A 72089-nucleotide genomic window follows, 5' to 3' on the forward strand; every position below is an offset into this window, starting at 1 on the left:
TGGCATGGCAAACTAGAATTGTTTTGGGCACACAAAAAGCCCCGATTAGAAGGAAGATGGTGCCTGTCACTTCACTGTGGTATTCTGAATCAGTTTCTTGGGGAACGTGACTTTTTCTGTTTTCTGCTTGTTGGTGAAACAATCTGGATTTCTGCTGCGGCTGCACTAGGATGGTATTTGGAAGCCACTGCGAGGGACTAGACTTAGCTGTGTTAGGTGTTATTATATAGAGTGTTTGTGATTGGGGGTGGCGGTGGGGACAGGGACGACATCTTCATAAGTTGTTCAGTTCCACTATTTGCTATTGGTGCTGAGTGAGCGGTCACTGAAGTCTCTTGACTGGGTATGGGATACATTTGATATGGAAGAATAATGAATGATACATAGCAGATAGGACTTGTAATGAATATTTTGTTGTGCACAGACATCCACGTTAACATATGAATGTGGCCATTTGTATGAAGAGCAGTCCTTCTCCAAACCTTCACGGGGAACAGAATCCTGTTTGCACAAAGGTTCGTGAATAATGAATATAAACAGGGACATGAAGAGGGCACTTAGATACCATGGTGATGGGTATAGGATAATGGTACATACATAGCCAGATGGCTTTACACAGCCAATTGGAATTGAAATGAATGAATGATTCCTGATATACCCTTCCCAAGTGCTTAACCCAGGCTATAGAAGAGATAACCTGTAAGGTCATCTTAGAAAAAACCTCTGTAGCTATTTAAATATTATGTGCCAAAATCCTTAGCAGAGATATATCACTCTGGTTTAGAGCCTTTGGGAGCTGTATGGTCTGGTGAAACTTTGCACTGTAAAGGGTTACTATTATCGGTATTGCCTCTAAAATGCAAGCTGACCGTGGCTAGAGTGCCTGGGAGGACTGATGCCCTACATGCCCAAGCTTAACGGACACACAATTTTTTTGAGTCAGTCATAGTGACGGATGTTGCTGTACCAACCCTCATCCTCTAAGGAGAGCTGCAGTTTTGAGGAGTAGCAAAGAAGATGAATCGATTTTATTAATTGCCTACCTCTCATTCAGCAATAGGCAGATTTCCCTCCATTGCTAATGGGCAAAATAGCAGAAAATTAACTGGACAAGGCCCCTGCAAATTATGTTTTTGTCATCATGGTGCAGAGAAAAGAAATACCTGATGCCACTTTTCCTGTTCCAGGTAACCTGTTGCTTGTGCACTAAACTGTGTTGGAGGGATGAGACAAATTCATTTCACCTCCAGTGGGGAGCTTGCTTTGTGGAATTACCTCCATTTGTAGATAATCTTCATCTGGTTGAGAATTTTGAGCTAAATTTCTCAGCTAGAAATGAGTGTACTCACATTGAGAGTGTACTAGGTACTTTGGGCTAAGACTCCGGGGAGATGTTCTTGGTGTGCCCTGAGCGTCACCCCAAGAAATGAGTGAAAACCCCTATATGTGATCCCAGCATAATGTGCTGTACGTTCCCTGAGCAGGCAAGAAAAGTATCTGGGAACTGTTAATATCTGCCTCTCAGAGAGCTACACACATTAGCCCTGGTGTTTTAACTCTGCAATGTTTCCCAAGAAGTCCTACAAAGACAATACTTTGGCCTGTGTTTCAGCAAAGCCGGTGCGCAGGAAACGCGAATAGTAATAGAAACGTGAATAGTAATAGTCACATGCAGTGCTGACTCCTCTGCCACTGCACAACCATTTGCTGTAGTCATTTGTGGGTATCTTTGCACCCCTACTTATGGAATTAGGAGGCAGGCACCTATAGGTGAGGTTTTGGACATGTATTCAAATGGATACTTCTGCTACCTAGTTAAACGTGCAGTAGTTACCAGCTATTCAGAACCTTCTCATATACAGGCCATTGGTGAGCTTTTGTTAAAGCAAAGAGTGAAATGTAAAACGTCAAACAACCATCTCTGACTGACACTTGGGAAACTGAGCTGCTGCTGATTAGTATCCCATTTACAATTAAAATCTGGCCTCCTTTTCTAATTTTTGTTGACGTGCTGTTAGTCTGTGGACTCCTAGTAGACAACCTGGATTTTTAAATAGACCTTGCTTTGACTTCCAATTACCATACAATTAACAATTCTAAAAATGCTGCCTTTTAATTTCACTGCTTGTATTAATTTTTCTGTGCACTCTTAATTTGCTGTCCTGACGTGTCTCTTGTAGACTGGTTTAGTTCATCAGAAGTCTGTATTTCTGTTTTAGACACAGAAATAGCTAGTCTATATATCTATATCGGACCTATTCTTGCTTCTGAACAAAGGAAAGCTCTACATAGCTCCACAAGCTACGCTCCCCCTTAATCCACTGCATTTTCTTGGCAATACCACGCTGCGATTTAATCACGGTGGTTTTGAGGCAGAAACCCCTGGCCGCGGGAGTCTGTGCCAAAGGGCCCGTGGTCCCCAGCTGGGCTACACACGCAGAGCTGTGCCTGCGTGCGTGAAGCTGCTCAGGTGTTTCAGTACGTGGTGTGCAGCTCTTGGCTGTCCCCTTCAGGATCTCTGGGAACAAAAGGTTTAAAAACGCTCATAAACCCGGTTGCCTCTTCCTCCAGGAAGTGTAACAGGAAGGAAAATGGTCCATTGCATCAGAAGCCAGTAAATTTTTCATGACCTGCCCTTATAAGATGTTGGCCCCTCATATTTGTTTCTCTTCTAATAACCACATACAAGACTGAAAATGACTGCAGTCCCAGGAAGGACGTGGGGACATGGTGTGTAGTCAGAAGAAGCAGTGCCTCATGGAGAACCGTGCTACCTCCTACGCCTGCCCAGCAGCACCCTGGCTCTGCAAGGGAGACAGCCCCGTTCAGGGCTCATGTGGGGCCAACAGCAAGCAGTACGCTTTGGGGACAGGCGTCTGGTAGGAAAAAAAAAAAAAGGGGAAGGACCCTGGGAAGTTTTATGATGGTGCTTCCTCATTTTAAGGAAGGAATTATGTAAAGTTGTTGCCTGCCATCGCCCAGCTTTGCACTAAATGACCCAAGGGGTGCCTTCAGCCCTGTGTTTCCATCAGCTACAGGAACACTCAAAACCCACTGTGGAGAGTGTTCCACTTATCATTCATCTGGATTTGTTTATTGCTTTATTTTCCTAGGTTGATGCTATGGTACCTTTTTCCCTAACACTGTTCTTGCTTCATACAAATACTCAGAGCTTTCAAAAAGAGAAGTATTACCTATTAGTGTGCCCAGGAAAGGTATTTAGTAATCCTAGGTGCTTAAACTGGTAATTTAACTGGTATTTAATGGGTGGATACTTAGACTGGTAATGTTTGTTTATTTTACAAGACTTCCCCAGTAAACCTATCCTTCTTGCTGCTGCTAATCCCTGGCAGAAGGGATATGGAAAGATTACAAAAGCTGCCAGTAATTTTCAGGACCAAAATTCAGTCTCCTGGTACCTCCCTGATCTCTTCATTTCTTTGTTCCAGCAAAAAGCCCTTGGTAGCCAGAAGGACACTGGTTCCTGAAAGGAATTTCAAAAAGTGCATAAAGTTGGTATCTTCTTAGAAGTAATACAAAACAGGAGCATCTGCCAGAGACAGGAGCATGTTGCTGGCTTAGTAAAACAGCAGGGGAACCTGCTGTTGACCAGATTTGTCCATATCAGTGCAGGTGTCTCTGCAGTTAATAAGAATTACTATTTACACTTGTTTTCAGAGATTTGGAGACATGGGGATAATATAGATAGCCCGTAAGTCATAAAGAGCAAGTAGATATGACACATGTTCCCATTAATGTATAGTGTTACTCCTTGGAGTTTGGGATATTGAGACATTACTAAGTATGGTATGAAATACAGATGGCTTAGAATCTTGACTGTATTTGTTTAATTAAAGCAGAATATATTCTGAGAAAGATTTTTATCCTGAATTCAAGATGGGAAAAAGGATGAGCAAAGTTATATGTAAGCTGAGTGTGTTCAAAATCACTGAGACATGGCAGCCAGGCGTAAATGGGATTTGCTGTTTATCTTCAAAAAAACCCAAGTGAATGTTTAAGCATAAGCAATCATCTTCCTTTGACAAAGTGTGTTCTGATCAGTCAATGGATGCATTACAGCCATTTTTCAGTTGGTGTAAATGAGTCTCTCTCCACACGTCGTCACGGCAGCGGCAGATCCAGCTTTCCAGACATGCCTGCCCAGCTGCTCTGGCTCTGAAGGGAGAAACCAAAGCAAGGGACTGGGGTGGAGGAAGAAGAAACCCCTCAGCAGTGGGACTTATTGGTCTTGCTACTACTTGGAGCCCAGAGAAGTCAGGCAACAGCTACAGGATCTAGGAGGAGCTATTTTGCCCTTTTTTCCTTCTGCCTCTCACCAGCAGTAGCTTCACACTGTATGTCCTCACCAACCTGGCTTTGCTGGCCTCTGGCATAGGCAAAATAGCCATGCAGCAGGGTGGTGGTGGCTGTTTCAGTGCCTCCAATGCTGCTTTTTGAGTAAAGACTTGTTTCAGCATCAGTACCAAATGTCAGTCCCACAAAAGACTACGGCAGCTGAGCAAAAAGCAATGTCCAAGCAAAGCTGCACGGAAAGACCATTGCAAAGCAGTAGTGTCTGAACCATGTGACTACTGGTAATTAAAATGGAAGCAATTTTACTGCGTGTGACTCCTGGCCAAGTAAGACAACAGGTCAGGAAGATCAAATGTGTCTCCTTCCTCACTCTGGACATGTGCTTTCTCATCCAGCGCTACAACACAAATTTTGAATCTGTCCTACTAGTCTTCATGGCTTGGGTTAGTTCTCCAAGATCAGGGTGGCAACAGGGAGGGGGAACCGGGAAAAGCAGGACCAGGGAAGGTGAGTCTTGCCAAAGATGGACCAAACCAGCAATGGGTCTGGGTGGGATTAGGAACATTTTTACACTTAATGCTTGTTCTGACTTGGGAAATGGCTTTTAAAAATAAGTATGTAGAGCATGTGAGCACGTGTCTGTGTGGAAGAAGGGGAAGGGTCAAGAGAGAAGCCTGAAGTACTTGGTTCCTTTTGGATATTTACTGCTTCAAAATGCTGGAAAGGGATGATATCTTTCATACTTGATTTTTGCTGAAGTACAAAGCAAATCCTCTCTGCATTAAACAGTGAAGAGCATTCTTGAGAGTAAGGACCCTTAAAGACTCTTGTGTTTTGTTTTGTTTTTTTCCTTCTGGGCAATGAATGACTAGTCCCTTGACACCACTAACTGTTTATGTAGAAAAGCTAATTTCACTTCTGCCAATAAAGTTCTCTTGCCAGTCTGAGTTTCTCATTAAAATTAATATTCTTATTGTATGTCCCTGTCTTTTCCCTTGCTGAGAGAGAAGCTAATAATCTTTCATTCAGGGCCAAATTCCCACCTCTTCCCCATCCCAAAACAGAGGAGGGGGGAGAAGGTAATTGCATATGGAAAGGCACATTGGCAGGAACACAGTCCTTTGGAGATGTACTTCATTTCATGGTAAGGAGAAGTATTTCAGTGGTTGTATCTTTCAGTCGGGCTTGAGACCTTGGTTCACTTCTCCACTGGAAAAAGCTTCAAGCTTACACCTCATGGGGGAATACCATAACTAACAGGCCAGGGACTGCAGGGGATTGTTCCCAATTTCTCTCCAGTGAAGCAGCTCTATTTTGTAAGAGAGAATTAAGTAGCCAGGGAGAGCAAGTACGGAGGCATGGCAGGGGGATTAGGGCACTCAGTTGGGATGTTTCAGTTCCTGCTCTACTTAATATGAAAACTTCACGGAGTCATTAGATGAGAGGAGGCGTTATTTCCCCCACTCGCTCTGCCTGGTGTGACGCTGGAGCTGTTAAGGGAGTACCTACTGGAGCATTCATCGGAGGTAGGGAGTATAAGATGTTCCGAGGAGCCTGTCGGCACTTGCAAAATAGGTGGGACTGGCTCAGTGGCCCAACTGTGAGATGCCCACCCGCGCATGGGGATATATCATGCAGAAAGAAGAAAGCTGGGAAGCACATAGCTTTGGGCTTAGCACGCCTGAAGGAGAAATTAGGTGGGAAACCCTCTGTGGCTCTGGCCTAAGAGGACTGTGTGGCCAAGCAACCGTTCATACCCAAGGCTTAAGCGAGTGCGTAGGTAATCCTGAAATCCTCCCCCAGCCACGGTGGGGGATCGTTCTGCCCTCACACACCCAAATAGCATCACCACCATGCTGTCCTCATGCCTGAGGGGAAACCCCCTTTTCCTAAGCAGACTAGTTCACACCAGGCTTTTCTCTCTGCACTGACAAAACTAAAAGACTTGCTCAGGGACAACAGGATGGATAGAAGCCCAGCTAGAACAAATCATCCTGTCAGGTGGGACTATAATAAATGGGAGCTTCAACTCCCTTTCCTCATTTACAACTTCCTGATGCCTTTTAGGCTTGATTTTGAGAAGAAGGGGAAAGAAAGGGTGGTTTAGTGGGTTTAGTGGGTATCTTGGAAGTAAGACCCAGCCTTTCAAAAAATGTCTAGGAAAGCAATTCCTGACAACACTGAAAACATCAGTAGTACTAAATGTTCCTTTAATTCTAATTTTGAGACAGTTGCCAATCTTGCAAATTAAAGATTTATTGCCTGAGAGTACTCAGATCACAACCTAACACAGGTTTAGCTGCTTTGTTCCATCCTGTCTGGAGTCTTTCCAGAGGCTAAGCCCCTGTATTAGAAACATCACCAATGCAAAGATTGAATGATCGATCAAAGCAATGAAGTCAGATTATGAATTCTCCTATGCAGTCTTCCATAAAGGGGATCTAGAGAAGCAGCTATTTTTTTCTGTTTATTTTTGGCAGACAGCTTTAAGTCAAAGATTCTGTGAAACTGTTTTATAACAACCTGTGTCCTTTATTTAAGGAGGTAAATTCTGCTAGAATAAATATTTTTCAAGTGAACGAAGAAATGACATAACCGAGACAAGACACAGAAATGAAATGTTCTGCACAATTCGTCAAGATAGATCAAAGATAGCAAAGGGAAAAGGTATTTCTAACTTCAGAAACTCCAGAATAAATAGACTGTTACTGATGCAAACTCCCTCAAGAAAACAAATAGGATGCACTTTTGCTCTGTTTTGAAATTAATTCTAAGTCCAAGGAACGGAATACATAATGTGTGTAATAATTTCAATGTGAATCCCAGGGATATTAAACATTAAATCTGGGCTGAGATCTCGCATTATAAAAATTATCGAGAGCATGTCATTAACATACATCATTCAGCTACTTACTGTATTTGAAGAGGCTAGGTTTATACAAATACATCAGAGTAATATTTTGCATTCCAGGGCGTGACCAAATAATCAAATTACAAAGAATGAAGTGGTTAGGTCTTGAGATAGCATGATAAACACTACAACTCAAAGGATCCTCTGTTGTGGATCAGATCTTGCTCTCTGTAGACTGCCTGCAAAATAAAGGAATAAATAGGTGTGACATCAGGGATGTCTTTTTCAAACTATGTAGATATCATCCAAAACTTTAACACAAAGAGCAAATCCAGCAATCCAGCAGGAAGGAAAACGAGCCACATCAGGTGCTGCTCCACTTGTTCAATTTGCCTCTCAGCCACTCAGTTTGAAGTGTGTCTGATTATTGATCATAGTGTTTTTCTCATCACAAACCTCTCTCTCCTTATCAGTAAAGAATACTCACTGTGTTGTCCTAGTTCACTTTTTATGTTTCTGGGAGTTTTTCCCACTCTAATGTATGTTGTTCTCTAGATACTGCAACTAGGAAAAAAGTGTGTTTAAATCTGGATTAATCTTCTGAGAATGAAACTTTTAATTAACTCACGGAAGAAGTTTGTAAGAAACACGGCAGAAGATTCTCTTGAGCCTGTATCTTTCTATTTAAGCTTTCTGCTAGAAAACACGGACCCTTTCACCACTGATCCTTTTTATTATATTGCATCTCATCATGAAGGTGGGCGGCTTTGTGACTCATTTTGATGTGAGCAGGTAGCCAAAAACCTATATTATTTCAGCTAGGAAGGGAAATTGGTGATGGAGATGGTGTATTTGATAAAATTCTGTTTATTTACAGAAATTTACCAAATCCTGCTTTGTTGATGCAAGAGGGATCCAGACAGACAGCTTCCTTGCTTGAAGCTCTTTTGCAACTCCCTGTGAAAAAAGTGTATTTTCTGGTGTTCTCAGGTTGATTGGTGTCTTGTCTACTCTCTCTTACCCCTGCTCTCAAGTTTTTCCCAAAATACCAAGAAAAGCCTTGCTTTTTCATGTCACCTTTTCTCTATTGTAAGTGAAAACACACGGTTATCTACCTCTTACAGTTATGTTAAAGGCTGATAGCTAAACACACTGATCTGAGAGAGAGAACCTGCTATACATCCTTCCCCTCAACTCCGTTCACTGAAATGGAGCCACCTTATTTCAGTCAAAGTCAAGATAAAGTTTTCCCATATTTTAACAAAACAAAATTAAAGAAAGCTTAAGCCTTCTCACACTTATAAACTCCTTCTATTAAGCTAATTTCATATCACCAGGCATTCCTAGTGTTTAAGATCAGATTCTGACTTGTTTTCTTCCAGCTGCCAAATGGAAGGTTATCTCTAATGAACCCCTGAATTTCACGCATCCCGTATTTTCTCTGTAAGATCCCTGTATTCTCCTTCTAGGTCTATTTTGTCCCCCGGCTGAAGCCACTCAACTTTTTCCAGTATAAACTGGTAGACTGTTCCATATAACACTGGTAGACTATGAAAGAAGCGACTGCTAGAACCACTAGGTCCTTTTTGCTGATGCTACAAACCATGAATCAACACCTTCCTATGGCCACATGCATAAACAGGATATGGGGACCTTCTAGGGATGCCCTACATGAGATAACAGTTGGGGTGAGGTGAAGTCCCAGTAGAAGTTGGCAGTGCCAACTTCAACAGTCCTCAGTGATTCAATTTTTGCCATAGATGCAGGTGACTGCTGAGAGTTGCATGACATACCATTGGCTTGAAAGCAACACTGGAGATGCTGAGGAGCAGGTGTTCAGGAACTGAAGAAATGGTCACCACCTAGCAGAGACATTTCTAAACCAGAAGGTATTAAGCAAACTTTCTAGTGAAGGGTATAGATGGTTTTGATACAGATTTCTGTTTTCATCAAACTTATGGAGTGGTTCTGGTGCTATTTGCAAGCCCACAACTGAACAGGAGCAGTCATACAAACCTTCTGCTTCTGGAAGAATATGAGGTATAGGCCACTCCTACACTGTCTCAATGTTCTTGTGTCTTAGGGCTAATTCAAAATTTGAAAGCAAACCTTTTTCTTTATTTACTGATAGTATTTTCTGCTCAGCAGTAAACACTGGGGACTTGGTCCTGGATCAGACTTGCAAGAACTTTGGTAGGCAAAGTTTCACCAAGAGTTTTGGGTCACAAAACAAATTTCAATCACTTCCATCTTTCCTCTGCAGAAAAGAGAGCAGAGTATGCTCTTCCTGTTGCTATTGTCATGGTTTATATGCCTGGAAATAGGACAGCTTATTTGCTGTAAACCAATTAGTTAGATTTGTTTCATTTTTTTCAGCTAGTTCACATCTTCAAAAGGAAGTTCCAAAGATAATTTTTGTAATATACTTTTTCTATTGTTACTAGGTATGATTAATTCACATATTAGTTCATCTATTACCTCAGTTATTCATATTTCTTGTTCAAATTACAGAGGTCCTGGTTTCAAAATCTATTTTTTCCAGTTTTTAGATGTGTTCACATTCCCCAGATATTTTCTCCATTTGAAATCAATTAGGAGGTTCCGTTTTGGATCTCCCAAATCCCTAGCCCTTTTGGCTTGTCTAGTCTAATAAATGTAAGGTTTGAGACAACGTCTATGATTCCTTCACATTTCACTGATTCTATTACACATTCAATCGCCAAAATTCCCATTATTGTTGTTAGCTGTCCAGCTTGAAATAAAAATGGCATGCTGGTCCTTTTACACGTCCCCGAGTTTTGCTTCTTCAGTTTTATGTCATTCCATTTCCTGAGCTGAAAGAGAAGTTCTCTAGGAAGTAATGATGGTCTGCCCAGGGCAGCCTTATGTTCATAATAATCCTTCTTTTCACAGGTCCAGTTTTCAAATGAAGTTCACGTTATTTTCAATTTCATTTTACTGGGCCAAATTTTTCATTTTTATTATTTTTCAATAACGTTGTGAGGCAGATTTGTATCCTCTTTCCCTGATACAGAACTGCACTTAGAGAATTTGTAGGGACTGTCTTTCATCCCTGTCACCAGAAACTGCTTCCTCCTTTGGTCCACAGCTGCAAGGGGAGAATCACAATTTCCATGGTAAACTCCAGAGACCCCTTGGAGTGTCTTTGGCTGCCATTCACTGACCTTAGCGTTAAAGCCCAAGTCCAGTTGAGCACGTTTGAATTGATCCCTTGGCAGTTTATCCTGAAAGCCCCCACTGACATCTGTACATGCCAGAAATACAAGTTTCTGCAGCTTCTCTTGTATTTCAGGTAGAATTTTCTCTTTCCTTTTCCTTTTTCTTCTGGTTTTTAGTTGCACCTGGGTTGGCTCACATCTGCGGATAGTTCTAATCAAGAGGCAAAGGTTTGGATGACGTCTCTTTTTGGGAAATCAGAACCGTGGCACTCTCCGGGCATGGCTATTCAGGCTTGCTGCTAGAACTCCTCCTTCCTCTTCACGAGTTTTCATTCAGCCCATGATGTTATATTGAGCAAAGTAAATATCAAATGGAGTTTTCCCTAAAAGGTATTAGGTATTTGCATTATTTGAACTACGGGAGTCCAGCCTCTCCCACGGGATTCTGTGACTTTGCCAACCAAGTAGATGAACTGCAGTAAATGTTTTTTCCTAAGCTTTCCGACTGGCCCAACTGAACGTCCAGATGGATGGCTACCATGATGGGTTTGTGACCAGACATTTCTTTCTGGAGCTGAAATTCAGCCAGTAACTCCTTGTTCCTCTTCATCCCTGCTAGTGGGTTCCCAGCTGGCATCTCCCTGCCTTGAAGCATCTATGGCAGTATCGTTGCCATTTACCTTTTTCGGCTTACCAATTCAGACTGGAAGTTTTGCAGCTGGCCTTCTCAGTCTGTTAGGACATTTTGTAGTCATTACTCCAACAGAGAGTTCACCCCTGCCTGCAAATCACTTCAGCCATTTCTGGGAAACCTCCAGATGCTGCTGTAATTCCTTTTGTAAAGTTTCCAACTCTTGTTTCAGCGCCTTCTGGTCTTGCTTTAATTCCTTTTGGCTAGTTTTGTTTTCTGAGAGCAGATTTGTTATTGGTTCAAGAAGAATACCAGCTCATAATTTCTCTATGTGAATGGGGCCCAGTGTTGACACCAGGCTTTTATCCTGTAACCTGATCAGGTTATTCCAATTAGAAGGAGAAATTGATGGGGGAGATACTTCTGATACAGTTCTGTTAATTTATAATAATGTATGAAGTTCTGCTTTCCTAGGAGAAGTGTTAATCATGCACAGATTTCTTGTCCAAAGCCCTTTCTTCTAGAAACCTGTCCAAAAAAATCCCCCTATTAGCCTTTCCTTGGGGCCTGTGGGAAGGTCGCAGATCTGCACACTGAAGGCAGAAACACCTTAAGGAGATACTTGCTCCAGTCACAGACAGAGGTGGGTATGCCAAGCCAAAGAGTTACAGGCAGGAAAAAAGGGAAATGTTCTGAAACCAGCAGTCACCAAAAAAAGGTCTAAATAGGATAGAGTAGGCAACTGTGTGACGGGGTTAGAGGTGAAGCACATTCTGGTTTTCATGACTGTTTTAAGATCTACTCCAAATGTTAACCTATTTTGGGCCCCTTCATACAGTAGCATCCAAGGGAGAGGCTTTTTCCCTAAGATTGAGCCACAGCAATGCTGAGAGATCTGTTCAGACTGCTGCATCTTCTTTCTCCTTGTACTCTGTTCCTTCTGCATAGCTCTACCTCAACAAATACTTGCTATCTACGGAGTTAACGCTCCTATGCCTTTAGATGCCCTATATTTAGATGGAGGCATGCACTAACTCTCCCTTTAGATATCTTAAGTGCAGGACAACAATTAAATCTAAGCTCAGTACCTATCACCACATAGATACATCATTTCATCAGCTAGCCAGCAAGATATCTGACAACTGGTGAAAGAATCAAGGAGTTAAGTTTGTTGGACAAAAGAGCTTATGAGTTAACAGATCAAAACAAATTACAATCGAAGCTGAGAAGAAAGAAGGCTTGGGAACACAAGCGACGAGAAGATCAGGATAACACTCCTAGGGGTTTTAAGTCGGGACACAGAGGAAGGAGGTGGGAAAAGCCAGCTCAAATGGCATGAAAGAAGACAGAGAGTAGAGTGGAAGAAGGGGTCACAGGGAGCTCTGTGAGCAGCAGAGTCAGAGCAATATAGGATCAATGAGGGAAACAGAATGAAAAGAGTGCAAAGATGAGATTGTGCATTTTCCCCTAAGGAACAATGGAGACAGCTAAAGTTGATGCACCACTGTCTTCTGATTGCTAACTACAGTTAAGGATTGGTGCCTGTCCTGTACAAGCACAGCTGCAGATGAAGAGCACTGTTAATTACAAGTGTTGCTAAATTTCTCACCCTTGGGAAAAGAAAACCAAAAGGGCAGTACTGGTAGGGCATGCAGAGGACTTCACAGGACTGTGGTGAGAAGTGACTTCTTAGAGCAGAAGTCCTCCTTGCTGGTTCAGCCACTGACATAATTCCAATTTGAATGCATCTGCTGGCCTCAACTATGGCAGTTTGCTACAGGGGGAGACAGCACCTTAATTTAATGGATACTCAATGATGTAGAGATTTTTCATTTTTCTCAAAACACACATCTTGAGTTTCAACTAACAAAAAGACTAAAAGACTGTGAAATGGTCCAGGTTGGAGATAAGGTAGTTTATGTGATTAAATGCAGATGAGAAAAAAAGTGACATCTAGAGCACTATTTGGACTTACTGCAAAAAGAAGGAAAGAAGAAGAAAATAGGAGAGGTCACCGGGATTAACAAAATCCAAGGCCAGAAGAAACAGTTGTATCTGGAAAGATGACTTTCCCTCTTGCCCTTCTGACGTCCAGCCTTAGATATTCATAGGACCGCCAGGAACACTTGCAATCCTGATACTGCCAGTGAGACTTCAGGCATGTTTCCACTACACCCAACCTGAACTTTCTCCTAATGCCTCACTTCTTTCCCCGCTCTGTGGGCTGCACTGTCCTCTCCGCTTTCCACCAGCCTCAGAAACAGTTTTTGCTCCTTGCCCTCATCATACTGTGGCTCTTTATAAGTACCGGCATTCCCTCGCAGTCTCTCACAAACCCCTCTTTTCCTTGCCTGTTCCAATTTCTGAATCCCTCCCCCAGGGCAGAATTTGTAGTACATGCACTGTGGCTCAGCCAGCAATTCCAGTGCCTGTGACTTGTGTTTCTTCTGGATCTACCTGCTTTGTCATGAGTGGACTGTTTTCATGCTTTTTCTGATTCACCAGGTTAAGCCACTAGCTAGACATCTGGATACAACTCCAGCCACATCCTTGTGGAGTTCCTCCTATCACCATGAGATTAACACAGGCTTTTAGTTTTCTTTTGTCTGCTAAACTTTTTACAGATTTGAGGGAGGCTGGATCAAGAGACTGTGAAAACCATCCTCCTTTCCTGTTGCAGGGGCCATATCACTCGCCCCTGTGAATTACTTCACTAGCTTTCTGTCATCTTCCATAACCGATACAAAGGCAGGCACTATCCATACCTGAGAACTTTGCAGTTTTGATCAGATACAAATACTGGCTGAAGGCTGGTGCAGATAGGTCTTGGGGGGGGAGCATCAGTAAAAGATGCTGGGGAAGAGGTGAGTATAAGAAAGGATGTAAATAAGGTGTAGGATGCAAAACAATTTATTGGTAATATAAGGTGATGGGGTAGAAATGGTACAGCTATGTCCAAGAATAAAGAGTTATATGATATTGAACAGAAGGAGCAGAAATATGATCTTTATACAGCACGAGAAAAGAAAGTAGGTAAATGGTTTGAAAGGTTTGGTGATGCAGGCAGCAAAGTGGTGGCAGGATGGGCTGCCTGTTTGGAAATGAATTAGCAGTAAGAAAGAAAACAGGTATGCCCCATAATAGTGCATAAAAGGATAGAAAGGAAAAAAAAGCAAAAGAAAAAAAGAGCAATGCATGTGTGTGCAGAGGGGATTTTGTGAATTTATTTTGTTACAAAGTTTATTAGCAAGATATCAGAAAATTATACAAGCATAAAGTTACTTACACAAGAACATTTACAATATAAATGCAATTTTCAGCTATGGGTTTCATTAGCTAGTGGGTAATAGCTCAAGGAATGTAAGCTGGACTTTAATTCTGTCCAGCATGTAAATGACAATTTGCAGTGTTTGGTGCAACGGAAAGTATGCTGTTGAGATGCCTGTATAAATTTAAGTTTTATTGGCAGCCATAGCATAAACAAGGTGCCCTACCTGTTATCTGTTCATAGAGGATTCTTGTTGTGTTCAGCCTGAGTGTTGCAAAAAATATAAAGTCATTACAGCTTCTGGATATTTTTCTATACTTTGGGGTTTTCATCAAGATTCAGAACCATTTTCAGAGAGTGCATGCCCTAAGACCCTCTCTGTCACTTACAGAATGCTGCAAATTGACTCTATCACTTTACCCGCTGCTGTAAATTGGCTCTGAGCACACATAATGTGTCAGGTTTGCCTACTCACTTTCAGTTTTCACCCGCCTCTACTGGGCATATCTAGGAGTAATGGGATGAAATTGAGCAAAGGAAAATTTAGACTGAATATCAGGAAAATTTTCCTAACAGTGAGATCTATTAGAATGGGGAATAGTCCCCCAGGAAAAGTGATGGAACCCCCGTTGCTAGAATCATTAAAAATAGACTGGAAAAAACCACAGTAAAAATACAGTAGAAAATAATCTGCATTGTCAGGGGATGGACAAGATGATTCCCTGGCTTCTCTCAGGCTCTAATTTCTAGGATTTTAGGAGCTGAGCTCCATCAGTATTAAATTCCCTGAATGCCCAAGATCATCTAATTGAAACAATAGAAAGTTTGCTCATAGGCATGCCAGGGAGAGTGCTCAGTAATGATCAGGCTGCATTACTGCTGAGAGTGTATCACTTGATCTGCGCTGTACAAAGAAACAAGGAAGGAGACAATTTTTGTCACAATTTACCCTTTGCTAAAGCTGTTCTTGTAAGTCAAATATGCTGGCTTGATTCAGCATTGCTGATGTTATAAAAAGAGATCTTTAAAGCGGGTAATAACGGAGTCCAGATCACAGTTTGCAGCGGTGGAGTTTTGTTTCAAAAGCTAACCGCACGTGTTCGGAATCAAAATTTCCTCCTGCAACACACGTACTTTTTACCAGAAGTCTGTGCTCCTTCCACAGCAAACAGATGCTGTGTGCTGCCATTTCATTTGTCTATGGAAGCCTTGCCTGTATATTGAGGGATAACAGATTACCTCCATAGGGAAAAGACACTGATTCTGAGTTTTTCCTCTCTAAAATGAGCTTGCTTACTAAGATTTTTCCCACTCTCATTGATCTTAATGTTTCACATTCAACGTCAAAATCTCAACAAATGAAAAAACCAAAAACAAATTGCCAAAGGCATCCCAGGTACTGCAGCCACACCTGAAGTAAGTGCCACTTTCTGACATCCAGCAACATTAGCCGCTTCCCTGCTTGCTGTGAGTAGGACACCAAAGACCAAGGAGGGAGAAATGTCTGGGCAAACTAACCAGGCAGGAGAACGGGCTATTCTACAGTTGTCTGAAGAAGCTGCAAAGTCAGAAAATCCATCTATTTTTTCCTAGTAGATTGCCGCTGTGATTTTCCTCTCACTTCTTGCAATACTCTCGCATCCCTGGTGACATGCCTGTTGGGGCGGGTGCTTTTCTGGGGCCAAACATGAAGACCAAGAAGGTGAGTGAGGTGGAGCATCGCTCATGCTCTTTCCGGCACAGGATCCTCTTCTGTCCTCATTCATGTCCTGGAAAAACCTGTTGGAAAGCACCTCTGCCTGATCAAGCAGCAGGGCCCCTGCTGGGAAGTTACTTACCGTAATAGCTGAGATTTGTAACTTTTATTTCCAGGGTTGGCCAAGAGAAGCACATTGGGGAAACCGAAAATAAATAAAGCAACTGCCCTAGTTCATGGCAACCAATTCCCAGAGTTTCCGTCCTCAGCCTTTAAAAGCAGCAAAACTTTATGGCTCAGACCTTCAACCCTGCTCTGGGTGCTTTGTTTCTGCAAAAGAAGGTGGAGGGAAAAAGGCTGCAGCCATCTAGAGGGTCTTCAAGGGCTGCTTGTGTCCAGGAGACCTCTGCTTGGCTGCACCCCTTGACCTGGCAGCACTCTTGGGGAGAGTTGTACTTGGGGTGCCTTTTGGGAGAAGCCAGCCAGCGGCTCCCTGTCCTCGGCACGGCTGTGAGGTGTTGTGGACTCAGCACTGCAGAGATGCGCAGCCCAGCAGATGTTGTGCAGCCCCCCTGGCCAGCCCGGGCCCCTGGGTTGTACAGCTCAGGATCTCCCCAGCTCCTGCAGAGCTCACCCAGCCGTCCCCCTGCTCCTCAGACAGCTCCATTTCTCCACGTCCCCTTCCACAGTCATGGAATCATAGAATCATAAAATCATTTTGGGTGGAAGAGACCTTTGAGCTCAAGTCCAGCGGTTGACTTAGCACTGCCAAAGTCTGCAGGTTATAGTCCTCAGCAGCAAAGCCCTAGGATCCCTCTCCTCCTTCAGAGCCACGTGCTCTTCACACATGCGATGTGCATGTGTACACATGTCATGCAACATGTGAACGTGCCTGCTGATTAAATACTAGTGGCAACAATGTCACCCTCCTTCCGTTTTGAGAACTGCGAGGGTCTGGTGAGAGCCCGGAGGTACCAGGAGATAATAGGACTGCCTCGTAATTTCTGATTGTCTATCCCTAGCTGATTCAGGTCATTAGAGTTATTTTGCAACATTCTCTTAATAACCTGCAGACGCTCTCCTCCAACGCGGAAATCATATACAAAAGGCCACGGTTTAGGGAGATGAAGACAACGCTGATAATGAGTCCCTGATTGATTAAAAGTAAATACATTTTTATTCAGAGAAAAGGGCATTTGTTACCACAAACATTTCACCTTCAGCACAAATAGGAGCTGGGCTTACATTTACTAAGGGATTATAGCAGCACTACAACTAATTACTTCCCAGCAGCTATTGGCCTCAGGTTAGATGTAAGCTACTTCTGGCAATATGTGGTGTGGGTTCGTGTAAAAGGGGGCCCGTATTTTCATTGTCTTGGTGGAAAACAGTGCAATGGTGAGACGTGAGTGAATATACTATGCATAATGCAATACAAAATAAGAGCTTATTACAAGGAGAAGACTCAAGGAGATCAAACAACATTAGTCCATCCCACCATTTTATGTTATGAGGGAGATATTAATTATTCTGTTTGGATTTCGTAGATGGCCTTGAGTTGTACAATTATCACATAGGAAGGTGCACATTACTTGCTGGAGACAGATTCCAGATTCAGACTCCTTGATTACCTTCAGCTGCATGACGTCCGTTGTATATTCCTGATGTGACCCATGCACGCAAATTATAGTATAGTTTTGATCAGTAGAATGTTACTTGTCCCTGAGTTATTTACCAGACCTTTGGCAAGAGGTTCTTATTTTTTTCTGGAATCCCAACACAGTCTCATCTTTGCTGTTCTTATGTGAATCTCTGAACTCTCTGCTCTTCCATCCTGTGATATATAACTTTTGCTAAGCCACTAGCAATTGGTGAGATTACTTTAAAATACTATTAGGATTCAAAGAAGGAGGTTCCTCCAGGTCCAGGCAATGAACTGCCCTGAAATTATTGAGTTATTCATAACGTTCAGCAGTTACAAATTACTGCTATTAACCGAATCTTGTAATTACAGCAAGAAGCTAGGTCTTGTAGCATAATTTCTGGTGTTGATAGTTTTTAGTGCATGTCTTAGGGAGTAAAAACTAAAGCCATGTGAGAAATGGCTGTTACAATCCTGTAAAAATATGTGATGTTTCCTAAATTGGATCTGCTCTAGATCGTGACGAAATAAAACATTCACCTTGGATGAGGGTCAAGTCCTTACTCTGATTAAAATAGTGCAGGAACGGTGTCTTCTAGCACAAGTGAATGGTCTCACAGGGCAGACTATTCTTCACAATGACATGAGGAAGATCCTCCTTGAAGGCCTCTCACCAGAAAGTTTGTTTTGACAGTTGGCCCGTGACATCAAGAGATTGCTGACCAACTCTAGATAATCCCTTTCAGTCAAACGCTGGAGTGACTGGCCTCGGGGACTGTATGATGGAGGAAGCGGAGACCTTGGTGCACCTCAGCACAAGTGTCCAACAGCCCTGTGTTGTCAACAAGCAGAAATTCAACACTGAAGACTGGCCGCTTCTTTCGCCTAGGCAGCTAGTGCTGGCAGCGTAAATGGCTGGTTTCCCTTCCGTGGGGTCCCTGAAGGAGAAGTCCCCTTCCCTGCCATGTGTTTTGATGTGTCCTGAGCATAGAAAGCACTTAAGAAAAATAAGAGTACAGATATTCAAGCTGTTGGGTTTACTACTATAATTCCTGATGGTGGAGGTCAGCACACAGAGTATCTTCCATGGGTGGGCATAGCAGCTGGGCAGAAAATTAGTGTTCATTTTTGTGCTTCCTAGCTGTAGTTATGATGACTTCAGCCTCTGTTTGCTAGTAGCCATACCCCATCATTCACCGTACCTTGAGGAAGAGGCCTTCTGGAGGATATTTAAACCTGAGATACTTCTGCACTTGTATTATCTTTCACACAGTCAGTGAGAGGCAAATAGCCCTACATCCAGTGAAAGCAGAATGAAACAGAGTGATTTAGATTTCGTACCGTGTATTTTTGACCTTTCTGTTGGAAGAATAACACTGAGCTTGTTTAAGACTAAAAGATTTATGTATGTCTTGTTCTGAACGCAATGTTATAAAAATGGTACCTTCTTACTCAGCAGATCTGTTCCTGTTGTGTATTGAGAATCATTGCTGCTTGCGTTCAAAACTAAAAAGTTTATGGTTTTTAGCCCTGCAAAACCAACCCTCCTCAGGATAAGTGAGCCTCTTTATTTTATTATTAATAAAAGTCTGTACTCTTTATCAGTTACCAGGCCAGTCAGTGCACCCACTGATTGTTAACAAGTGTTCCTGGATCTCTTCCTTTTCCACCTTTAGCATTGGCATGAGTGGAATTTCTCCTTGTGTAGGGGAGAATAATATTTACACAGCAATAATTCTTGCATATTTTCACTGACAGAGATTTCATGACCTGCAAAGGACACACTGGAAGGAAAGAATCTTGCTTCTGGTTGAGTTTGCAGTGGAGAAAAAATGACAGGTAAATAGCAGAAATCCACGAAAAGCAAACTTCCACTAAAGCAAATGGGATTTTAAATGGAAAAGAAGTAAGCAAAGAGTTCAGTATTTGGCCCTGAGAAAGTCTATTCACATGAAGAATCTCTTAAGATGTTATGGAATGGGCTATCAAATACAGATTTCTTAGTGGAGGCCTTCTTTTACAAGAGGGCAAACATGCAAGGCAAAATCTCAGCATTGAGTGTGTTTTTATTGTAAAAACAACCTCTTTTCTTAGGTATGGATTAGCTTTCCAAAGCAAGAAAACCAGGAAAATGTTAAAATGCCATCCATTACTGCTGGAGCTGGTACGCAGACTCAGAGATTCTCCCCTTTCTCCCTCACACAGTTCCCCACAAAGAAATCAACAATGACTGTGAGCAAAGTGACACGGAAACCAGGATCTTTCCCATGACAACCTGGAGAAAGTGCCTAGCTGAAACTGGAGACAACAAATATCAGTGCACTCCTGATACTAGTTGCTGGTTGGGGTCTTCATTCACAGAGGCTTTCTTCTAATGAAAACATAACATTTCCATCTATTTTGGTTATAATACTTATAAATGTTTTTATGATCTCCATTAATGACAACTGCTCCAACACCACTAATCAATATGGTCCTTTTAACGTTATTTCCCATTAGGAGGTTGTCCAGTCTGTTGTCTACGGGGATCAAGGAGAGTAAGGACGTCCTCCTCAGTGTGTGATGGCACACTGCCTACTAGAGACTTTGACAGTGTTTCGAGTCCTAGTACCAGAGAGATGCTGAATTCAGAAGTTGTAAGAAAGGGTTAATGCACTGGAGTTGTCAGACTCTGGGCAATCTGCGTAAAATCCACCTGAGTTTTGAAGAGGAAGATCAGAGACCTGCTGCTATCGCAGGGGTTTGCCAAGGACCAGCAGGGCTGAAGCAAGGTTTCCTCACTTGCCCAAGCTTGTACAAAGTTAAAAAAGACAAAGACGGTTCCCTGTCATCTTGTCCTCCAAACTTAATTACTTGTCCCCCAAACACTTCTGTTCAATATGGAGCGACAGATGAGAAATTTGGAGGCGCGAAGCTCTTAGAGGGACTGACTGGCACCGCTACGTGTTTGCACTGCTTACAGGGTGAAATTACTTAGGCGCTGCGACCTCTCAAGATACACTTATCGCAGTCTGAAGTGTGCCTAAAGAGCACACGGGCCCCCCCACGGCATGCCGTGAAATTCATCTGGATGTGATCCCCACAGCTGCAAATCCACCTTCCCTTTCCATTATACATTCTATTACTCTGCCGTGCTTCCCCTTTAGCATACATCAGTGCAGCTCTTTATTTTAGCGTTATTAATTTTTGACATGAAGTCGCTCTAAACATGGTAAATACAGAAAGTAATTGGTATGTTAAACAGGGGAAGCATAATGAGTCTCATGTACAAACGCGACTCGCTCCTGCTGCAGAGCCGGACTGAAACAGAATACACAATCGCGCTGCCAATTTCAGCAGGAACTTCTTTCCCAAGTCCCTGTGGTTCACAGGCAGTGCCTCGACCTCTCCTGTACTTATGATACATCCAGCCACAGTTTAATGGCTGAAATGACTTTGAAGCTTTCCCAGTGGAACCAATTTTCACCCTCTGTGAATACAAGCTCCAGCCTTTCAGCAAAGAGTTTAGTTTGGTGATAAGTTAACATGTGAGGCCAGCCTGAGAATAAATTTCCACTGTTGCCCTGATGGTAGGGCTTTCACATTGCGACTCGTGGCGATGGCATAGGGCTTTTTGGGAGAGACGCGGTCTCCAGACTAATACTGGCTGACGGGATATTTTGTCAGCGAGGAGAGATGTTCCTTGCAGCCGGCGAGGCTGCTGCCGCCTCGTCAGCACTGGTGGCAAATCTCTGCTAGGAGGAGCAGATAGGGAAGTCATAGCCCATCTCAGCCCGGGCTTGCAGTTATAATGGGTTGACTGTGAAATACAAGGCGTGAGTTTTAAGGGTACAGATGAGAAATTCTCCTCTAAATTTGGCTAGAAGTCAGTGGGAGAGGGAGATATACCAGAAAAGGTGAGAAGAAGGTGACAGGAAAAAATATATATCAACAACTTTCATGTAAGCTTCAAAATAATACCAAACCCAGCTTGTCTCTTTCTCTTAATTTTAACCTTTTAAAGCAATCTAGATTTCTAGTTTTGCCTTGGGAGTAATGCACACTAAATACAGTTATTCTGTCTCTTGTTTTATAGTTTCAAATCCAATCAATTTTGTCCAGAATCAAGGCTGAAAGATCAGATCAAAATTATTGCTCAACCCACAATTAATAAAATGCATATATGCTGCTTGAGATGCCATTTTTCCTGCCATCTCTAAGCCTTTCCTTTTAGTGGTGATTCACAAATAAAAGACAGACAGACTTGGCAGCAGGATGGGACCATAATATTTGACCAAGAATGGAGCTGACACGCATCAGCAAAATGCCCACAGACAGCATAATCAGGAACCTGACCTGTCTGCTGCTCTACCAATGGTACTGCATAAATAATTAATCGTACCTGCCAATGTAACATATACAAGTTCTTTGCTTTTTGTTTTCCACGACAAGCCTTGATCTTTTTCTGTGTTAGCTGTCGTAGAAGAAGAAACTGGAAGAAAGAGAGGAGACCCTTGTTACTTGTGTGATGGCCTACCTGCTTTCTCAGATTATTCTTGAGGAGAGGCTGTTGACAGGATATAACATATCTCAGCAGTGTCTGGCAGAACAAAATCAGCAGAAAAAGCAGTATCTGGCTACCTTAATCTGAGTTTGGTGCATGAACTCAAAGAGCCCACAGACACAATTTTTGCCTGGGACATTTAAAATCGGGCACTACAATGTCACAGGAAATAGGTGCTAGGAAACAAGCAGGAGCTGATAGCAGGAGAGATTTAGCGGCACAACAGTTTCCTTCTATTTTATTTTATGACCTGAGTTTCAGAAGAATCCTGAAAACAGTCTGGAGACAAATTTTTCCTTTTCTTTTTCTTTTTAACACCTTTGTGATTTCATTTAGGAATGACATTTCATTCTGGACAAGAGGTCCATGGTATAAGGCTGACAGCTGAGACCTGAAACACACATTCCACAATTCAGCAAGTGCATAAATAAAAAGGACAAGTTAGCACTAGTGTCTTCTCTGAGGAAGTATCTGAGGTAAGTTGCAAACGCTGAAATGAAATACTGAATTCAGCTGAGATACCTATGCACAGTTTCAGGTGAGCAGCCAGCAAATGTGTGTCCCTTCTTTTTTTTCAGCCTTCTAGGGGTCATAGTATTATTACTATTTCAATTTAACATATGTTTTCTGAAGGAGGATGGAAGCCTTGCCTGGTGTAACTCACATAGCTCTGCTAAAGAGACCATACAGCTCACAAAAACCCCGAGTTAGAAAACCCAGCACAGTGATTTCAAGAGTAACTCCCAGAACCTACATGAACAGCATGCCTTAATGATGCAGAAGCTGGACAATAGCGTATGATCTCATATGGGATATGGTTTCAGCCTGGGCCTGATAAATTCAAGTACATAAACTTGCACCTGCGCTTTCCAAGTGCAAGCAGCTGGCTTTGCTTTATAGAAAGAGTCAAAAGCCTGTATGCTCTCTTTCAACAGCCTTTTGTAAGTGCAAGGATTGGAATCTGTACCTGCAAATCACATTCCTGGACTACTCCTACTGATACCCTAATAACTGCAATCCTTCTTCTGGCTATGCTGTCTTCAGTACTTCACTAAACGTTAAATGCATTCACTTTAGAAAAATCACAGAGAAGTCATCTTCGATCACAGGCAAAGAAGGAACAAACCCCGAGTCTGCAACTTTTCTCCTGATAGTTTTGTCACACCTTCTCCTCCCACCAAATAAGGGTGACATTTACGTACCAGATTGCTGAGCACTAGTTAGCCAACATTGCAGAAGCATTTTCCAGCTCTTGTTTTCAAGCAGAAACCTTAATCTAGGACCTGATCTGGGGTCAGACATCACTGTACCTCTTAGACCCTTCCCTGAGCTTGTATGAATGTTGATACCAGCCCAGACACCCAAAATCTAAGGAGACAGCTTGAACCATTTCTGAATTTTACAGTTAAATGGAGACTCTTCAAGTTAAATGGAGACTTGGTTCTTGGGTTTAGAAAGATAAACAATGAAGACTTGAAGCTGAGGATTAGGGTTTGTGTTTAGAGTCATCATGAATTCATAATGCATGACCAAGATGAACAATGGCACCAGCAATAGTGGCTCCCCTTTGTCATCCCCAACTACTCGGTCCTCAGGGCGACAGGCGAAAGTATCAGCAGAAAACACCCATTGATAGAGGTGCACAAACGTGTTAGGCAGAACCTCTGAACTTTTCTTAAGTGGCTTAGCTCCTTTCTAGATGTCATCAAAAGCAGCCAAAACAAACCTTTCAGAGCTGGCTGTGCAGTACTCTCCATGAACAGCTTGAATCACCTGGCTCATGGTAATGGTCTGCCACAGAAGCTCTCATCAAGTGCCCATGTGTGTTTTCTTTTCACGAGATGACAGTTCCCAAGTGAAAGGACACTTCAGCTCTGATAAAACTTTCCTTCTATTGTCTGAGTTTTGTTTGTTTTCTGGCAAACCCCAGTGCTGCCTCTGCTTTCTGTGCAGGCACACATTTCCCATGCTTGCGCGCGGAGGCCAACCAAAGTCTTTGGAGGCTTCTCAGTAGTATTGCCTGAAGCAAATACCACAGCTCAATAGCAATTTAATATTGTAATCAGGGAGCAAACTGTGCAGTTTTGGCACATTGTGATAATTATTAACTACACGTATTAGTGTTGTGATTCTAGTAACTAATATTTACAAAAGGTTCCCTGTGTGGGGAAGACCTCGCCTAGACATGAGCAGTTGAGCTATTCCTGAGTGATTGTCAGTGGGCCTTTAAGCCTGTGCTCATGTTCGCTGTTTAAAGATAAAACATCAATACTTAGAAATTGTACTTCAAAAGACCTATTTCATGAATAATAAATTCTCAGGGTATAAAACCATACTAAGCACCAGAACGTTTTGTGAATTTATGGAGAAGTTTTCCTGTGGAAAAAAAATCCTGGAAGATAAGATTAAAAAAGCGCATCTCAAACTCCCTAACATAATATAAAGGAGATTGGATTTAAACGTTAAATCATTCTTGCTCTTAGGATTTTTGTTTCATGCCATGACGTCTCTCTTTCTCCTGCTTTCCCATTGCTATTAGAATTAATGACCTTATGAACCCCAGTTCAGAACTCACAGGCAAGGGGAGATAAAAGCAACAGCAAAATGTTCTCTAAACTTGAAATCTGTAATTGACAAATTAATTTCCTCCATGCAGTTATTATGTCTAGGCTGACTCAGGGTTGAAGCAGAGGTGCATTTGCCTTTGTGTCTTATGCAGCTCTTGTTGGTGTATTAGTTCTTCACCTGGCAGAGTGTGGTGGTAAGGAGTGAAGGTACTTGGGTGAGCACACCAGCATCAAACACAGATGACCTATAGAGTATATTGACTAACTTGGAACCTCACAGCATTCCTACTCAAAGTGTATAATCACATTTATTTCAGTAATCAATTGTGTGCTCTTCCAAATAGGTGGGGACACAAATGCATTGTTTTCATGAGATCTCTCCTAGTCTGTGAGCTGCACCACATTACTGACATGCATATATGCACAAGAGAAAAAAAAAGTCCTTTATTTTCTAATAGGATCGTAGCTGGGAGAAACATTTTCTCATGCAACTTAACCTCTGTGTAGTTTCTTCCCTTCAAGCTCACCCATATTTCACACAATTTTTCTGGCAGTATTCAAAGTGCCTTTTAAATTATGTATGCTTTTGGCTAGTATGCCAGACTTGCAGTCTAAAAGACTAGACTTCCCTACAAAGAAGTCATGATTTGACATTGTTTATTTTGCTGTGTAACCACATTAGATAGGGTAATGTCATAAGGATGACATGAAACAACCATATGTAAACAATACATTGCCATTCCTTTACCAATTGTTTAAACAAATCAACAAGTACAATCTACCCTTAGCTTCAGGTAGTTCTTATGTCACAGCAGCCAGACATATACATATATTTCTTGAAATTCAGACCAGTACTCAGTGTTGTATCAACATGGAAGACAAAGATGGTTCTTCCTGTGTGTTTGCAATATATTTACCAGCCAGGAGATGATCGATGGATGCTGGCAGGGAGTAAAAGTAACCACTGAAGCAGTGTTGGATAGCACTAGTCAGTAGTGATCAGAAAGCACTATGACATACCAAAAAAGAAATTATAGAGGCAGAAGGACAGGCAGAATGAGACAGAGAAGCCAAAGAAAAATAAGATTTCAAGAAAAAGGTAGGGGAGCAATGTCCGAGGTTGTTCACAGGTTAAGGAGGGCAGAGCTGCCTATGAAGAGGTCAATGAAGACTTCACCTGACTGCAAGGCCCTGGAGACATGTTGAAGGAAGTTTTCTGGGGAGGAGAGGAGGGAAAACACCAGAGAACGTTGCATCTGATGTGTGTAGGGACACGGTAATAGCTATAGTGGCAACTGGGGTCAGGTATACAAATTTATGAAGAAAATAGTATTAGTGTACATATAGTATTAAAGATCTTGGTAATGGTTGCTATGTAAATGTTGTCCATATCAAAGATCAATACAATCCAAAAAATTTCTATCAAGAAGCGCTAAAATGGCATGCTTTACATTTATTTTTATATTTTCCAGAATATAAAAATTTTAAAATATTTAATATAATCAGCTAGTGTGTGCCCCTTTATATGTGTAAACACAACTCTTCAAAGTCTAAATGATAAAACACAATATTCATATGCATTGCTTCCCAATTTACAATTTTACCAGTTTCATTCCAAGTACATATTTTAAGATTAATAAGTCAGCCACTCTAAATTCCATTATCCTCACATGTTAGTGCTAGGGCACGTAGGCGTAACATTAGTTTTTAAAAATTCCTTTAATTAAAGTAATTATGTCAAAGATAAGATATGGTAAGCATATTAATATTTTAAGCAAATATTTGTGCTTGTTTTCAGAATTAGCAGAAATGGGAATTTGGCTACAGTTAGGGTTCTTCACAGGTTCCGAGTGCTGTAATAAAGAAGGGGAAAGGTAAGTGTATGCCTGTCTTTAAGTATGTGCTTAGCCTTTCTAACCTGCTGTGAGAGCAGCAAGTTAAGGGGAGTAAGCACATACCTAAAGGTAAGCACGTGCTTGACTGCTTCGCTGATCTGAAGCTAGAGACAGTAGGATGATGAGGTTTCTGAAAAGGCTGCTGGCACACTCACCACATCAGTTCAGGGATAACGAGTAACTTCTTCACAAGCAACTTAAGGATTGAAGGGACCAAGGATTCATTTATGCGATAAATTGGCTTTGGCTGCAAAACCAGTTAAAACATTTTTTTCTTTTAAGTGGAGACTTAAGTGAACGAGTTCAAAGCACGGCAGTGGTACCATCATGACTGCAGAGATGATGAATTTTGGCCTAGGAACAAATGTCCTCTGGGGTGCAAGAAGTTATTGTCAGGTTCACGGTCAAAGCTGTGGAGTTGTATCTTCTGTCCCTTTAAAATGTACCTAAATACACAAAAAAGCTCAGCTACCTAACACTACCTGCAGGTGCCCCAGTCTGGATTTGTGATCCTAAAATTCCTGGATAATTCTGGAGGTGCTAAAGATGTTGATATTAAAATGCAGCTTAGAGTGGATTTCTAAAGTTCAGCTTCTCTGTATGGCCAGAAACACCTGTATCATCCTTGGCAGTGTTTGGCTTCTGTCTCAGTCTAATCTCTTTGGAGATCCACAAATGAAGGGCTTTTTCAGTCTCAAAGTGGAATGCTGCTGTAGATACCTGTGATGAAGATTAGAGGGAAGGGGAGAAAAGGTCCTAGTACTGTCCTTTCATCTAGTAGTTCAGTTATTAAAAACCTCACACAGTATACAACAGAAATTGGGAAAAGGACTGAACAGTTTGCATAAGCTGTTGCCATTACTTCCTTTGTACATATTGTAGTTTGATATTCTATGGTATAAAGCAAATGGTCTAAATTCCACATTATACCATACCAGGCTACATAATGAGGTAAAACCCAAATAATAAGCAACAACAACAAAAAATTATAATTGAGAAACCTCCAGGAGATCATTAGAATATTGAAATGTTGCAACTTTCTTGAAATCTTGAGCGTTTACCTCGGCAAGCCCCAAAAATCTCACTGTTTTTCCGTAAGTGTTGAGAAAGAAAGCCTGAATACTCTTGCCTCTCGAAAGAAATTATTCACCCCAGGCTAACGGATGACTAGGACTTTGCAAAGCTGGGATATGGTCTGTTGTTATGGAACTGTGTATATACAAAACACAGTCTGCCTATTAATATTTATAGACAAGAACAGTTAAACAAACACTAAAGCTCCATAACTTTTTGTGATAAAATATCTAAATACGAATATCTACTTAAATAGATTGTATTTTTGGCTGGGGGGAAGGGTCAGAAGTGGTGTCACGGAATAAACAGCTCTCAGACCAGTTCTCGCCTATCTCTTCCACTGCTGCTGCCTCGGGCTCTGGGTTTTTTTGCTTGCCAAGGCCAGCTGCTTCCTCGCCGCTTGGACCCTCTGCCGTGGCCCGGTTGCCTCAGGGATGGCGAGGGACCACCTCCACCTGGGCCAGCCAGGCTCTCCCGGCTGTGTACATGCGTGTGGTTTATCTGCCTGACAGGGCTGGGCAGGAAGGCAGAGCCGCTCTTCTCTCCTCGCTTTCTTATCTTTCCCCCGCTCCCCCAGCAACGGTGACCTGTATCACCTTGCCTGAGTGCATCGGCTTTGCTACCGCCGGGACCCGGCTCAGGCAGTTGTAATCAGGTGTTTTGCCTGGCTCCTGATGTTTTTTGAGTTTATCACGCTTACCCTCCCGGTCGTTCCCGTGACTATCGATAGCACAACATCCGCAGGCGAGGCGCTGCGCCTCCTCACGTCTAGGCTTTCATGGGGTTACGCCTGAGCAACGGCGTACAGACCAGGGCTGCTACAGCACCATTTACAGATCCCTGGTTTTAGTTGCGGCTACCTCTCACTCTTCAAGAAGTATGCAAAGGGAGGGGACATACACAGCACACAGACACCTTGAAATTGCCCACTCCCAACTCCCTGGCCAAGGGAGCTTCTAGTCTAGGTCAGTGCCTTGTTGTGTTTTCAGTGGGGCTGCTGTGGGGCTGCCCCCATCTACTGCTCTGCAAAGAGTCCCTTTGGTACCGCCCCTTGAGCTCACCTCTTCCAAGGAACAGATTCTGCAAATGGTGCTGTCAGTCGAGGATTTTCAGTCACGCCTCCGCAGTAAGGGAGCATAGGGTTCATGTAGCATGAGAAGGGTCCGAGAAACATTTCACGGGTCACAACAAATGGCCAAGACCATTTCTCGGTGATACAAGGATCACAGAAGACAGGGGGAGACAGACAATTCCAGCAATTCTAGGAACCACCCCAGAGTGGACCAGAAAGGACTCACTGGGGCTGGCCCCAGGTCTCCTGTGATGTAAGTTGTGGGAGTCCTGTCTGCCAGGAGCTACCCAGAGCTCCAGTTGGTACGGATGCAACCAGCACCCAGAAGAAATGTTAAACATTTCCTCCCTGCTCTGAAAAATGCCAAAATCAGAAACTGTTAAAATCAAAAGTGTTTGCAAAGCAAGACCTTTATTGAATTATCATTATGGAAACTGTTTTTGGAACGAATGCATCACAAATGTCAAACCGTTCTGCTTAATTGAAGTGCAAGCAAATTAGGGCTACTGAAGTTTAGTGAAAACTGAAGTCAAAATGGATTTTTCAGAAAAACATCAGACTAAAATTTTCAGCTTTATCCATATTGGGTTTCTCTTGCATTAGCAGTTTGTGCAAAATTTTTGAGATCTGAGCATAAGACAAGAAAATAATATCTCAAAATCTCCAACCTTGACACAACAGAAAGTCTGATTCCTGAATAGTCCTATCTGTGACACAGGCACATCACAATTCATCATCCATTCAACCAGTTTTAAAGGTTTTTCTCACAAGATGTTGATGCTCGTGGTTTTTCAAAGGAAATTTTTGCCAGAATTAATGTGAGGAAAACTTCCTAGCCTCTTGGAGCAGCAATAACAAAATCATGTTGAACAGGGGGGGACTTTCAAATCGCACTTTAAACTTACGATATTTAGAATTCCTTACACAAAACTTCTTGTAGTGAGTCCATTGTGGTGCAGATCAATGAAACACTCCTTGGCATGTGTAGAAATTCCCTTCAAACTAAAAAGCTGGGGCTGGTGGGTGGGGTGTGGGGGGACAATATTGCCTCTGATGATTTCTGAGTCTGAACTGTGCCCGATGCAAGGCCAGATCTGGCAGGTAAGATTCTGGCTGCCTCCTCACCTCTCCTGGTGGAAAGTTTCCCTTCCTTTGGCAGGTTGGAGGACCTGCAAGGCCACCTCATCACTCACAGGAGCACAGAGCATTTTTCTCTTCGAGATGCAGTAGATGATACAGCTACAAAGATTGCCTGACATCTCCCAGTATGAAACTCTATTCCAGTTGCCCAGAACTCAGCCAAACTTCAATATTAAAGAATACCTTTTTTTCCTTATATCAAGATAGAAAGTCAAGATTTTGCACACTTTCATAAACCACGTATTGAAAAAAGCCTGGTCTGTGAACTCAGGACATTTCACAGCAATGCTCCAGGCCTGTGTCAACAGATTCTGACACTAATTCAGGAAAGGCACTAGTTAATTTTGATTTCTCAGAGCTCTCTTCAGTTCTGTTGTCATAATTAGAAAGTCAACATTTACCCACAACTACCACGAGACCTAGGAAAACTATTAGTTGCAAACAGCTGATTTGTTGAATTTAGCTCTCTTTCCTGATTGTGGTTGATCAACGACCACATTTTAATTTCTATTCATTTTATTCACTGTATAAAATCTTCTGTGACTTATTCACGTGAATATACTTCAGCCTATGTATTGCTTACAGACTGGATGGTATATCAGAGTTTTTGTGAGTTGTAATTCACTATTCAGTTTGTACAGGAAGGATCATTTGAGTCCCAGTCTATTGTTTCTGGTGTCTAGGTGAATAGTCTTCAAAAATATAAGGTGATTTCAGGATGACTTCTGCAGAGAGTCTGGAAGTTTGTGGAAACAAAATTCACAGGAGCATTTGTTTCACTGTCTTTTTAAATATAAATTTATGAACAAACGTTTCTCCTATATAGGTGTGTATGCAAAAAACCTGGTGAACTCCTATTGAAAACAACAGAAATATTATCACTGAAATAAAAAAAGAATCCCATAAAGTTCAGTGTGGGTAAAATGGGTGAAACTATTCTCCAATTAAATGTGTGGAGATTTTCACTTAATTTTTGTCTTCCTTAAAACTGATCCCCAGAAAGACTGTGCTTTTTCTTCTTTCCTCAAAGCCCCCTGTTATTCACCCACCTGTAGGCATCTCTCTGGTCTCAGAGACATTGCAATAATTTTTTTCTATTCTACCCAAATGACAATGTGGGGGGAGGCTGAGCTTTTTTTTTAAAAAAAACCCTTAACATCGCAATGCTATTTGAGAAAAGAATGGAAAAAGAAGCTGCATATTTTCCTGAAGTGTTCGTAAGTCCGTCGAACAGGGGAAAGTGTTAATGCCAAGTATATCCCACCAGACCCTCACTGGTGTTTGTGTGTGACAGGGACACAGCTCCAGACCGTCAACCCCAGGTCACCGCCAACCACAGCCCATGCCGGAAAAGCTCTGAATGGCTTTCCTTCATGGCCATCAGTGGCTTTTAATAGCGCTTTCTTTGCATTGCTTTTAAGTGGAGGCATGGGCCAGCTATAGGCATTGAGTGCATTAGTCCCCAGCTGTCTTACGATCCTCTCACTGACCACCGAAAGACCACTAAGAGTCTTCTGTCTCTGCCCTTGGTGGCGTCCCACCTTTGCTACGTACCAGAAAGCTTGGAAACATTACTGAAAATGTTATTTGGAAACGTGTGTGTGTATATACATAGAGAGGGAGAGAGCTATAGAAGCCAGGGCGGGGCCTCGGGCCTGTAACCTGTCAGGTCACGAACGGCCGCGCCCGCTGGTCCTGGGGGCCTCAAAAACGTGGTGCCATGAAGAAAATAAGTACAACCAGTGCCTCCCATCGTTCTCCCCCCACCAACGCGACGGCGCCACCGGTCTCCTGCACCCTGCCGCGGCCCTCGGCGGCCTGCCCGGCCCGGGCTGTGCCGGGGGGGCCCATGGGGCCCGGGCTAGGCCCTCGGCGGGGCCGGGGCCGGCGGGGCCGGCGGCCGCGGGGCGGCCTCACGCCGAGAGCCGGGAGCCGTTGCCATGGCGACGCCGGCAGAGCCGAGCCGCGATGCGGGAGCGCGGCCCTGCGAGCGATCGTATCGATTAAACGAGCTTTTTATATGATTATTTTAATTGTTTTAATTTTTTTTTTTTTTTTTTTAAGGCGGAGGGGCAGCGGGGCGGGCGACCCACTACCAGCCACCCAGGGGGAAAGCAGCGAGTGGCGCTCAGTGGGGCGGAGGGGCGGCTGTCAGGGCCCTTGGCAGGCACCGGGAGTGGGCGACGCAGCTGGTGCGGTTGTTCTGCAGGATGAAGTCTCCTTCCCACACGCAGTAAATAAACTACGTCCTCCCCATGCCGAGCCCCCAGTGCCTGACGGTGGGCCAAAAGGAGCACTTGGAGGCAAAGTTAATTTGTTTTTGTGATGTTTAGGGACAGTGGGGGGGCACTCGCCAGTGGAGCAACGCTCAAGCCTCGCTTGCTGGATCTCCTGAAGTGAGTCAGCCTGTGGCCACCTCAAGTTCTTCCCACAGGGATTCCTTGAATGGCGGGTAAGGGCCTTCCTGCTGGAGGAACGGCTCCTGTAATATTCATCATCCTCAGCCTGACCTCAGCGTGAGGATGCAGTGACCCCCTCGTAATAACAGGACACTCCTCGCTCCCCAGCCTTGTGACCTGCCACGGGTGTGTGCACGCCTGTGCGGTCCTCTTGCCTCCCCTGTCTCGGGAAAGCGGCACAATACGGTGCGGCAGTCTGCCGGTGGATCTGTTACTAAAGGAATTCATGCATCTTGCATCTTGAAGATGCATTATTAATGCCTGGACAAATCACATCAGGTGGAGCTCAGCAAGTCCCTGGCACTGCAAAAAGGAACAAAGGCTGGTTCTACAAGAGAGAGAAGGATGAGACAAATTATAACAGCTGGGAGTTTCTTGTCAGTAAGATGGCATAAAAACAGAAATGCTAAAATTGCACATACGGCAAGTTTATATTTTTATTGGGAAGGAAATTACACATTGCACTGTGAAGAAGATACTTTAATTGTATTCTAATAAACATCACATTGTTGGGCATGTTTGAATTTCACAGCAAACTGGGCCAGCTTGCTGGCATCCAAATTACTTCCGAGCATAGTTTTATTTAGTATCTGGAAAGGACTGTAAAGACTGGATTTGCTAGCACAGGGCCTGCTTCTCATCTCCTTGAAGTCAATGGCAAAACTCCCATTCGCTTCAGCAGTAACAGGATCAGGCCAGAGTTTATAGCAATCTCCCAAAGGGCAGGAGGCAATGCTGCCTCCGACAGCACGTGGGAAGGCATGGACCGCAGCCTCCCAGGCAGAGAGCAATAGTTCTTCATCTCTCTAACTCTTGATAAGAAGATCTAATTTGTGCAGCACAGGCTTTGATGCTAGCTAATATTTTTGTCCCCATGGTGCAAGTACTTAGCCAAAATCTGGGCCTTGCTGGCTTCATTGCATTAGGAAGGGAAGAGGATGATAGGAACGCAGGATTTCTTTTGGAACAGCCCCGCTTATCTACAGAGGATGGATGCAAAGTCCTATAACAGCAAGGCAGGAGCAAGCAAGGTAGTTTCTTCTTTAGAAGTATAAGTCTTTTTAGTGAGCACTTTGCCAGGAAGAACTATATTTTATATATTTCACCCCATGACAATGCATCATTGCTTATTACTCTAGCAGGTGGCTTTCTCAATGTCTTCTCTTTTCTCATTGTTTTTCACTCCTTCACACATCCACCTACAAGCATACAAACCCCCAGCAGTTTTACTCACAATCTGCACCCAGGAGAACTGCTGGGTCTGCTCTGTGCTCCCGCCCGTTCTGCTCTTGCCTTCTCAAGCTGAGCCATGCTCTGGGCAGTGACTCCAATTGTTTCTTTTGCCACTAAAATTAAAGAGCACTTAATTGTTGTTCCAGTTAGTCTTAAAAAAGTTCATTAAAAAAACCTTCTGAATTTCACCCACCCTGTGTTTTGTGATTGCCATTTCAGCACTTTGGTACATTATTTTTGACTTCAGACTGAACGACTGGAAGGCAGTATTTTCTTTCCTAAGAGCCTCTAAGGATATACTGGTAATTTGTGTTTAGCTGACAAAAAAACCCAAACCACTTCCAGACATCTTCTACCAACTTGCTATTTTTTACTCCTCCCCTCCCCATGTATATGACTCTATAGGACTTCTATCAAAACTATTTATCTAATTTTAAAAAAAAAAAAAGTGATCCAAGTGCTTATAAAGAACCTGAAGTAATGCCTTTATCACTAAACCAGTGTGAAATGCATTTCCACCTAGACATTGAAAACAGATCTAGTGAGATCCACATGAGATGGTAGGCGATTATTGAGATAATCTGTAGCCATCCCTATAGTGATAATCACTCCCTTGGAGCAAGAGATAAAGCCTCCATGAAACAGGACCCAGTGAGGAGAGGGGAAAAAGAGAAAGGGCAAACCAGGAAGTTTTCACTATAGCAAAAAGTGAAAAATCTGTCTCTTTAATTCTTTAATGTATTGGCAAGCTGATATTGGTGACCTTGTTTTGTCAGAAGCGGAGAGGTGAGTGAAGACCATGACAGAGGAGCGTTGGTGTGAGGATTACGTACAGGCAGGCATGCACTGAGGACACTGTGGGGTTATAGGTTACCTACACACAGCCAGGAGGTGGATCTATGGTTAGTGGGAACATCTGCTCAGTGCTCACAGACAACCAAAAATGTAATGTTCGTACATAAAAGGAAAGGACTCGAAAATAACAGTTCAAATATTTAAGGTATCATCATATAAGTGTTCGAGGTTAATCAAACACTATTAAGAAAAGCTAGTTATTTGGAAAGAGAAGAGATCATGATCAGCACATCAAAAAGAACTGAAAGCATAGGGAGGCTTCGCACAAAAAGAATCTGCAAAGATGAGGCCATTTAGATGTGGCAGCTCTTAAGTGAAGAGTCCTTAGTCAGCCTTCCTTGGGATCGAAGAACAGCAGGGCACTTAAGGTTGTTAAAAGCATCTAGAGAAGTCTTCACCTGAAGACTGTGCAGACATACACGTGGAATGTGCTCCAGTACTCGAGGCCCAGGCAGAGTTAAAGCACTCTCATCAATACCTCTTGTTTCCTTCAGTAAAACTCCTGTTTGATTAGACCCAAAGTGCATCTTCTGCTCGTTGCCTAAATTCTGGAAAGAGGATTTTATTTTATTAAATCGCAGACTAATGATTTCTAGCACATTAAAAAGGGGCATTTTTCCAAAGCTACTTCTGTGTTGTCTGTCTGTTAAATAAGAATCTTCCTGGCATGCTGGAGGAAATGACATTCTATTTAAACATGTTACCTGCTGATCTACAAGAGAAGCAGGCCAGCAGTTTTTTTGTTTGGTTTGTGTATGCATATGTGTGTGGTTGTTTTGTGGCTCCTGGGTAATGTTATCCATATTTTTCTGTTTGGAGAATCACTTTTCCCTACGCACTCACCAACCAACATGAAACCACCTAATTATATTTTCATAATCATGATTAAAAACCATCTAAATTATCCTGCTTGATGTACTCAAAGAGTTTGTTGATTGCTTTTTGATGTGTATTAGAGCTTTTTGCAGAGCCACATCAAATGGTTTGCTCCACAATGAAATAAAAAAAAATCTTGTAATATACATATGCACATCTTTAAAAAAAACATATATAATTTATATTCTTCTAATTAAGCTACATCAAAACCAAGTCTATCACCATGAAATAATTGTGTAAAAGCTACTCACCTATTACAAGAACATTAATTTCCACTTTACTTTTTTTTTCAAAATATCGATTTTATCTTATACAAGGCAATTCAGCATTTCAAAGCCTCAGAGTCTCAAAGTGTTTTTCCACATCCATGGAGACCTTAAATCTTGAATACAAAATCAAGTTTTAGAATAGAAAACTCAAGTAAATAATATTTTCATGTAGAATATGCTCCTTCTGCATAATGGATCACAAGCATTTTAATTTTTTTCCTCTGTGTTGTTTTCACATCTTAAATGTGCCACGCTAAATCTTGACAAAAGTTCTGTCTGCTGCAGTGAAGGGGTTGATAAGAGGAGGGTGGAAGGGAGATCGCAAAATTTACCCCTGATCCTGGGATGGAGACTGATCCATGGCCTGTTTTACCAGGAGACCATCACAATCTACAGATGTAGGTTTGGTGTTGGTCTGGTTAATGCTGAAGACTGTGCTGGGACAGCATCATGCATAGGGTGAGAATTTAGCGGAGGTTGAGATTCCTCAAAGCCATGAAGGACTTCATTATGTCAGTCCATGAGTGCTGGAGTTAAGGTTTGCTTCATGGCTGTCCAGCACTGATCACAAAGTCAGCACTCATTAAATAATAAAAATAAAATACACTAGGAAATCAATTAAATAATTCAAACTCTGCCTACTTGATATCAAATCTGTTGTCATATCAAATATTCATGCGAAATAAATCTGTAGGTGTGTCTGTATGAATGGACTGCAAGTGCAAATGTTGATGCTTTGCTACAACTTGATGACCAGCCCTCTAAGGCAAGAGCATGGAGGTTGATTACGTGTGCAACAGTGTCCTCCTCCACTGTCACCGTCCTTAGCTCTGTGTGTGTGTGTGTGTGTGTGTATGTGTGCGGGGCTGTCTCTCCTCTTCTGGAAACCTGTGACATGCTGCCACTTAATCTGTGGTATCAGTGACAGATACGGGGTATTCAAGTACAGCTCCATTCAGCCATGTGTTTCCAGTTTGACTTTCAGTAAATGTTTAATGATCCTTTTCAATTACTGGACCAAACAGTATTTGACAAGAATGCACCTTGTCTAATACTAGCACTTAGACAGGAGTGCATTTTTTAGATAGCACTTAGCATCCACAATGTTGTCATGATATTTGTGAATGTACTCTCAGGTTGATCTTAATGACCCCATTACAAAGGTCTTCTCATGCCTTGCTGTGTTATCATCTCTCTTTCCTTGACTTTAGTGATAAAGAGCTGTCAGAGTTCACCTGGGAACACTCTGACACTCAGCGTCCTGAGTTCAAGCCCTAAAAGGACATTGGCTTTACTGGCATGGCTGTAACTATTATTGCAGAAGTAGGTTCCCCATAGGAGACCACATGAGACTGATCCTTTGGCTTCTCTGGCTGCGTCTGGTCTCACCTGTAGCCCATGTGTATCGTCCACCCCTCTGCTGTGTGTCTTATGCATCCCTCAGCCTCCACCCAGGGGAATGGTTTCAAGTATGGTGCGGTCTCACTCTGGCCAATGCTCATGGGCTTGATGTCCATGGAAGCCAAGGCAGGCAGCAGGAGAGTGTCCCAAAGGGAAGGCATGGGCACAGGTGTCAGGACACAGCCCATACAGAAGACACACAGCTATATACAATGTGACAGATGAAGGAATAATGCTATTCAAATGACTTGGCCAAATACTTGGCAAGTAGGTAATTTAATAAGTTGTTGCAGGATATGGCTACAGACCTGCGACTGCTCCTTTACCTGGCATCCAAAATGACTTTCTGTAGTTCTGAAGGCAATGAATTCTCTCTCCAATGTTATGCTCACATTCTCTCTCTCTTAACTACCATCCCTTCAATCCATCAGGGTATGAAAACAGATCATCTGCCCAACCCCTTCCCCCACAGTAATGAACAAACAACGGGATATGGCAGCCCCTTGACAGGTTCTGGAGATGCTCTTGGAGCTTGTCCAGCATAGCCTGGCTAGACTAAGTTCCTTGTAAAACTCTCTGAAGGTTTCGCTTTCTTTTAAAAGACTCATGGAAAAGCAACCACCACCATTTCTTTCGTGCATCAGCCTAGGGGTTAGGAAGTAGGAAACCCACATTCGGTTCCTATCCTTGTTGGAAAGAATTCAAACACACTTCTAGTCATTAGACTATAGGTTTTTCTGGGAATGCTTTACCACTCCTTGTGAAGCTGCACCACTGTGCAGAAAAATAGTTTGAATTCACCGAGAGAAGGAGAAAGGGCGAGTGAAAGCACGACTCCCCAGGCTAATGATTAGGCAGCTTTTTCGGAAGTAGGAGGAGGTAGGCTCCAGTCATTCCTCCTGTTTTGTGCTTTAGCTCATGCCTGTTTCATATCATGTCCTCATTCTTTCAGTTAAACGGGTGCATTTTGGTATTTTGAACAAGAAATTATAGTCTGGTACCTACCTACTGTGCATGCTCACAGAGTTCTTCCTATGCAGTGATTTTATTCTGTGTATGTCAATGAAGGAAGCTGAGGTTTCTCATCTATTTCCATTTATATAGGATGGGTTCTATGAGGCTGATCCAGTTGCAGTGAAAACTTCTCTTTCTGTCAAGCTCCCCCCTCCACCCCCAGCCTTTTTCACAGTGTCATCTTTTATTAAGATCACATTAGTGCTTCTGGAACGGCCATATTTTATCAGGATCTCTCAAAAGAGGATGAGTCAGAACATCTGATTTTATTTTGTTAAGTTCATTTTTGATTTGCTGAGTTAAGTTCAGATATGATCACATCTTGTCCAATTTATCTTTAATATAATACAGACGCTGGCACAGGCGCTGGTCTTGGTTTCACTAGTGTAAATTTGGGGACGTGCCAATGGAGCGCTGCCAGGGCCATATTAAAATTTCACTTTCAGCATGGCTAGAAGCGCTAGCTTCTCAGTAAGCAGGCTGCCGCGGTGGGACGAGCCAATGTACCACTTCTCAATAGCTCTGCAATTCTCTCTTGGCTGGGGAATATCCCAGGTAACACAATACAACCAAAGTCAGACAGGGCCAAAAGGCTGCTTTACATAGCCTGAGGCTGACTGGATCGCTAGTTCACATAAGCCTTGACTGACGGGGATAAGCTGGTGGGATTTAATCAGTAAAGAGGGAAAAATGAAATAAACTTTGTACGGATGGCAAGAACCATGACTAGTCAATGTATTTATCACCTGGCTATTTCCCAGAGTCATACAGTAAAACAAAGAAGAAATGAACAGCATCCAACCTGTCCAAACCGTGTTTGCTCAGAATTAGCACACACTGCAAAGCCTGTATCGGGAAAAGGCTGTCATGGCTTTTCCCAGAAAACTGTGATTCCCCAAAGTTCATGTGTGTACCCCAACATTCTGCAGTAAATGTTAAAAATGTAAATGACATTGATTTATCCAGTCACCTACGTACTTTGATGTATCAGTATCCTGATGAATTTTCAGATTTTAGCCCATGCAGTGTAACTTCAGAAAACCCAGCTTAGCTTTCCTTGAGACTCAGAATGGATAGTTTGCACCCTATATCCAGTGAAAACCTCTTTTTTTTTTTTTTTAGATTGTAGGTCTGACAACTGCTTGGCATCTCTCACTTTACTGAAACTGAAGCCAGAGCACATGATACATAATCCTTTTAATACATACTCCATGCTACATCAGTGATAAACATGGGGTAAAATTGACCCCACTTCTTTGGAATGAATCATGAGAAGCCCGGGTTGGCAGGAATGGCAAACTGCTGTGAACGTCGATACCTCTGTAATTATTGATTTATGGAACTCTCCTGTCTTTGATCAGTTATCTTCCTACCCTTTGCATGTTTATTTGGTTGTTTATTATTGCCTACGCTGTAACGTGTGAGCTCTGTGGGTTAGCGATTCACTTCGTATAATTTTGTAGTGGCATCTTGTACTCACTTAAGAGTCCTTAGAAACCTCTGCAAAGAAAAACAGTAAGGTGTGGGTTTGCAGTCTTCGTGGAACTAAAATGCCTTTCGACATCTGTGCCACTGAATATATGTAGTGCTTTTGCCATCTTACCCTGATTATTTGAATCAAGGTTTGATTTGTCAAATATTTTACGAATGTTTAATCCTTTCAACAAATAAAACTCACCATTAAAATACATAGCACACTTTATTGCCAAGAGTAATAGTTTGGGATAAAGCCAACACCATGGATGAATGGGGTCTGCCAGACCTTCAGTCTTTATGTGGACCTTTTGGGACTGCCTTCCTGAAGGCCCCAAGTGTAACCCCTTGCAAGGCAAGTCCCACAGCTCTGGAGAGTGGAGACTGGACTTCTGGCTTCCCTCTCTTCCCAAAGGGAAGACACAAATTCTGATCTACACTTTACTCCTGCCTTAGTAAAAGCCACAAGATTTTGTGACAGCTCAAGACAAAGCTTTTCAAAGACCGTAATGCAACTTGAAAGCCTTTGGGTGCAAGCAGACATCTGCCTGAAGCTCTCAGTGGACTTGGGACTTTGAAGAGCACTGATGGGGGTGGGGAATACATTGTGCTTTACTTTTCCCAGTAGGGACCATGGTAGGTACACAAAGCCCCTGGACTACGATGCTTAATGGGCTTGTGCTTGTGCAGCAAAGCAAAACCAGGTATGCCACGGGGTGTTTGCCATCAGAAGACTCTCTGCTGGAGTGGCTGAACTGCTACCAGTATCCAGCCTCATGGGTTTAAGTATCTTCGCAATGTCCTGTCTATGCTTTAGAACTGTATTGTCCTTGGAAAAATCATCCCTTTTGCCTCCAAGGTTCTTGTCAGGTGTGGGTTATCAGGAGGTCTGCGGGAGCTTTGGTCCTCTTTCTCCTGCCTGGCAGGTTGTCCAGCCCCGTGTCACTTGGCTGAGCTGTGTCTGTGTGGAGATGGGGATGGCTCCATCCATGTGATGTCTGCAGAGACAGGGGTCTCGTGCCTGCTCTGTAGCCCCTTTCTGTCCTTAAGAGCCCATGAAAACCTAAGCTTCCATATTTTACCAAAGTAGATGGTAATGTCTTTTTCTCCAGCTGTTACTATTTGCACTGGTTACTGCAGGAGTCAGACGAGACTTGGGGTTCGGATGCCAAAGGCCTGGGGGTTGTGATGGGTTTCCACTCACTGACTTCACACCCGCTGTTGGGACCCCCAGACACATTGAGAACCACAGGCAGAGCCCACAGATGGGTCCTCCAAATTTTATCATCTGTCAGGTACACAGACTCTGGCAGCAAACAACTTTCTCCAAGAATCAAAGAGATTTCAGCTTGTTTGCACCACAGGTGCTCTCTTTTAATGATGACAGAGCAGTGAGCGTGCGGCCAGGGGCTGGCGACCCTGCGGCGGTGCTGGATACTTGGCTGTGCACCTCTGATCCCTGCTGGTGAGGTGACAGGGTAAATTTCACCCTGGGGATGTGGTTCCTTGCATCTCCCAAGCCATTCTTAGTGAATTGCATGACTGGGACACCATTTACAAGTTGCTCATACAGGAACCTGGCTTTTACACCCAGACAGGTGCAGCACAGCCTCTCCGACAAGGGCATTTCCTAGGTAGATAGTCAAGAAGATTTCTAAAGCTAGCTGATGGCTCTGAAATAGAAACAAGATAATATCTCCTTTCTCATCCTCTGTGGTCTGTGGGGAGGGAATAGAGACAGCCACCACTCATTTAGCAAGAGCAATTCAATTTTTAAGAAATGGGAAGAGACACTAAAAAGCACTCTATGACTTAGGGTCATTTAAGCAGGCAGCGCTGAAGCAAAACCTATGATTAAGAGCAGCAATTATTTTTATATACATTATTACATATTATTCAAATTCATTGCAACTGGAAAATAATGCATCTATCACATCCATTTTCTAGTCATTTTCTTTTAAATAAGTGCTACAAATGTTATAAAGAGTTTGAAACATAATTGCTAGCATGACTACCCTATCTGCAGCCAAATAAGCATTTTTTTTACTAGATCTCATTTTATAAATGGAATGTGGCTTGCAAGTTTAAATTCAATCCTTCTCTGCTCAGCACTAAGCCATATTGGAGAGGTACAGCATTTAAATGTTGCCAAGATACCTTTGCAACCAGAAGGGCAAGAGAAAGTTCAGTTCTGTAAAGTGAAGGCTTAGGTTCTGGAGAGCGGAGCCAAATCTGTGGAGAAAATCCTAAAATTGCAAATACTGTGGATTTAGATTGATCCTAATAATACATTTTATTATTTAGATGTAATAAAAATTCAAATGATGTGAAAAATAGTAAAACCTCTAGTTTAGTGAGAGAGATTGAAGTGTTTTTAGACTATGCTACATGAATGCCAATATAGACAATAGAGTTTTGATAGCTATTCATCTAACATTTGCAGAAAGACATTAACAATATATCACCCTTCACTGCCAGCTGCAAACACATAATATCATTCACAAATTATGTATTTAGGTTTTGGGAACATGAGATGGTTTTTGTAATGCTAATACCAAGACCGTGTGTCCGGAGATATTGAACAGAGAGTCTCTGGCCCAATCCTGATCTCTTTGATATTTCTATTGACATCAAAAGAAGAACCACATGCAAAGGGTTTAACACTTCCATCTGCAGATTGCTGTCAAATTTCCTGCATTTTCTCACTGTTACATGACTGTGTTTTTACTTAGTATATCTCAATATTTAAGTTGTTGCCGTTTTCATTCAATGCTGTTACCTGAAGGTCTGCTGGACATCCTCTGATGGAGTTTTTCGGGGAATGCTACTCTAGGCTTTAAACACTAAGTCAGTTTTGTCAATATATTCTTTTTTTTTTTGTCATCATGCCTCATTATTGACCTTTCCACCCATGAGGGGACTCTGAGCAACTGATCTGAGTCAAAGAAGCATGAGGCTATTGAAGATGATGTGCACATCCTTTGTTCTAGGACTACTTACAAGCAGTGAAACTCAGAGCTGATATCTTCCTCTCACTTAATAAAATTGCCAGAAGGGAAATACGTTCCCCGTCAGAATGCCTATGTGAGTGGATAAATTAGGATTAATAGATATTTTTTATGAACTTTCTAGATTGGTTATAATAGAGATGGCATTATAGCATGTTTGCGTCCCCACAATGCTACCCCAACATGGGAAAGACGGAAAAGAGCAAAGACTGGACACAAATAACTTTATGTAAATAAGTAGTTTGTACAAGAGAGATAATAAACTAGAAGAATCTGAAAATCCCTGCACCGAAGAGCTAATCCCAAGAGACATCCCTATGGGATGGGACACTTTAAAAAGGGTGAGGCAGGTCTACACCAAAACCCAGAACCTGCTGCAGAAGTTCATGAGCTATCAAAAACCTGAACAGGTTGTCCACGCAGCACAGTGCAATGTTGTGGGGAGTTACCAGGCTGGGCTTCAGTCTGGGATCTCCTGCATTGATATTGCACTGAAGCTGAGTCATATAAAGATCTGCCTTGTACACAGTCAGCTTTGGAGTCTGACTACATCACTCTGCTGTACTTCTACTGCTATTGTGGGTAATATCTGCTGGAGGCATACAGACTCAGGCAATTTCAATTCTATGGCAAGCTCTGGTGACTGTCTACACTGTGACATTTCATAGAATCACGGAATCTTCTTGGTTGGAATGGACCTTTGAGATCAAGTCCAATCACAAAAAAACCCCAAAACAAACAACAAAAACGCCACAAAAAACCAAACACCCAAACCAAAACAAAACAAAAAAAAAATCCACACAAAACAAACACCCACAACCACACACCACACCCACCCACAAACAGACACAAACCAACAATCTCGGGCACTAGAGCATGCCCTGAAGTGCCATGTCTACACGTTTCTTAAATACCTCCAGGGATGGCAACTCCACCACCTCCCTGGGCAGGCTGTTGCAGTGCCTGACCACTCTCTCAGTAAAGTAATTCTTCCTAATACCTAATCTAAACCTCCCCTGCTGCAACTTTAGACTGTTTCCTCTGGTCTTGTCATTATTCACTTGGGAGAAGAGGCCAACACCCACCTCTCTACAACCTCCTTTCAGGTAGTTGTAGAGGGCAATGAGGTCCCCCCTCAGCCTCCTCTTCTCCAAACTAAACCTGCCCAGTTCCCTCAGCCTCTCCTCATATGACTTGTTCTCTAGACCCCTCACCAGCTTGGTGGCTCTATTTAAGACAAATAATTTCAGTTCTTTGTTTTCATATCTAAAATTAGGGTAAAAGAATAATCATATCCCTTTGTAAAATGTATCTGATTTTTTTTTAAAAAAACACACTATATGAACTGATATTTGAATCATTATTTAATTATTAGTTTATTCTTGGTAAAGAAGTTCCCCAATATTGGACTCTTTTAAGATTCAGCTGGACAGGGTGCTGGACCATCTTGTCTAGACTGTGCTTTTGCCGAGAAAGGTTGGACCAGATGATCCTTGAGGTCCCTTCCAACCTGATATTCTATGATTCTACAATTCTATGTTTCTATGATTCTATGACTCTGAGTAAGGATTTTAGTTAATAGGGAGAATAACTAAATAATTCATTTGTGAGCATTGAAATAAAGCAATTTTAGCAAGTCTTCATAGCCTATCCACTCTTAGGGTCTGATGTTAAACTGAGCACTTGTCTGCTTCAGAGAGAGAGGTATAACTTTACACGATAATTTATTTTTGAGAGGGAAGAGCAGAACCCATAAATGAGGTATTAATATTTTCTTTGTTACAGCAAGGTTACAGGCAGCTGCATTTTCAAAACCCAGGTGTTCTGCACTTTAGGCAGTAGGTGCTCAGACAGATCTCTGCATGCTGCTCTGGCTAGGAGGTTTCAACAGTTATCTTAAATGCTGATCTCTTCTAAAAATATGACCATATAATTACATGCTTAGATACTAAGAATTGTGACGATGGTGACTGGAGGCATGTGTACTGGTTCCCTGCTGGACACTTGGAAATTAGCAGTCCTTGCCTTTACTTCTCAATGGGATTGCTACAAACATTGGCCTGTTGTTACAGATGGCTTCCTTATTCTCTGCCTAGCAGCGATAGAAAAATGATGCACCCAATTACTAGTGCCACTTAAAAAAAAAGTGCACAGTTCATTAGTTTGAATGGGTGTGCAGTTCTGACCTAGTGTGTCATTTACATATTATAATGAGTCATTCACATATGCTAATTGCAAGCCTGAGCCTAGCCCTGCCACTTCTAAAAGATGCTGGATGATGCTCCGTAGATGCTGGCTGGTGTTGGCTGTGCTCTGGATGCTGGCTCCTGCTTTAAGCAGCAGCCAGGGCTGGTTGGCTCCAAACTTGGTACCAGGAGAAGTCTGCGTTTCTCTCTGTGGGAAGGACTGCTAAATCAGGTTCAACTGCAAGTAGAAGCTTTTTGAGGGAAAGCATGTTGCAGGAGGGAAAAGGAGATTTCTGGGGACCAGTCACAACTGGCAACCCTCTGTGATTTGCAAGAGAAGCCGATCAAAAATGGATGGAGACCTGCAGACCTTTCCTAAACATGACAGCAATGTCTAGTCCATTCAGCAAGAAGATACTATCAGAAAAAAGGCAAAGTGCTAAACCCCTAGAATGGTATCTGAAGATCTGTATTGCAGACCTCGAAAGTGTCATGAGTAAGAACAAAACATGTTGAAGCTGAATTTCTCCCACACCCCACACTTCTGAAAATGTTTTGAACTTGGGTCACTTGCCTTGGGGTCTAGCCTTCACAGTTTCACCTACATTTGCTGCAGCAAGGACACAACTCCTCCCTGGTTTACCTTCCACCTGCCACCACAGAGCAGAGAGCAGGGGATCCTGGCTGCCACTCACGTCCTGAGGGAGGTAAGGGAAAGGATTTGTTTGCTTCCAGCTGAGCCTGCTGGAGTGTCTTGGCTGCCACCTTCTAGGATGGAGCCACTTACAGCCCCTTAAGGGATTTTCTTTTTATTTTTTTCTTTTTTTCTTGAGATTTCAGACTGTCACAATTGGTTCTAGTTAGTGGTGTTCCTCAGATGATTTGCCTATTGGGCTTGGCCAGAGCCCCTCACTTGTTCTCCCTGAGGTACATCCACCATGCCATATAGCATCTTTCCTATTAGGAAATATGGTTTAGCAAGCATCAGAGCTAAGCATGGGAGATGGAGTTCAGGGGAGATGACGTCACCTTAGCAGAAACGCTGCTGATGTTTCTCTTTTTCCTTGCATTGACCACAAGCTGCCAGGGGAGTGGAGCAAGGTAGTGTCACCTGCCGTTCACATGCTTCTTGGGGAACTCTTCCTTTCTTCTGCAAGCTAAAAGTGCTGGGTGTAATAGTACATTTCTCCTGATTCATGCTTATAATTCTCTCCTATTGATAGCCTCTCTTGTCATTACACCTGTCTGGGTAAGAAGTGTGGAGGGTGAAGCGTGGAAGGTGCCTGGTTGCCTGGACAAATCCAGAGCAACCTTCGCAATACACACCCAGTCCTTCCAGCCACGTTCGCCTCTCCTGTGTAATGGGTGGGGAGCCGACTGGAAGTGGTGCTCCCTGTGTGCCCAGTGCTGTAGCTGGTGGGTATCACCTTCCCAGCCACTGGTATCCCTGCCCACCTTCCCTCTTGCCTGGAGAGGGGAGCCATGCTCAGTACTGACAACACTCAACACTCAGAAGTCACGTGTTTAGTGCTTATTAATCACGGGATTGGCGTTAAAATGACAGAATATTAAAACCAGCACATGCTTTGTGCCTTCTGGTTCTGGAGCCACCAGGGGTCAGGGTCTCTAGGGCTTTTCCTGCAAGCATTAGACATTCTCGAGAGGAGGAAGGCGGAGAGGAAGGGAGCACTCTCACACAAGTCTTCTGACTTCAGGGGCTGGGGCTGCAAGAAAACAGACAACAAATGTTGTGGAATTGATTATAAAATTTGGCAATGCTGCACATGTTTTTGTCCGTGGGCAGAATAAAACAGGCAAGTAAGGGCTGAGCCTAACTAAAACTTTAATTTCTCTCTGTTGAATCTGTTTTTCCTAATTCCTTCTGATCCCGATCTCCATTCTGTTACACTCACTACCCAGAAAAAAACACGCTTCCTATGAGTTTTCATCTGTAACTCCACGTTTGCTCATCCTGAGATTTCACTGCCCACTACCAGGGATGATGGCTGTTATTACGTGACTCTTTATACAGGTTTCACTGCAGCCAAAGTATCCTGTTTTTCAAACAAACTTCTATCAAGTAGAAGTGATTAGCCAAATTAATGTGAAGTTAATGTCCCAAAGCAGCACAATTTGTTCTCAGAACTTCACGCGACATTTAGCTAACAGCTTAAAGAAAGGGTTCCATTTGATAAAGCGATCAGAAAGAGTCACAGCAATGAGCTCGGATATGCAGGGATTGGTATAGTTTTTTCACTACCGTAAATTAAAGAATAAGTATCAAATAATGTATTTAGCCAGGCAAGCATATGCAAAAAAAAAAAAAAGGCAATTTGGAAAGTTTCTCACTGTTTCCATGGTGCATCTTGGGAATGGTAGCTCTGAAGGCCACCAGCAGAGAACAGTGCTGGGGCAGGAGGGAGAGGTTAGGCTTGGGAAGGCCAAAATGCCAAACCTGAGGTGGAGGTCCACATCCTTCAGCCCCTGACATGTTAATGCCAACAGGCCTTTAATGAAATAGCTCACTGCTCATCCCTATGCAATCACCTTTCCTTATTGAAACCCATGTCCGAATCATGTTTGGAGCGATAAAAGTCTGTTGTAGGACAATGGATGTCAGCTGTTTTCAAAAAGGCTCTCAGAAGGCTCTCAGAATGAACCCAGAGAGAGGCAAGACCGGGAAGGTGGTCCTTTTGCAGGTGCATCGCCTGAGCTGCCTGGGGAAGCACACACAACACCTGCTCAGGCACTACCTGACTGGAGCAGAACCACTGCAATTAGTCCCTCACTTTAATGAGCACCAGAGTCAGTCACATCTTTTTTAAATTACCCCCTTGTGATTTTGTCCTTTGAAGTGCTGTTAATCCTCCACCACCAGCAAGATCAGTGAGAAAAGTGGCTCATAGTACCACTCAGGTGTTCTGGGCACCTCACAAGTTCAGGCCAGGTCTATGTGGCTTCTTGTTTATGGTTTTCAGGGTCTACTTCAGCTGCAAATGGGACCCTCTCGGAGGGACTGTCCTGCATCTGCCAGTGGGGTAGGGGGCTCCTATAACGTGGCTTACTGACCATTTGACCTAGGATGGCCCAAACTGGCAGTGTGGCCATTCCAGATGGGTAGTTTTAGATAAACTCATAGAAATCTCTTCTCAATTTAAGCATGTGTCTTCTTTGTAAGCACAACTCCATGTTCTTTAAACCCAGGCTTCACACTTGCCCCACGTTCCTAGGACTCATCACGTAACCGTGAATTGCTCTGCCCATTCACCTCAGCTAATGCAGATAAAGTATCAAAAGGCTTTCAGTATAGTAAGTGTTCGGAGGATGAATGTCTGTCAGGCCGAGCAATTCTGCTAGTGCTTCAGTATTAAAGAAATCCTGCAAATTAACATTCCATCAGCTACAAATCCAGCAACTTTGTGGGAAGCTTTTAAGAACATATTCCGTGGTCAGATGATTGCATATTGGGCTAGAACCAAAAGTGATTAAACGTTGAAATTAGAAGCCTATGAAATAAGCTGGGATCCCCAGAAAATCAGTGCACAGCTTATTGTAAATTTGATTATGAATTTTTTAGGCACTAAGTAGACAAAATTACTGTTAATCACATGTAAATTGAGATACTGGAACTAATCCACTGAAATGAGTGGGATTTTTGCCATTGATTTCCACAAGAGCAGGATTGGGCCTGCTCTGAGCAAGGAAAGGGAGGTGGAAAATTAATGTCTTAAAAAAGAAAGACTTAGGCCAGGTCTCACTATCAAAATGATGGATGGCTCAGTAAGTAACCAACCCTCGACTCTTTTTCTCTCCCCAAAAAAGGTATCATTAACTGAAAATTTGTGCCAAGCTCAAGTGCCACTTCTGTTAAAAAAAGTTAAATTTTTGATAGCATGATGTATTAATATCAAAGGTCAAAATCAGAAACTCATTTACTGGATACGTGCTGATGAAACATTTGGTAACTGGCACAAGTAGTAGAAATTCAGTCTGTAATGGGGTGTCAGTAGAAGGGTTGCATTTGCTGTAAGTGCTGTTGTGGGGGGCCCTGGTCTTTTCTGCCTGCCATGTTTGGATGGCGTGGGTAACCTGCAGAGACATTGCACTGTGGACAGAGTTTTCTTAAGAACAGCTACTATTTCAGGTAATATAGGGACAGAACCTCAGAATTAAAAGTAAAAATCAGCTGCATTTCAGAATGAAACAACTGCAAGCTAAAGAAAGAATTTTTTACTATCCAGAGCTCAGTCTCAGTATGTATTTGCCTACTGTAGCATTTGGGAATAAGTAGGCACAGTTTATGAATCAATTATTGATGGTGCTGTAACCCCCTCCATGGCAGGCCAGAATGCAGAAATAGCCTTTGCACTTTTAAGATACAACCATCCAATATTGATCACTGTTTCCTATGCTGTTTAACCTCGTGGACAAATCATTATCAGCTTGCATTTATAGAGGCAGAGATTCCCTAATTCTCCTTTCCCCCTTTCCTGGACTCAGCACAGCAACCGAGGGCAGAATGAGGAGGGAAGATAATAATCACTTTAAGGTGCCTCTGCACCATATTCTCAGGCTACTGGAGATCCTTGGCAAAATTTCATCTTGAGCCTGGCTCTGCACTGCTCTAGCTGAGTCCTCATTCCTGAGGACTCATTGGAACAATGACAGCCATCGGCCATGGCTTACCAGCCACTCGGCTCCGTCTGTTTTCTCCTGTTGCATATGCCAAAGCCTGGTGGAAGTGTCTTTACCCTGCCTGAAAAATCCCTTACATAAGGTATATTCCCCAGAGGCCCTTTATGCATGATTTACAGCATCATTATGCTATCGCACAGCCATAAAACCCATAAAGTCCCAAGCACTGAGAGTGAGACTCACACAGGCTCACTCTCTCCTCTAACTGCTCCCATATCTCCTGAATACTTGCAGCACACACTGCCTGTCCCCACCTCCGTGACCCAACGCGATGCCCTGGCAGGTCACAGCAGGTTTCCAACTGGTTGCACGTTGCACATGGTGCCCCTGAGGGAGAAGAGGGCTGGAGACCACCCAGCAGCTGTGGGCATACCTGCATCCAAGGTTGCGTACAAGCGCCGTGGCTCTTCCCACATCATCTGATGCTGGAAATTTTTCTCCTGTCAGCAGATATAACACTGCACAGTCTCAGCTGTCAAAAAAGAAGTCGTCTGAGAGTCCAGGCAAATGTGAATTAAACACGACTGCTCGGGTACTGTGTTATGACAAGCACATTTCCATCCATTATTTTCAGCTACCCAACAAGAAATCATTTTGATATCACCAGCTAACTCTATATACTCACTCATTTGAATATAATGACTTTGGTTTCATCTGAAGACTTAAAATTCCTCTGGGCAAATTGGATATTTTTTTAAGTCTTTGCGAATTGAAAAATTTAGTAGCCATGGTTGATTTCCCATTTTGATGGGTACATTGCTCTCTTAGCTATCTCTCAGGCAGAGTATATCACCTGAAGTGTGAAGTTCTATAAGCACAAATTATGCCTGATACTGAGATGCCTTCTTTTTTCCCCTAATTAGTAAAGTTAATTTGATTTAAATGGCAGTTCTGCTGAGGTACTTGTATTTATTCCACTTTGAATTCACGAACATTCTGAAAATGTTTTCAAAATATTAAATGAAGCTACACGTTTCCTGTGGTCAGGTAGAAAAAAACCCACCCAAATTATTACTTGAACATGCTATTCCCAAACATTTTGAGAGGGCTTGCTTTGCTTTATTCACAGGCTTTGATTTTTTAGGACTGGTGACTTCTCTTATGTGGCAGAAAATTGCAAGTTTCAGCTACGAGACCCAAGAAAAACATAAATCTCTTAATGAGAAACATGTTATCCTAAGACAGTCTTTTTCAGTCCAGTGTCTTTGCAGACTCCTGTGGGTCCCAGCACTCCTACTATGGGGACTACAAAAAGTAAGCAAAACCAGCATGCCCACTGCCAGTAGATTTTCATTTGCTGTGCAGAGATCCTCATCTCCAGCGATAAATCCTTAAGGGTTCACAAATTGAAAAACGTTGAAAACCACTGCCCTAGGAATTGTGCTCCTACCTTGGAGCTATCTTTGCTAATTGGGCAGAGCTGACAAGCAGGTCCAATATGGTGAAGAGAGATCTCCAGATTATTAACAACATGATGGCATCTGGAAGTTTTGCAGAGCAATAGAGGCACAGCTCTAATCAAGGACTTTTTCAGCCTCTTGTATAGCCCATCTGTTAAAGATTTAGCATATTATATATAATGCCCTCAGCAACTGACTTTGATGTATGTTCAACTGTGAAACATCTTTTGTAACTAACATAAAGAAATTATTGTTTATTATCTGCTAGGTCCTTAGAATGGAGTCTCTGCAAAAGTCACCAAAATAAATGATCTATGTTTTCAATATCTATGAAATATTGATATCAGATGGAATTACTCTGCTATCCAAAGCCTACTTAAGTCAGGGATATGTTTTTCTGGATTTCACTAGGATTCTAATTATGGCCAAACTCTGCATAAGACAAAGGAGACGTGCTAAACTTAGGGTACTTGGATTTTAGGTGGAAAATAGGAAACAATGTGGTGCAAACATAACTACATTTCTATCTGATATGAAGTGATTTATTATAAGTATTAGAATACAGTTTATTGCTAAGTATTGAAGCAGTTTGTTCTTTGTTTTTCCCCTTTGCTTGACGCAGCACAAGCAAAGAGTAAGGGATGTGTCCTGGCCAAATTCCAGTTTAGGAAATTACATTTTGCCTGACCCTAAATTCACCCTACAGTGCCAAAAAAGAATAAAAAGCCTCCAGTCCTAAAACATTCTCTGTTGCTGTAATTATTAATCAGCAGGTACATCTGATGGCTTCCTTTAGTTTTGGGAAAAACAGATCGTTGTTTGCAGGGCTCTTTATTAAGTTATTATGCTTTCATTCTCTAGAATGAAAAACATACTATAAATATAAAATAACTGGCTTGGGGAAGTCTTTATTTGTTTCTGAGTTTGTCTACTTCTTCGGTAACTGATATTAGAGTAATATAATCTCCTTGCTTCAACTTTGTTTTCAGTGTTTGACTTAGCAAAGAGTTTCTTCCCCTGCTCTTCCTCAAACAAAACTTCCATTTAATTGATGGGGGGCTTGTCTGGGTTAGGAGCGTGTGCAAATCAGTCAGAATTTCAGCATTTGGCCCTTATGGCTGCCGTGGCTTGTCAGCGCCAGCTTCTCAAGGATAGTTGCCAGAGCAGCTGCCAAGATGCCACCGTACCTGACAATGGTCTGCAGAACCTGGCAGAGTGTTTTGCTGTTCCAGAGGTTGCTCAAGCACATAATGTGCTGAGCTCCATGGATTGGGAACGCCTCTTTGAGGTGATATTTCAGCAAGTGGCTTTCCTCCTGTAGCTGGATCAGGAAAGTTATTCCTTCAGCTTTTGACAGGAAGACTGAATTACTGTGGTCTCTCATGTTGTTCCCTACAATATCTGTTAGTGTTCCTATTATGATGCTGGGAGCAGGTGATGAAGGAGTGCGAGGAGTACATGCCACATGGTATCAAGCCCCTGTCCATGTAACTAGACTGTGTGCATGTGCTGTGAGGATGGGGAGGTGCCAGGGAGGAGCACACAGTCACAGCACCATACTGGGTGCTCGCTGGGATGCTTTCGGCAGTTCCCACGGATTTTTGTCTTCTTAATGCCAATGGTTGTCAGATGGAAATGCAACTAAGCTGTTGTTCAGATTCCTACAGTATCAGAGCTAGTGAATCTCAGGACTAGAATATCCTTCCAAGCCTGCTTTAGGTCCAGCTTTAATTTCCCTGAAGTTAAGTTAAAGTCACATCAACAGATCTCCATGTTTCTTCCTTAGCTATGCAAACCAACAGCTTTCTTGAAACTGATAAATAAGAATAAATGATGCAATCATTGCCTAATTTTTGTGTGTTTGTTTTTATTATTTGCCATGGGAGCAGGGCAGCTCTGCACTGGAAGAAGTCACCAAGATTCTGTCATTTTTAAGGTGGGCTATGCTGAGTACTTTCATTTAGAGATAATAGACTCTAAAATTGCCTAGTTTTGATTTACAGACATAAATTAGTAATAAAAGTCTCTAATGACTTTAAGCATTTTGCGTTGATAATTAAATTGTAAAGGGGGCTATAAATGGATGGGAAGAAGAGAATATGTTCCTGTTAATATTTATTATACACATTACAGGCTTGACTTAAATATTTGAGGAAGAGGGGACACCCTTTGCACTAGGCAAGGTACAAATGCCATACTGAGTGACAGACCCTGCTCTGAAGAGTCTACAGTTTCAAGAAAGAAACGAAGCTTGCAAAGAGATAAAGTGGTTTGCCTGGGATAACACTGTTAGTTCTCACCAAGGATACTGCTTCCAGGTCCATGACCCTGTCCACTGCACAGCAGTCCCTGCACAGGACATAAAGGACAGAAATTATAAGATATCAAGTTCCCACAGTACTAAATAGAGAAATATTTTTACTTGTGTCCATAACAGGTTCATTGTGAAAAAAAGTGTTTGTTCTTAGACATCCACCTCAGTAATATGTGAGGGGTCACTTAGTCCTGCCAGCAGATGCTGTACATTCCAGAAAATGCAAACAGGAGATTGACAAAATCAGAGTCTTCTAAGAGGATCATGTAGCTATATTTACATTTTCAGTGGAAATGGCAGTTGCCTACCTGAATGTTCAGAAACCATCAAAAAGGCCTCTTGAGAGACTGCGATTGATGTTAAAATCATGAAATAGATAAATAATATAATAATAATTGTAGTAAAGGTCTGATACTTGTATGTATTTAATATAAAACTCATAAAACGTGTGGTATGCACATCAAGGCTTTCCTCTGTAACTGTAAGTTAAACTTTCTTTTTAATGAAAACTGAGAATTTACTGGAATCACTTGGCCCTGGTGTGAATGGCTTTCAGAAAATACCACATATTGCAAGACTTACTATGAAAAGCGAGAACCAATAATTGAGATATGGTCAGTTAAAGAACATTTCAGCCTTTACTGGTCATCTTCAATCCCTGTAATGCAAGTTTGCTCACCTCAAAACAATCTTTTTCATTATGTGATTACTTGTAATTAGACATGTACTTATTTCTAGACTGATGTTTTTTATTGTATCACGCTCCAGCAACAGTATCTTCTTTTCCATTTTTCTGGCATTAGTTACCTCCCTGTTAAAGTTTTTGAAGACAGGACGTGACTAAGTTTTTATATTCTATGAGGAAACTCTGTGTATCTCCCATGTACACAAGATGAACATTTAAAACAAAAGCTTTTGCTAAATAGGGGGCAAAAAACCCCCCTAGATTTGTTTTAAAATGTCATGGACTGGGTAACAAAGTTAGGTTGTTTACCAGCCAAGCAATATTTCAGATATTCATTCACAGATTTACAAAATAGAACAAACCAAAAATGTATGTGTAACTTTTGTCTGGCTTTTCCTGACCTTGAAAGTTTATAAATGAATCTGAACCCCAAAGTTCAAGAAAATTGCAATAGAGATGTACTCAGACTGCTGAGAATTTCTGAGAGAAACTTGCAAAGATCAGTATCATAGATTTTGATGAGGGGAAGGGTTTTGCAAAGAGATAGTATCGGCTTTTAAACATCCTCTCCACGGGCAGGGGCAGAACAAGAACAGAAGTTGCTTAGGACATGCCTTAAAGCCCAGCAAATTTTTGAAGGGATATGTTCATGTATCTGCTCATCTGAAACAAAGTGAAAAAAATCACTGAGTGATTGATTTTTACCCCAGCATAAAAACATTTTATATTTTTGTTTTGCATTGCTCTAGATGTTATCCAGTGGTTGAGTACTAAACAAAGTTAAATTAAGTCATTCACCCTCAGAAACTTCCGAAGTGATACAGTGTTAGTGATAACCATCTAGTTGTACACAAAGTACTTTTGCTTGCTCTCATAGGAAGATCACAAAAAGAGACAATCTTACCCAGTTCACTAATTAAATTAACAAGATGAGTGAGTATAGATTAATAATACATAATTCCGATGCTTTTCACTTCCATCATGAACAGATTTTATGAGATTTTAAGTATTTATTATGGTGGTTTCTCAATATGAAATATAACTCCTAAGACCCAATGTCAAATTTAGGGCTCTGATTTTCCACCCAGGTTTCCCCAGTTCTTGCTGATGTCAATCACAATTCCCATGGATGCTGTTAGTTTAATAATATGGTGTACAATATCCCATAGTAAAGTAGTAGATATCTGGAATTGTCTCCAATGTGTAAAGGTGTATCAATATTTGAATCCTCTTTATGTTGCTGGATGTATCAAAATACTGTATAAGAACATCCTGGCTGGCTCAAACTGAATGTCTGTTGTCGTGGCTTAACCCCAGCCAGTAGCTAGAACCACGCAGCCGCTTGCTCAATTTCCCCCCAGCAGTATGGGGGAGAGAATCAGAAGAGTAAAACTGAGAAAAAACTCGTTGGTTGAGATAAAGACAGTTTAATAGGTAGAGCAAAAGCCACACACACAAGCAAAGCAAAACAAGGAATTCATTCATCACTTCCCGTCAGCAGGCAGGTGTTCAGCCATCCCCCAGAAAGCAGGGCTCCATCACGTGTAACACTGACTTGGGAAGACAAATGCCATCACTCCAAACATCCCTGCTTCCTCCTTCTTCCCTCAGTTTTATATACTGAGCATTACGTCATATGGTATGGAATATCTCTTTGGTCAGTTGGGTTCAGCTGTCCCAGCTGTGTCCCCTCCCAACTTCTTGTGCACCCCCAGCGTACTCGCTGGCAGGGCAGTGTGAGGAGCAGAAGAGGCCTTGACTGCTTAGCAACAACCAAAACCACCAGTGTGCTATCAACACCATTCCCACCCCAAATAAACATAGCACTATGCCAGCTGCTAAAAAAAAAATTAACTCCATCCCAGCTGAAACCACAACATTATGTGGTCCAGTAGCCTATGGTTGACAAAGCCAAATAGGAGATGCTTAGGGAGACAGTATAAGAAAGTGGGAAAGAATCAAATGATCATTTGCATGGGACATACTTTTAAATTCTAGTCGGATGATCTGGTGTTACTTGGTTACTTATTGTCCAGATAGCTTCCTATGAAGTCGAAGGAAGAATACCGTATGAGCTGAAGGTTGCATCCATACTAGTGCTTTGACTGAAAGTAATAATCAGATTTTTACACAATTTCCATTTATTTCTTTTTACCATGTACTGGTTTGATTCACAGAATGGTTTGGTGCATGTGAGTAAGATTTCTTTGAGAGCAAACTAAATAAGAAACTCTCCTCCTGGTTTGTATTAGATGCACTCAAAATCTGGATGGAGTCATAAGGCTACAAATAACTGACTGGTGCTTTGAATAGCTTTGAAACACAAGTATGATAGGGAAGTTCTACCCGGAGGACCAGTCTGAATCTAACCTGAAATAAAATCCTGTAATTGTATATAGTGTAAATGCAGAGACTTCAATACCGACCTCTCAGGCTATGTCTGAGAGGGCAAAGCTGCAACTCTTTCTCAAACTACTGAGCTGCAAACCAGTCTCTTTCCACTATCTTTGTGGAAAGAGACTTTAGCATAAGGAACTCCATAAAAACCATGACTGATGGGAATTCATGAACTTATGTAGCAGCGGTTAATATTAAACAATATTACCTACATATCCATCTCTCAGACATAATTTTAGAAGATGCTGTCTTCTTGTTCGCTGAACCCAAAATTTAGCTAAGAAGTCTCAAGCAATAAAATGCAAAGGGAGAAAGCTCTTTTTTTTTTTTTTTTTTTCTCTCGAATTGCACTACATAGTTCACCAATTAGTTTCTTTGACATTGAATTTATTGGAATTCTGGATATTTTCAGTGATATTAATGAGTCACCTGACAAAATTAGAAAAAGCAGTATTTATACAGCAGGGCAGTGGATTGCAGGTACTGTTTAGTACCTAATAATCTGCTTCAGAGAGGAGGAAAAAAACATGGCAAAAGGGGGCTGTTTAGTTACAGAGTGGCTGCACAGTCCCCTTTCCATGCTGCGTAGTCACATCCTGGACCTCCACGTCAGAATTCCCCTGTGTGGCATCTGGCATGTGTGGGAGGGTGTATGTACAGCCATACTGGCACGTAACCATCTAGAAACTAGCTGATAATGCAGGATGTATTGTAAGCTACTGTTGCTCTGAGCAGCAATAACTAGCTCCCTGGCTTAGGGAATTGTAGGGCACCAATCACTGTAGAATCTAAGTGCCAATAATGCTTAACATTTATTTTACACTTTACAGAGTTAAAGTGCTGTAGGAACATTAGCTAATTAATTATTGCATCTCCCTTGTGAGGTGGGTCGGTTGGTAAGTATTAGTCCCATGTTACAGATAGGAAAACTGAGATGCAGTGTTTTCCCCTTTTATTTTTGTACTGCATTCTGTAAAGCTCCAGACACTCTCTAGAGCAGTTTGTTTCAAGTTACTTGCCCAAAGCCACTACTCAAGTTAGGGGCCCAGGCAGTGTTATAAAACTGGACTTGTAGTTCCCTGTCTCTTGCTTATTCCTCCATGCACAACACAGCCTGTTTCTGGACAGTAAGGAGACTGCTATGCTGCAGCAATCACACCAAAAAAAGCAAACAAATCAATAAACCCACTGCTCTGACAGATCTGCTCTGTCCAGAAATCCAAGCAACTTACCTGGGTACTCTGCTTACTCCCACGCAGAACCAGAAATAGGGTAGATGATAGGCAATGGCTATTGAATAAGCACCCAGAGGCAACTGGAGAACCTTGCAAGAAACGGGAGCTGTGCTTCTCAGTTAACCTGATGCTGGGGAAGCCCAGATCTGTGACGAGACTGGGATACCTGAAAACTCAATAATATTTCTGAAAGCTTTCCACGGTGTCATACAATTCAGCATCCAAATCCCTGGAAGTCCAAACACTGACTTTGTTGCTCAAATCCGGGTTCTAGCAGAAATCAAATTTCTATTTGGCTTGTGTTTTTTTGGGAACAATTCTCAGGGGCTTGCTAGTGCTTGAAGATGTGGCCCTTTGATTGTGTTAGTAAGCCAAGAACATCCATTAAAACCTGACATCAACCTAAGTCAAAATTTTTTGGAGTTTACAAAACCTCCAGAGCTCTTAGTAGCAAACTTTATGGTTTTCAGAAGCAGTTGGCTTCTCCTTTCAGTTTAATCCTCCTTTGAGTTCTGAACTTTGTTTATGAAGTAAAAGCCTTCAATCTGAACCCTGCAAGAGGAAATGTGAAGTTTTCTACATGTTATTGCAATTACAGACCAGAACAGAAAAGGCAAGGGTGATACACTGAGAATCCACTAAACAGTTACATTTTCTGATAATGAAAGCATTCTGAAATGTGGGACCTGTAAGGTGGCTACAGGTGGAACACCCTCAACATTGGTCTGTCTCGGACGAGAACGTTGCAAAGGTCAAGTGAGCATGATGGAGCATACATTAATATTTTAATGAAAATGGTCCAAAATATTGAGTGATAAAAGACATGCTTAAGGAGTGAGATATTGGGAGCTACTTGAATCTGTGAACAATGCTTCCATTAATATTTTCTTACTTGTAGGTCTCTGACCTCTGTGTTGGGTATTGTTGAAGAGAAAATAATATGACCATAGGGAGTAAATGGAGAATCCCTCTACTTTGACTTGTGCAGGTTACATTTGGAATTGGGAAAGGGTCAGTCCCAAGAATTTAGTGGTTATAAGTCAGGCTCCCAAATCATCTGATGAATACTGGGTTATTATTTGCTAGTCACCTTTTGGTAAGCCCAGATAGTATTTTCAGCCTTACCTTTGCAGTTCTTCACAATGAAAGCCTAATTTAGCTTTTTTTTTTTCATTTTTACCTATGAATCTGATCTAGTCATTTGCCTCTAACAGCCGATGCTTTAAGAAAGACCCAGGATTCACAAGACCCGGCAATTTCAAAATGCGATTCATAAAGCTAATTGCAATTCTTCATGTAAGTAGAACTAATTATGTGTATGTACTTGACCTTTAAGCACCAGTTCAGTTTTCTTTCGTATTTTTAATTTCTTCACCTCTTTGTTTATTGTTCTTAATCAAATTGTGCCCTCAAGTGATTAAGAACTCAAATTAAGGTTTCATGCTTTTCCTTAAGTATGTGATGGGGAGAAGAGGGTTAAAGCAAACACTTGCATTGCAATATTTTAAAAATTTGAATTATTAGTTTTGGTGATTTAAATACTTCTTCAAAGTGCTAGCAATACAAATATTGCTGTATTATGCTAGTAGACAAGATCCAACGATGAGGGTTTTCCTATAAAATTATTACAGATAATACACTAGCAAGGTGTCTTCTTTAATTAAGCAAGGTGTAAATCAAAAATATGTAATGAAGAGTGCACTTGATTTTAAAAATCACTTTAAATAAGATAATACCTAATCAGTAGCATAAACAAGATTATAAAAAAAAATCATATTTAACTTTTTGTTCTGGCAGCAGCCTTTGAAAAACCATTTCTGGTAGCCTTCCCTGGCATTCACTAAGTATTGGCAGCCTTGGCAAACTGGCAGGCAAGAGGATGCAGAAATTATCTAATTCAAACGTCTGAATCATTGTGTGTTGGCTCCGCCAATCTCTATGTCCTACCTCCGGGTTCTCCTGCATCGTCCATCATTGCTGCGCTGGGGATTGGGCCGGTGCCTGCAGCTAATGAATACTCCGTTTCCTCCTCTCGTTTCATCTCACCTATCACGATGGAAATGTGAAATATTGTACATTGAATCTCATCCTGCCTCTTACCATGAACATAACCACGAAGCAGTGTCAAAGAGGGGGAGGCTTGGATGGATGGTTTTGGGCTGCTCTCCCTCCTGACCTGGTGCCTCTACTGGAAAGCTGACACCACTTGCTGTGGGCAAGTTGTAATATGGTTTGTTTAACAGGGTAAATCATGCTTTTATCACTGGAAATAAGATGTGGTGGAGACACGTTGTCATGGTTACTTAGCCATTTCCCCAGAGTCACAACAACAGTGTCCCGGAGGGGACATAATTCTATTTTATGCATATGCATGAGGCTAGCAGGTGCTTTGGCACTTTAATTATATATTTTTTTTAAATGGCTAACTGTAAAATTGTGACAGAAACACAGAGTAAAAAGGATAAGAAATGGACTTGGAAAGCAGGCGATAGGATTGTGAGGGAAAGGAAAAAAATCCAGGTTTCTGAAGGCCGCTACCAGAATTTAAAATAAAGTAAATAAATATGTTTCCTAATTATGTAGGAAAGACAACGAGATACTGGAAATGATAATCTTCAGGTAGGAGAATATGTGAAAGAAACTTTACAGAATTGAATTCTTATATGAAATTTTTCTACAGGAAAGTTACTCAGCTCATGGAAGTGGCAAGAAGAGTGGGAGTGAGAGAAACGAGAATGAATAAAATATTAATAACTCTTAAATAATTCAATAAAGCCCCCCCCAAACAACAATAAAACATGTAACTACAAAAACTATTGGAAAATGATCGGTATCATCAGATGACTGTTTTCATGCCTGTTCAAGAGGTTTTGTAAGTTACTGCACTTCATTTAGCTGCTGTCTCCTCACGTCAGCCATGACCTACCAGTTCCTGCTGTCCCAGGTGCTAATTACTGTCCCTCGGTTAAAAAGGACTACCTATTTTTAGCTCAGTACAATGAAAGTAAAACAGCTTTAAGGTAAAATAACTTATAAGGACAAAGATTACGCAAATTATCTTCAGATATACCCGCTGCTCTTTAATTACTGTACATTCTAATATTGTACAAGTCTGCACATGTTTTTACAATTAGACATTGGTTAATGTGTCCAACAATAAGATGAAATCACAAAATCTGGAAAACCTCTGAATACTGATACCTGCTGTACACGAAAGGTACCATGCTGAAAGAGCAACCCTTTACAACTAGTTCATTTTATATGCATTTTCTGTCACTGAAACACAAAATTTGCCTTTACTGATCACGTTGGGGATGGTTTTGGACTTAATCAAAGATTTCTGGAGTTGACAGGAATAAACTTATTCACAGAAGGTGAATAAGCCACAAAGAATTTTTGTGAGTAATGTCCCAGATCTTTTCACTGTGCTTCTTAAAGGGGGTTGGGAAACCATTATTTCATGAAAAATTTCAAAATTTCAAATTTATTTTTTATTTGGTGGGAATGAAAAGGAGGCTGTTCACTATTTTTGTGAGTGACTTCAAGTCAAAAGAGGCATTATTTTGTTTTGAGCACATTCATTTGGGATTTGAGATGGTCTTATTTTGTTACATAGGTATATGGAGACACAAGTTATCTTTCTCTACCTGTCCACTTTTCCTCCTTCCCACTTAATTTTTGCCAAAAATTGATATGTTTCCACAATTTTGACAGAAAACTGCATTCCAGTGAATGTTTTTTTCAAATCTTTTAAATCACTCTTGTTTTATGTTCTTGAGCATCTTTTTTAAGAACATCACGTCAGGCTGTGCTTTCAAGGGCATTTCCCTCAGCCTCAATGACCTTTGGTATTGTAGGGTTGTTTTTAACTCAGGTCAACTCACAGAATCTGCAAACTGATTCAAGAAAGGGGGAGGAACAAGCAGAGGTGGGAAGAAGCACGAGCTGCTTATTGAACAACTTATATCAAGAAAAAATGTGTAACTGCAGGTTTTGATATAGCAATGATAACGTGTCCTCTGAAACTCTTTATTTCTGAAGAGAAGTTGACCATATCCTGGCCCCTCTTTCCATACTGGAGTGAGCTCAGGAGGCACAGAAGCCAAAGAAGCCACATTTATATGGAAGGTGAGAAACATCCATAATCAATTGAAGTGAGGTGTGGACTGAAAATGTTAAGAAACATTGTTTTCCCCTGTTGCACTTTTGCCTGAATGTTTATGTTCTCCTGGAAATGTTTCATGAAAACCAAATCATGTTTGGCTCAGGCAGGTTCTGATAAAGGTTAAGACTCTGTGTTCATTACCAGAGTTCTCTTCCAAAAAATTCTCTTATGCAACCAAGCAATCTTCATTTTATGAATGTTAGACACATTTTTTCCCTCCATTGTGAACTTGAAGCCTGAGGAGTATCTTGGCTGTTTTCTATGTAATTCTAGCTAGCTAATGTAACTGCACTGCTGTTATGGACACATACAATAAAACGTATGTGTTCAATACAGCCAGAAGACCAAAGAAAAACACTTCGAGATATCTTGCACTGTTTTTCAGATGAAGCAGAAACTTCCTAAAAGGCTCCTCTACAGACTATACACACATTTAGCCAATACCTTTGGGGAGATGTGTATTAACAATTCCCTCATGGCAGTACCAAATGTTAAATAGAGTTGCAAACTGCTGAGTTTTAGCAACAATTTCTACAAAGAAATATTCCAAAAAAGAATCAGTTCCGTTGCTAAGATAGCAATTCACCAAAGGAGTTCAGGAAAACCTGTGTGGCTGTGGCCACATTTCCTTCTGGTTCCAGATGTACGAGGTACTGCCCCATCCCCTCTCCAACCTGCCTAGTGCTGTCAGCTGGAAGTTACTGTCCTCTGGGCTCTAGCAGCAGAGCTGCTCCAGCAACTTCTCCCTGACTTGCGTGGGTCCAAATGAGCCATGTTAACTAATGCCATTGAAATAGATCTTTTTCTGGCACAGCTAGATGTTAGTAGGTCAGGTTACGGAGAGCTAGTACTGCCCTCCTAAAAGGTCTGAAGGGGCACTGTGCTCCAGCAGAGACATGGACTGTGCAGCTGGAGTGCTCTAAGGGCAGGAATCCACTGAGCTGGCAGAGAGCTGGGGGCAAGGAGTATGTTGATTCTCCATGTAATTTCTCCAGAAGAAACATCCTGATTCAGTGGAGCACTAAGGCATGTATTTGCACATCCCTGAGATGAATGGGGTGGAAGCTGGGGAGAAACCCCAGCCCTGCTGGAGCCCAGGGTGAAAGTTCTGTTGATTTCAACAGAGCGAGATTTCATCCCTTGTGGTAAATACTTAGCTGAATGGGCCCTGGGACCCTCCAGATGCTCAAAGCCAAGTACAAGAGTAAGCACTTTTGCCTAATCAAAGACTGAGTCCTTCTTACAAGAAGTGTGGGCTTCAGTGACACTACTATATCCAACTGTGCTCCTACGTGGGCCAAGTGGTCAACGTGCCAAACACAAAACTTAAAAGGAGTGGAGATCAAAACTGTCCTCTTGCATCTGCACCAGTAAATCCCCCTTAGGGGCTTATAACACCCCAGTTACTACTGTATTTAGGCACCTCATGTATTTATCCTCAAAACTACTCCATGGGGTGAGGCAGTGCTGCTAATCCTGCAGTACTGGCAGCTCAGCGGGGACAAATGGCTGTACAGTGCCACACAAGTAATTCACCGTCAGGCCTCGCTCTCCCATGGCTTGGGCTAATGCTCCTGTGCTCGAGACTGTGTCCCCTCTCACCACATGTTTTACAAAAAAGCCTATTGCCTTGTGCCATTGCAATTTTACTGCATGAAAAGAGCTCCGACTACCACATTCAAAACTGGCCTAAAAAACTCAACTCTTGCAAAAAAATCATGACATGGAGATTTTATGGAACTGCTCTTATAAGAGAGACAAATGAAATGAGTGCTGGACTTGATTACTATGATAGATTAAAGAGGAAAATGTAGCTTGAGAAGTATTGTAGGAAGCCAAAACTTGACAGTGATGAGGGACTGGGCTCCAGAAGGGACTGGGAGGGCTCATTCCTCTCATCTCCCAGCTCCCGAGAGAAAGGAAATGGTGGCCTTTGTACATTGCCAGAATGGGCTGTTAGATTTGCACAGCACCTAGCACCATCTGATGCTGGTTCATGCCCGAGCCGCTCAGGTGCTGCCTCTCTGTAAGTAAAACTGTCCTTAGCTTTAAGCTCAACCCTATAAAGTCTTTTAAAATCTGAGTAAAATTGAAGAGTTTTGCAGGAGTTGAGTGAAGCCAACTGGAGCACTTTGCTGTCCTATAGCTGAAAACTTGAAATATCATAAAACCAGAAAAAAATATGTCAGAAAAAGATCTTAGGAAGTTGCCTATTCTACTTCTCTGTCTTCTTTGAAACCCTATGGCATCTTGCCCTACCTATGCCACCTCTGACAAGGGCTCAAGGGTCTCTACTGAAAGAAATACTACAGCCTCAACAAGCAACTTCTACCATTTCATTACAGTCCTGGTTAGAAAGGTTTCTAAAGATGAGCCTGCTTCTGTTATTCAACTCCTTCACCAAGGCTGTGGCAGAGCATTCCTATACCCTTTAACAACTTTTTACATACCTGAGGACTGGTATTAAATCCATCCTCAGCCTTTTCTTCTTTAGTTTAAACAATCCTAGATTTTAAAATCTTTCTTCCAAAGTCACCTTTTGCTCACCCCTTTTTTCCTCTGCTTTTCTTCTAAAAGTTACCTCTCCTGTCCCTAACCAAGTCTAGACACAGCATTTCAACAGAGGTTTATCAGTTCTGAGAAGATCCACACGATTACTTTGTAATGGAGAAATGGGATTTTGCTTAAAATTGCACTGAAACCTTACTTGCAACTTGCCATGTCATCCGCAGCTGTATAAGAACTGCCCTGCATGGAACCAGACCCAGACCAGGCCTTTATAGAATTCCATGATAAATACTTTTGTTTTGATCATAAAGCACTGTAATTGCAATTCAAAATATTCTCTGTCTGCTCTATAATCTCTTACTACCATATCAGGTGGAATAGTGTCAAAACCTTACTAAAGTCAAGGTGCTTATCATCTACTAATTCCCATTACCCAAGTCAAGGTGCTTATCATCTACTAATTCTCATTACCCACAAGGCCCATTAAACAGTCAGAAAAGAAAATAAGGTTCATTTGACATAGTATAATACATAAATATTGATTTTCAGATGCTTTACTTCTTACAGAATTTTTCTGAGGACTGAAGTTAATTTGTTGTCTTCAATAATTCCTCGATTTCCCCTTTTCCTTAAATAAAAGCACAATATTGTGCTTTTCTAGCTATATAGTTCCTCATTCCTCTCCACAAGTTCCCAGGAACACTACTAATGACTCTGAGACAGCTTCAGCCAGACCTTTAAGTATGCTATACAAAATTCATCAGACTCAAAGGATTTTTTAAGAAAATGAACTTAAATGAATACCTTTTACCTATTTCTTCCCTTTTCTAGGCAAAAATCTTTATTTTGTTTCTGATTTTAATCATCTCAGCTGCATGCTTACAACTGACCTTTTAATTGATGAGGTTGCAGGAACCTCACTTCACACCCAGGCCTTCTCTGCATCCTTTTTGAGACTTCTCTGCCTCGAGATCGTTCTGTCAGCACTGCTCTTGGCTTACCTCTTACTCCTAATGCACACACAGAATGATCGCTTCTTACCCTTGGTGCCTCTGCCTAATGGTGTTTCAGTCTGTGTTCCAGCTTTTCTTGCTCTGTCCTTACATGCTCCTAGTAATCTTTCATACTCAGTCCATAGTGTCTGAACACGGCTTCTTCCTTCTCTGCACCCCACGCACATGCTGGTCATTCTGTCTCCTGCTGCAGGGACTTTCTATTTCCAGCATTGCCAAAGCCCCCTTGCTACCATTGAAAGCTTCTCTTGCTTGATCAGTTTTGTGACCAGTTGTAGTGGCCCTCCCACCATGTAAGTACCTGAGTTCTTTTCCTCTGTAATTATTACCTATAAATTTTTCAGGCAGTTTTAGTCTTCTCTACATGCCAGGCTTCCAGCAACACCCCTCCTGTTTTCCCCCTGCCTGTTTTTCCTTTCATATTATTATTCCAGTCATGCAAATTATCCCACCAAGACTCTGTTATGCCAATTAAGTAATAATTTTGATCTTGTATTAAGACTTCCAGCTCCGCCTGTTTATCCCAAATATTTCTTCCATTAGTATACAGACATCTAAAGTGTTCAGTGGGTTGATTCACTATCCTCCATGTCTCTCCTGTGACCCTATTATGAATAGCAAAACCTCTGAAACTTAGGCCCCTGTCAGGCTGCTGTTGTTTATACTCACTTTTTTTTTTTTTTCCCTAGTCAACCCCTCCCTTGATCCTACTTTAAAGCCCTTCTAACTAGGTTAGCATCTTGTTGGATGAACAGCATGGAGCCAGTGCAGCAGAAAAACCTGAACACCCTCCAACAGCATCACAGTCTATGGCAGGCAGCACCCCTTCCTTCCCTAACCTGCTTCCCCTGAACAGCAGATCCAGCCAGCAGAGAACCTCCTCTCTTCTCATCAGAAGAAGGTCATCAGCTTTCTCAGCTATTCTTTTGGTTTTGGGAAGGGCTGCATACAAATCTTGTAGCTGAGGTGGGCTGTGTGATTTTTCCTTAGCGCTAGGATTTGAAGATCACTTACTACCTGGTTAACATACCTGCTCTTAGTCTCCACAAGTATCATCTGCCTCAGGAGGGAGCCAGCTCCTGCATCCCTGCCTGTGGAGAAGCTCTTTCCTTCTCCATCACCAGTACTGTTCTCTGCTCTAACAGGCTTGCCTCTTTGTGCTAGGAGATGTCCTCCTGCATCCTCAGGCCCTCCTGGCTCCCTTCCCTGCAGCTCCCTGACTTGCCACCAAAGTCACTCCAGTGACTTCTCCCGCTATTTGTCTTCCCTTCCCCACAAGAAGGGAGAGAGAGAGGCCACATTCCTTGCAAATCCAACAGGGGCTGAGGCATCCAGGATCAGCACTCCCCACCTGAGATGCACCTCCCTGGTGCAGACCGATGTCAAAGCTTTTCTTTGTGTATGGGTGCAGCCAGATTGATATCACTCCACCCTTAAACCGAGAGGTAGGGAGCTGATCTTCTCTGGGAACAGGACAGATGCTTCAGGGTGTATCTTCCGTTCATGGCCGTCAGTACATCATCCTGGGCACAAACCCATGATAAGATAGGTTCAGCCAGTCCTTTAAATATCCTGTGCAAAATTCATCATACCCAGAGGACTTGAAAACACTGGAGAAGGGAGCCTTACAGCTTCCACATCACAGCTAGCTCATCAAGCTGACCTGCTTGGAGTCCAGGCAATGTGAGTGCATGTCCCACCACTCTTCATGCAGGCATGTTGTAAAAAACACACTTCAGCCTCATTTTTGTAAATGTGCAAGGTGACAATGCTGCCACCGCAGCCTGTCTTGTGATATTTTTTTCCCTCCAACTATGCTCTAATGAAAGAACATTTTGTTTAGCATGTGAAATGGTAAATACCTCAAATCATAGGAAAACATACAATAGTTGTATTTTGTTATAAACAATGAGTACCCACTAGGAAAATACTAGAAGAATGAAACCCTCTTCCTTTTCCTGTTGATTGTGTGTGCTATGCTTTCAGGCAAAATGGCATTTCCCTCCAAGACCTGATGCTCCGTTATTTCCCAGCACTTGTTATTGACATAACTTCCTAAGTTATTGTTATTCCTTTTATTGATTATTATTACCAATGCGTGGAAGGCTTATACCAGTGTCCAGCTCCTTCAAAGGCAGCACGGACATCCTCGCAAGAAATCTGACCGCACACTCACAAAGGTAGGGGAAGGTGTGAAGGACCAACATTAATAAATGGAGGTACCAATTGTGCAAGAACTATTGTAGTCTATGCACCTGTTTTTCTGAATATGTTATTTTATATAGAATGAGGAAATTTTAACATTGTAGTTACTACTGGAACTGAGTTGGGCACATCAAAGTGATAATTACCGTGTTCTAGAAATCCCTATTTTTGATGATGAGGTTTTTTAAGCCTATAACAACACACAGATCCAATTGCAAAAGCTTAAAATTGCCTCTTCAGTAGAAGCAGGGCTTTGATTTCAACTAATTTGACCCTTCCACTGCACTTATAAGTGCACTCCAGTGTGGCTAGAGATAAAAACTTTGAAATTTAAATGTGCAACTTGCAGCTGAGGTTGGATTTGCGAGCTAGGACACAGAGTACCTTTTGATGAGCAGCAGTTTTCATTACAGCTGTCAGAAAATACCTCCCCATTAGGAAGCGATGAGTACATTTAATTCAAGTCCAACCCTTCCAACACCATCACTTACAGACACTCTTCTGCTCTGTGAGTGAGGTTCTAATAATACACTGAGCCATGTGGGACACACCAGGGTGATTAATGCTTGGATGTGAACATACACTGCACAGAGTATATATTTCCCCCTTAAATGAATATATCTGGTTTTCATTGATATTGAGGTAGATTTGCTCTGTACTTGCTCACATGAGGAAGCCTAGAACTGTGGGATCTATCATTCAGTAATAGCTCCTGATAACACTAACACTTGGAACACGGCAAAGTAAAAAATGTGAATTCATATTCACTTTTAATAAACTGGGGTAATTAGTCAGTTGAAATGCAATAGAAAGTGACAGCCTGTGACACATAAAAGACTGCAGACTGACAAAGACAGAGCTATTCTTCATTGCACTAACATCCGTTTCTTCATCAACATTGAATTTTTTCAGTCTCTTGGCATTTCAATTACATTATAAAATGAAGGGCTAAAATCCTGGCTCTGCATTTTTTTTCCTCTTCTATATGAGAATAAAGAAAAGAGATGAGTAAAACCCTCTCTGCAGTTTGCTTCTGTACCCCCTGAAATGATGTCAGTGGTCCACGGCATCCATAGTACCCATGACGTGTGCAGGAGAAGGTGTTCAGCCTTGACGCCACCAAGGTGCTGCTGGGACTACAAAATCCCACCAAAGAGAACCGTCTGGAAGGCAGTGAGGATGGGGCAAAATAGGTAAAAAAAGTAGCAAAAATGTTTATGAGTACAATAAATTTAACAATGAAACTCAAGATGCCGCAAACACTCCTTTGCCCCAGAGGTATTTCCCTCTGCATCCCCAGTGCCCAACACCTACGGGGTGTCTAATGGGGTGGTCAGGTGGCTAATTTTTGGCTGAAGAGAGTGTCATGTCTGCACCTCACCTGCTCCCCCTTTCTCCAGTGCTCCCATCCTTTGGCTGCACTGCAGGGAGCAGGGAGCGAGGAGCAGGGGATGGCAGCAGGGCTGGCAGGGCAGTACCCTCACCCACATGGGACACTGCTCCACGGTACTCCAGCAGGAAGAGCAGAGCAAGTCTGGTGATGCTAAAAGGGTTGACCACAGCCCAGGTCACCAGGGTGTAAATGCAGCTCCTGGGCCAAGGTGGGAGACCATAGCAGGGCTTCTCCCTGCTCGTCTCACATGGCTCTTTCACGGCAGCCTGGTCCCACATCCCATAGCCCCACCAGGAGCACCAGCAGCCAAACCAGGGGTGGGGGAAGAGGCTGCAGAGCCTTGTGGCACACCCAGAGGCAGGACACCTCTTACCTGGTGTTGGCTCTGGTGCTTGCCGGACCCCTCGGCGAGCTCACGTTAACTCATTGTGCCAGCATAAAACCAATTCTTCCCTCTGAAAAGGAAAACTTTCTGCTTGGTTAGAAAATGGAAACGAACCTCTGAAGTACCTGACCGTTTCCAGAACCAGTGGAAGCAGAGGAGGAGGAGGATCATGGCACCAGGGGCAAGAGAGGAGGGAAGAATGGCGGGTGCAGAGGAGGGAAGAGGAGAGGAGGAAGAAGATGGAGCTGAGAGCTTGCCTTTCAGCTCACGTTTCGGTAGCAGCAGCAAGTCAGCTGGCTCTGCCTAAGAGCTTCCTGGTTCTTAATTTCCCCTTTTTCATTACAATTTTTGGTAAGGTCTTCATTTGAGGACATAATGGCGTTATCTTATAAATACATATGATGAACGGTCTACGCTCATGTCATTGCAGCAGTCAGTGAGGAAGCAGCACCTTTTATTAGATCCCCTGAAACAATGGTAAAAAAACAGACCAGCTCTGGGGTGCACGAGTCCTTCATCAGGACTGAAATAGCTTCACTTACAGCCTTAGAGCAGAGTGCTGCTACTCTTCCCACCATTTAGGTCCTCCGAAAATCTTACCATAAACCTCCAGCAGAGAAAAAGAAATGAGAAGAAAGTATTTTTAAATGAAGAAAAAATGACATTTAAATCCTTTTTTTTAATGACATAAGGACATTTTCCCGTGCAAAGCCTCAGCTTGTTGACTGGTGAAACATCAATGACTTTCCTCCCAGGCGTGCTATTTTGTTAATTTTTATATATGGTTTTGAGAGCCTCAGATGGAAGGCACCAAGGTTGAGCTGTATAATTTTCTTAGAAGCCTCATGGTTTCATTTGGTTCACTCATATGTCAAAGCAGCTTTTAATTTCTCAGTTGTGGGACTCAAGTCTTAAAATACACTAGCAGCCAGAAGCTCCCCTTTAAGTACCTGAATGAAAGGGTCAGGTTTTCAACTCTTTCTAGTCTCCTGCAGTTCCTATTGTTTTAATAGAGATGTGCTGTTCAAAAAACTTAGCTCCCAGCTGTAGGCATGAGCACTTCTACTGCTGTGACCTAATACTTCACAGCACAGTCACTACTTCTATCATCTCAGTGAAAAATGGATCTGGAGGGGACCTGTAGTCTAACTAACATCCACAGAAAAATGGTGATGATCTGAACTACCTCCACTGCCTACCTTTGAGTCTTATTTTTCAGTGAAAAAGAAGTAATCTTTGCAGAACTGAAAAAAACAACCATATATTTTGAATAGATCTTATAAATCGCAGAGAGGGTAAAAGGCAAAAATGTGTTAGCAGCACTGTTGGAATTATTCATTTGTGAACCGTTTTGTTGAAAAATACAGCCCTGAGGTGTGCCTCTCAGTCCTTTCATCTGTCCCTTAGGTGCTCTGCAGAAGGTGCAAGCTGGGCAATGTGACAGGTTGCTAAAGGCACCTGTTATCTTATCCATTCTCTAACTGGACTTCTTATGTCTGACATCTGTCTTCTGTCAATGATAAAGCAATTTTTGGTAACCGGATAAACCAAAATTCTAAATTTTAAGTGGTCAGGGATATGAGCTTGAACCTGTGCTTCTAAACTTGAAATTCATTGCTTTTAAACACTTGTTTGAGTAAACTTTAGTCAGTATGAATTACTGTTCCAAAAGAGGCATGAACAGATTGGATCTGAAGTGCAGGCCAGTTCCTCAAGTGGCATAAGTATTGACTCAGGTATCGACACTGGTGAAACTAAACCACTTTACACCAGCTGAGGGCTCTGCATCTGTTTTTTTAAATTCAGGGAACTTTTCACAGAAAGGATTTCGTTCTCACCCTGTTCAGCCAGCACTATTTATGATCAGAAACAGAGATTTCCTCTGCCAGGTCACTACAAAAGTGAGATAAACGTGCAGATGATGAAGAAGTCTTATCATAGTTTCCTTTTAACCCTTTGATTTTGTTCGTTGCCTCTGGAGTTACTCATCCTACCGAATCACCTTGACTCTGGCAGAAAAAACAAGGGAAACAAACTGGAGCCTGTTTTCACCTTAAGCAGCTAAGTGGTTAAAGGACTGGCATGTAAACAGCTCCACTACACCTATGCTGTATTATGAAGTCCAGTGGGATTCTGCTTTAATCTTGAGAGGGAGTGTGAGGGGTTTGTTTTTCACAGGGGCTTTAGCCTACAGTTAAGTGCAAACACCTGCTGAAGTACTGGTAATTAGTAGGTAATTAGTAGCTAATGTTCTTAGAATTTAAAAAGAAAAGCTTACATAAGTAATTACTTACTATTTCTTATAATGTGCTGCTTTTCCTGAGATTTCATATCCCCAGAACATTTGCCAAGTTCCTAGGTTCCTCAACATACTAAATTGTTTATTAATTACACACGTATATTGCTTGTAGAAAAAAATAAAATGCATTAAAACGCTGGAAACAGGAGTGAGTTATCTTTTAAATTACAGCACAAGACTCATTGGAAATGACAGAATTTGCAGAGGGTAACAGCTTTAGGAGGAGCATTAATTTGGGGCTGGGGGAGGAGGATGATGGGGGCTGGAGTAGTGAAAGCAACAGCTGGGCAGCCCAGAATGAGTTCCTTTTTCTTGGACAGGGGATAGAGACAAGAAGAGAGAAGTAGGCTTTGCAGTGGGTGTTTTTCTCAAGCCAGTAAATGCTTGGCACAGCTGTGGACCCCCAATTGGATTCACACATTCCCAGCTCTATTCACACATTTCAGGTGTGCTAAGAGTTGGGGGCTGCTCTGGCTCCGCAGCAAAGGGGTTTGAATGGTGTTTCACCTCTAACAGAAGGATCTCTTCTGGATCAACGGAAGAACTAAAACATCTGCCTTGTGAAACTCTTTCTGCAGTTAACACTCACCATTTTCATACATGAGAAGTATTAGGGTGAAGCTGTCCTTCTCTACATGCTTTAGACCACAGCTAACACATGATGCAGCTGTTGGGGCTGTGACTGCACTTACCAGCTGCCAGCCTTGCTCTTACAGTGTGCAGGACAGGGTTTATACAGGGGCAGAAGA

The sequence above is a fragment of the Numenius arquata genome, chromosome 4 (genome assembly GCF_964106895.1).
Source record: "Numenius arquata chromosome 4, bNumArq3.hap1.1, whole genome shotgun sequence".
NCBI lineage: Eukaryota > Metazoa > Chordata > Aves > Charadriiformes > Scolopacidae > Numenius > Numenius arquata.